At 54.3% G+C, this 67,329-nt stretch overlaps 5 protein-coding genes across 9 annotated transcripts; 3 read left to right on the top strand and 2 right to left on the bottom strand.

Moving 5' to 3' along the window:
* The first annotated feature begins 1,290 nt into the window (after positions 1-1,290).
* MOG (myelin oligodendrocyte glycoprotein) lies at positions 1,291-10,474 on the top strand. Its single transcript, XM_045866073.1, has 7 exons — positions 1,291-1,405; positions 1,950-2,297; positions 7,153-7,266; positions 8,447-8,467; positions 8,786-8,806; positions 10,057-10,173; positions 10,434-10,474. Exons 1-7 carry the CDS (start codon positions 1,324-1,326, stop codon positions 10,472-10,474), a joined length of 744 nt encoding a protein of 247 aa, XP_045722029.1. The 5' UTR covers positions 1,291-1,323.
* On the bottom strand, positions 9,654-31,651 carry ZFP57 (ZFP57 zinc finger protein). Of its 5 annotated transcripts, none has more exons than XM_064597046.1 (7): positions 31,511-31,651; positions 28,793-28,868; positions 27,436-27,560; positions 14,612-14,999; positions 14,116-14,242; positions 13,568-13,654; positions 9,654-12,842 (listed from the first exon to the last, which is right to left on the bottom strand). In XM_064597046.1, exons 4-7 carry the CDS (start codon positions 14,828-14,830, stop codon positions 11,611-11,613), a joined length of 1,665 nt encoding a protein of 554 aa, XP_064453116.1. In that variant the 5' UTR covers positions 14,831-14,999; positions 27,436-27,560; positions 28,793-28,868; positions 31,511-31,651; the 3' UTR covers positions 9,654-11,610. The 5 variants fall into 5 exon arrangements, 4 of the variants coding, with proteins under 4 accessions (XP_064453116.1, XP_064453117.1, XP_064453118.1 ...); XM_064597047.1 differs by having other exon boundaries at positions 27,436-27,588; XM_064597048.1 differs by having other exon boundaries at positions 31,497-31,628.
* On the top strand, positions 31,620-36,672 carry POLR1H (RNA polymerase I subunit H). The gene is made up of 4 exons (XM_045866199.3): positions 31,620-32,047; positions 32,158-32,258; positions 32,422-32,531; positions 35,839-36,672. Exons 1-4 carry the CDS (start codon positions 31,699-31,701, stop codon positions 35,861-35,863), a joined length of 585 nt encoding a protein of 194 aa, XP_045722155.3. The 5' UTR covers positions 31,620-31,698; the 3' UTR covers positions 35,864-36,672.
* Positions 36,673-37,683: 1,011 nt separating this feature from the next.
* Positions 37,684-42,010, top strand: PPP1R11 (protein phosphatase 1 regulatory inhibitor subunit 11). The gene is made up of 3 exons (XM_045866201.1): positions 37,684-37,937; positions 40,302-40,410; positions 40,762-42,010. The coding sequence occupies exons 1-3, from the start codon at positions 37,869-37,871 to the stop codon at positions 40,962-40,964; spliced, it is 381 nt and encodes a 126-aa protein (XP_045722157.1). The 5' UTR covers positions 37,684-37,868; the 3' UTR covers positions 40,965-42,010.
* On the bottom strand, positions 41,943-46,873 carry RNF39 (ring finger protein 39). The gene is made up of 4 exons (XM_045866200.3): positions 46,368-46,873; positions 44,883-44,905; positions 44,598-44,689; positions 41,943-43,163 (listed from the first exon to the last, which is right to left on the bottom strand). Exons 1-4 carry the CDS (start codon positions 46,728-46,730, stop codon positions 42,583-42,585), a joined length of 1,059 nt encoding a protein of 352 aa, XP_045722156.1. The 5' UTR covers positions 46,731-46,873; the 3' UTR covers positions 41,943-42,582.
* Between the last annotated feature and the right edge of the window lie 20,456 nt (positions 46,874-67,329).

Genomic DNA, 67,329 nt, shown 5'->3' on the forward strand with positions numbered 1-67,329 from the left:
CTTTGATGCAAAAAGGTGGTTTTATTAAAGCACAGGGACAGGACCCGTGGGCAGAAAGAGCCGCGCTGGGATCATGAGAAGGGGCCCATTGTATACTTTCAAGTTTGGAGGGGGTTAGGGGGGAGTGTAAGTCTCTAAGGAATTTGGGAGCAAGGTTTCCAGGACCTTGAGGGGGCTAGCTGTTGTTGGGAAAAAGTCATTTATTACCGTCTAATAAAACCTGTCATGAGACCCTTCAGATATATATCAGGGGGTCATGTGCTTGGGGGATGATTGCCAACACGTATCTTGGGGGGGTTAGAGATAAAGGAAGTTTCCGAAGGAATTTTTATATGTTAGAGTAGACCTACAGAATCCTGGGGGTCAGGATGATGTTAAGCTATGGTTGGCCTTTTGCCCTCATCAGGGTATTAACATTGAGGCAGCTGAGCTCCCAGAAGAAGGTCACTCTGCCTGTTTCAAGGACTTGTCAGTGGGCTGTAGGTAGAAAGAAAGTTCAATTTTTTTTCCCTTTGCCTTTGTTCTCCCCATCAATGATGCTACTGGTCTTACTCTTCGGGATCCGCTGAGTCTGAGGGCAGGGAAGAGGTCCTATTTCCATTCCAGGTCTCACTTCTCCCTATGACAGTGAGGAAGTCAGATCCTGACGCCAAGGCTGGGAGAAGCACCCTGACGGCTGTGCTGCCCACCGGCCACCGACCTCCATGAACCCCCCTCCTCCGTGTTGGCCTCTCTGAGCACAAGCAGTGCTTAGCTCCCACCTTTCCCAAACATATTCTCTGGGAACGGGAAGCTGACGACGCCCAAGCGATCCAGCACACGTCTGAACATAAGGAAGGGAGTTTGGCCGTGCATCAGAGAGGGAAGTTAGAGGTCAGGGAGAATGCCTGCCTTCCCTTTTCTGAAACCCACAGTAATTCCTCCCCCTTGGTGGACAGCAGGAAGAGAGGGGTGGAAGGAACCTCACAGACCACCCGACAGCCTTCCCCGAGGCCCAGGCAGTGCTCACCCCCAGAAGCCCCAGGAATGCTGGGCTGCCCAGAGCGGCTGTGGGGGGCAGTACCAGGCAGCCTCCGCTCCGCAGCTTTGAGGGGGTGGGGACGGCAAGCCCTGGTCATCCCCTGGGTCAGTAGCCCTTTTGTGTAAGTGCCTGGCAGGGATGACCCGGCCCTTCCTGGGAGCACAGCTGCAGCAGAGCTCGCAGGAGGCTGCCCTCCCAGATCCTCCCCTCAGGCTTTGTCAGAGGTAGGGGACATGCACCCCGAGGGCCTCCGCTCGGCCTGACCCTGCTGCAGGGCCGCTCTGTCCCCAGTCCCAGTGGAGATGGCTAGTTTATTGAGGTCTTCTTTGCCCAGCTGCCTTCCCTCCCTCCTCCTCCTCCTCCAGCTGTCTTGCAGCTCTGCAGGTAAGATTTATCTTTATTTCTGCCCTGGGGAGACCCTGACGACAGAAAGGCCAGTTTCCCTGGGTTCACCTCCTTCAATTCATCCTCAGCTTGTCTTGCATGTTATCTGTCCAAAACATGGGTGTGCTCAAAGGGCTCCCCTCCTCAGAACAGGGTGTGAACAAGGACAAAAGCAAACCCACCAGGGGAAAGTAGGGAGCAGCTTGGTTAGGTTCAGACAGGGGGTCCCCATCCCAAGAATTAAACTGCAAGATGCCAGACCACATCCCACGATGGGCCCTAAAGGCTGGGCTGCAGAGTCAGAGATGGATACAGAAGGCAGAAGCGTGAGCAGCCCTGCTGAGTGACCACATGCTAGAACATTCCTCCCATCCAGGGCACTCGCGGCACCTCTACAACTGGGGGTCTCTCTTCTCCCGTTCCAGAACGCCATGTAAAAATCAGTGTCTTCTTCCTTCACTGTTAGGAAGCAGCCCTTCCCGGGACATGCTTGTGTGTCAAGGTCCTGTGACTCTCGGTTTCTTTTCTTTGGTGTCTTGGACAGGACAGTTCAGAGTAATAGGACCAGGCCACCCCATCCGGGCGCTGGTGGGGGATGAAGCAGAGCTGCCGTGTCACATTTATCCCGGGAAGAACGCCACAGGCATGGAGGTGGGCTGGTACCGGCCCCCCTTCTCCAGGGTGGTCCATCTCTACCGAAATGGCAAGGACCAGGATGCAGAGCAGGCACCCGAATATCGGGGGCGGACCGAGCTGCTGAAAGAAACCATGGGCGAGGGGAAGGTGACCCTCAGGATCCGGAATGTGAGGTTCGCAGATGAAGGAGGTTTCACCTGCTTCTTCCGGGATCATTCCTACCAGGAGGAGGCGGCAATGGAACTGAGAGTGGAAGGTGAGTATCTGCGGGGGGAAGACCTCCCTCGGAGACTTTCATCACTCTCTCCTCGGAGATGCGACCGTACAGCCCAAACATCCCACTCCTGTGTCTGGCTGTCCGGGTGGGGAAGAGGCTGGATCAAAGCCAATGCCAGGAGCAGGGAAATGATGGAATCTGCACTGCTACCCAGACCCTGATAGGTTGTCTTAGGGCTGTGCCCCACGGCTGGGGGGCACTGTGTGAGGGGCTTTGGATGTAGGGAACAAGCATGGGACTTCGTGTTCCTGGATGCAGATGTACATGCAGAGACACTGCAGTAAAATATGAAAGGATCCCATCAGACAGTGAAGTGACTGTGGTTCACTTTGGGGGAGGAGGGGCAGGAGGGAGGGTGGAGTGTGATCCAGCCAGAGGAGACACCAGAATTATAGGGCCCTGTGTATGAGTTAGTAGAAAAGAGCTGAAAATAAGTACATTTGTGAGTACATACAGAGAAAGCATAAACAAAAAATTGTTTAAATAAAATAAAAACCAAAGTAAAAAAGCTGAGAAATAGCAGCAGCACAACCCAAAATAATCCATTTCTGATTGTTTTTTACCACTGGAAGGGGATGTAATAACCTGAAGGTTAATTCCAGTGTCAGCGTGGACTTTCTTCCTTCCATGTTTGGCTTTGGAATGTCCCCTGGTTTGTCAAAAACAAAGGCACGATTCCTAAGGAATGACCAAAATGATCAAAATGACCAAATCCCACTACAGTGGATACCTCAGTGGATGTATTTGTGGTGTTTTATTAGACAAGGAACATCACTGAACAATGCATTCCTGGCAAACGTGGTCCAAGTAAATACACAAATGGAGCAAATGTGTGAAAGAAAGACGCCACCTTCCGAATTCCCTCTTTTGGTGCCTTTTGTATGATGGGGATTTTGGCATTTGGTTTTTGGTCCTCTCGCAGGCTGGTTAAGATGTGCACAGGGTGGGAGAGGGAGCCTTACTGTTCCCTGCTATCGACTGAGGAACAGTGTCTCAAGGTCCTTTCCCTCCTCCGCACCTGCTCGTCAGACAATCCATCGCTTCTGTGTGTCGCGGCCAGAAGATGGCATTGTGTGCGCAATAACAAAGCCCTGTTCCTGGAGGAGGGTGTCCGGGATGTGAAAATGGCTTTGTGTGCCGCAGACCATGTGCACACAGCTGGTCCTACTGGGGGGTTGTACCTGCAGGGACGTGTGATCCTGAGGACCACCCGTGTGCAGCTTTTCCGCCTTCCTGTGCTGTGTCAGCCTCCCCCCAGCACAGCCCCCACCCAGGGAAGAGAGAGAGAGAGAGAGGGAGGGAGGGAGGGAGGAAGGAAGAGAAAGAAGAAAGAAAGAAAGAAAGAAGAAAAAGAAAGAAAGAAAGAAAAAAGAGAAAGAGAGAAAGAAAGAAAAGAAAAAAAGAAGAAAGAAAGAAGAAAGAAAGAAAGAAAGAAAGAAAGAAAGAAAGAAAGAAAGAAAGAAAAAGAGAAAGGAAGAAAGGAAGGAAGGGAGGGAGGGAGGGAGGGAGGAAGAGAAAGAAGAAAGAAAGAAAGAAAGAAAGAAAGAAAGAAAGAAAGAAAGAAAGAAAGAAGAAGAAAGAAAGAAAGAAAAAAGAGAAAGAAAGAAAGAAGAAAGAAAGAAGAAAGAAAGAAAGAAAGAAAAAGAGAAAGGAAGGGAGGGAGGGAGGGAGGGAGGGAGGAAGAGAAAGAAGAAAGAAAGAAAGAAAGAAGAAAAAGAAAGAAAGAAAGAAAAAAGAGAAAGAGAGAAAGAAAGAAAAGAAAAAAAGAAGAAAGAAAGAAAAAGAAAGAAAGAAAAAGAGAAAGGAAGGAAGGAAGGAAGCGAGGGAGGGAGGGAGGGAGGAAGAGAAAGAAGAAAGAAAGAAAGAAAGAAAGAAAGAAAGAAAGAAAGAGAAGAAGAAAAAGAAAGAAAAAAGAGAAAGAGAGAAAGAAAGAAAGAAGAAAGAAAGAAGAAAGAAAGAAGAAAGAAAGAAAGAAAAAGAAAGAAGAAAGAAAGAAAGAAAGAAAGAAAGAAAAGAAAGAGAAAGGAAGGAAGGAAGGAAGGGAGGGAGGGAGGAAGAAATTGCCTCAGGGGACGGCGTTTTTCTTTGGGTAGATTTTCAACATTCCTACCCCCTTCCTCCCATCTCAGAGTCTGCATGCCTGAGAGTCTAAAAAAAGAGTGTTTTACAAGTAAACAGGGACCACCCGCCTCACGGGGGCGCAGGAATCTGAGCCGAATCGAGGACTGAAATGCAGTGACTGTTATAGCAGATAAATACCTCCCCTTCTTCTCTGAAGAGTCTTTTATCTTTCTTTCCAACTTTAGTTTTTTCTTGCATTTTTGTGATTTTTCTACCCGGTGTCTCTAATCCTTTCTCTAAACACTTCATTATGAAACTTAAAAGCATCACAGAAGCAGAGAGACTATTACAATGAGCCTCCAGGGACCCACCACCTTTCTGCAGCAATCACCCCGGCAGACGGACAAAGGACAGACAGACAGCCTGCTTCACCTGACCCGTCACCTGACCCACTCATCTCCACCCTCCCCCACTGAATTACTGGGGCAAATCCTAGGCCCTATTATCATTCCCTTGCTACATGCGCAAGAATGTGTCACTCAGGGGCACCTGGCTGGCTCAGTCCGTGGAGGACGAGACTGTTGATCTCAAGGTCAGGGACCCTTGATCTCAAGGTCATGACTTCCAGCCCCACATTGGGGGTCGAGTTTACTTGGAAAACAAAAAAGAATGTATTGCTCACATGTAAGAACTCTTTAAAAAAAAAAACAAACAGGGCGCCTGGGCGGCTCAGTTGGTTAAGCGACTGCCTTCGGCTCAGGTCATGATCCTGGAGTCCCGGGATCGAGTCCCGCATCGGGCTCCCTGCTCGGCAGGGAGTCTGCTTCTCCCTCTGACCCTCCTCCCTCTCATGCTCTCTGTCTCTCATTCTCTCTGTCTCAAATAAATAAATAAAATCTTTAAAAAAAAATAAAAATTAAATTAAATTAAAAATTAAAAAAAACAAACATAACCACAATACTGTTATCCTATCTTTTCTAAAATTAACAAAAATGCCTTAAGGTCCTCAATATCCACTCTGTGTTCAAATTCCCCTGATTGTTTCACGAATATATTTTTACAGTTGTTTGGTCTGAGTCTAATCTACACAAGATCCACACCTTGGTGTTTGCCCTGTGGAGTTTCCCATGGCCTAGCGTTTGCTGATTTCATTCCCATTCTGTTCAGCACAGTGCCCCATACTTGTATTTCTTGTAAACGGAGAAAGAAGTATACAATCAGATTCAGGTTTAATTTATTTTTCCAAGCATTCATAGGTGATGCTGTATACTCCTTTCCATCAGAAGGCCCCTAATGGCTCCTTCTTTTCTGTTTTTTATGATCCTAGTACTTTGTGAAGGTATAAAAATGTGCAAAGAATGGAAGTCTATACCTGCTAAATCACATTGCTGCAGGGAACTTTTTTTTTTTTTTAAGATTTTATTTATTTATTTGTCAGAGAGAGAGCGCACAGGCAGAGGGAGAAGCAAGCTCCCTACTGAGCAGGGAGCCCGACGCGGGACTCAATCCTCGGGCCCTGGGATCATGACCTGAGCAGAAGGCAGACGCCTCACCGACTGAGCCCCGCAGGCATCCCAACTGCAGGGAACTTCTGATAAGAACTTGGAAAGTAGAATTGGCTACATTTTATTCTGGGGAACATAATAGACAGGAGCCTTAATCTGCAACTTGAAGGATTTTTGTTTATACCTAATAAACCCTCCCAGACCAGTTGCTTGCTGTCAGTTAGTCCCTGCCCTTGATGGCCGTGTCTTTCTCTAACCCCCAAAAGGAGAGAACAAGGGCTGAGCCCAGCCGGGCTCACTGAGGTTAGTCAGGAAGAGCTCTTGGGCGCTGACGAACAAGATTCTAGAATGGCAAGTTCTAGGTGGGAGCCAGAGCCGAAGGCCACCCCCCATCAGTGGTCCCACTCCACATCCCCTCAGTCATCAAACCCTACGTATGCCACTGTCTCAGAACCTCCACAAGAGGGGTTCTTAACTGGACTGGTGAAGTCGACGGACCCTTCTGCTCTCTCTCTTTTTTTAAGTAAATTCTGTGCCCAGTGTGGGGCTCGAACTCACAACCCCAAGATCAAGAGTCGCATGCTCTACTGATGGAGCCAGCCAGGCCTCCCCCGTCCTTTTTTTTTTACCCTTCCCAGATGGATGTTTTAAATGCATTAAATAAAACACATTTGTACTGAAACACAGCTATCAAAATGTTGCGACAACAAGATATGGAGTGGCCCTGGTACTTAGTGACAAACGTAAGTGATATTTTGAGGTTTTTCTGACAACTCTAACGCGATACGAAAATATCTGTGGTTTTACTGATGACAAAGTCACTGTTCTGTTCATGGTATTGTGGTGCGTTGCCCACAGACATGCTAATGAAAAGAAATGCTAAATTTCAGGTCAAAGATTACTAAAAATAACTGCATGGTTTTCCCCTCTAACTCCACAGATCCTGCCTCCCTAACCCCATCCCGTCCTCGTTCAGGCTCGGGCCGTGTTGTACTCTCCTCGTGACTGTGGGCTCCGCACTGGCCTCCCTCGTCCAGTCTTGTCATCCTCCCCGTGGAGCCCTTCCCCATGCCCCGTGAGCACCAGATCTAAGTCTCTTGGCTGGTTCCCAAGCTCTGTGAGACGGGCCTCGTATGGAACCTGGAAAACCACGAGCCCTTCCCGGAAACAGACCCACTTTTCCTTCAAGCTCTGTGTCCTCTCTTCCAATCGGTGCAGCCCCAGGCTCCGTGCGGGGCCTGGGGCTGTAGCACCACTCTGCCTTTCAGACCCCTTCTACTGGATCAGCCCTGGAGTGCTGGTTCTCATCGCGGTCCTCCCCGTGCTGCTCCTGCAGATCACCGTGGGCCTCGTCTACCTCTGCCTGCAGCACAGACTGAGAGGTACAGACTGCTGGGCCCCTTCCCTGAAATACCCTGGCCTCTTGGAGCTTGTTGCCTAATGTTTAGTTTTGAGTGACTTCTGGGTTCAAAACTGCAGAATGACAATCTGACGTCTCACCGAATGCTTTCATTTCTGTAACGGGTGCTTGCATTTCCCTGTGAGGTAGGGCCGACCTCCAACAGCCCCATTTTACAGAGGAGGCGCCCGAGGCCTGGGGTGGTTCAGTAGTTAGGTGGGCGACACCCCTGTCCTTGGCAGGGCGCGGGCCTGCCCCCCGCGGTCTCTGGACCACACCTGGCAGCTTCATGCCGAGGGAACGTGAGCCTCCGAGTCGGACAGGTCGACGCCTACTGGAGGTTTAAATAACGACCCTGAGCAAAAGTCCCCACCGCATCGTCAGCGTTCGAAACTTGTTTCCTCCTCGTTGTCCGCTCAACACGGAGGACCCGGCCTCAGCTATCAGTGAAGCTCCTCTTCTGTGCCCAGAGCGTCCACCCTGCGCCTTCTCCCTGAGCCAAAGCTCACGGGCCCTGGGATTCTTCTCCCCCCGCCGGGTCGTGAGAGCATAAAGCTGCAGGGAGGGCTGGGGTGTGCGAGGGCGTAAGGGTGGGTCCTCTCTCTCCCCTTGAACTCATCCCGGGTACTCAGTGCCCTTCTCCCCCCATGTGAAAAAGGCTGTCAGTTCCCACGGCTGAGCAGAAGGGACCTGCGATGGTGTCTGGCCGCCCGGGTTTGAATCCAGCGCAGGGCTGATGGACCTTGTCTTGCGGGGGACCTGCCTCCCTCCTGTCTGGGAAGGGATATTGTGATGCAGCGTCTACTTGGGAGCCTGTCTCCTTCCGCATTTGGACGTTAGTGGCTTTAGATTTACCAAGTGACAGCCCAGCAGGGGGCGGGGGGGTCGACGATGCAAACCTGCGAGCCCAAGGCGAAGAGCTGGCACGGGAGGTGAGGACACCTGAGGCTGGTTTGGGCCATTGCTGTCCCCCCACTGGACTCGTGTTTCATGCTGACAGCAGCCAGGGAGAGAGCTCCGAACCCGGGCTCTCCCATCCACCCCCTGCGGGCAGTCCTGGGCTGCAGAGAAGCCGCCTGCACGGAGGCCCCGGCGCTGGGTGTGGGAGGGGCCCCGTCTCATGCCAGGGCTGGAACTAACAGTGTTGCCTTTTTCTGTTTTAGGAAAACTTCGAGCAGAGATAGGTGAGTTTTCGTCACCCTCCCTCTGGTCCTTTGGCATCAGTGCCGTGGTCATTTTCTCTGACCATCTCTGCCTCTGTCCCCATACCCTGTGCTTGCTTCAGACAGGACCTCACTAGTATTTCAGACCCCGGCAACCACGCATGGATTGTAGCGAGACTCCTTCCTCTGCCACCAGCCGGGGTAGAGTTCAGCAGTTCCCTTTCCTCCGCCGGGTCACTCACTAGAAAGTTTTTTAAGTGATTCAATCACAGAGGCTCCGAGGGGAAGGGAAACCCTCCGAGTGCCCCACTGAGTCCCTTCCTGTGTGTTCCCTTTCAGAGAACCTGCACCGGACGTTTGGTAAGTGCCAGGACCTGGTCCTCCCTGGTCAGCGTGGTGTCAGTGGGACCCGGTCACCAGGGAAATAGAACCCTTGCTCGGGGCTGGCCTCCTGCCTCTTCCTTTCCCTTGAAGAAGTCACGGGTGAGATGATGATGGCAAGCACCCTGTGCCACTCCTCCGTGCCGGGCACTGCGCCAGCAGCCCCGAGGGCTAACTCCTGCTGTATCAAGTGCAAGGTTTCTCTGCGCGGACGTTAACGGAGGGGAGGTACACAGAACATCCCATGCACGCCTGGTGTCTAGTTGGGGACGTGAAATGAACTGGCTGGAGAACTAAGTACTTACGCATCAGGAGCACAGAACAAGTGACTCTACAGGATTGATTAGGGAAGGCTTCCTGGAGGACACACCAAGCCCCTTTACAATGTTGGCCCTTCAAGACGACAGTCCCTGTCGTTTTTGCTCACTGCAGATTCCCCAGGGCCTAAGGACCATGCCTGCAACAGAGGGGCACCCACATCCTTGTTAGATGGATGTTGCAGAAAGTATAAGATGCCTTAAGGCAGAGCACAGATGGTCCCTGCTCTGAGTAGCCTTCCCGAACGAGGAGCACTCCATCTGAGTGTTTAGGACATCACATCAGCATGCAGACCACGCACACACAGTCTCTGCAACCCAAGAAGGGAGGAACACGATCTTTGTTTTGTAGGATTCAAGTAGCAAAGGTCTTACCTCTTTCTGTACCATGAGTCTCCCTGGCATTCTGGTGAAGCCTAATGGACCCTTTCCCAGAATAAGGTTTTTAAACAGTCACAGAAAACGTAACAGGTACGATTGCAGAGAAAACCATTGAATTGAAATACAGGTATCAAAATATAAACCCATTTGTAATATAGTAACAACTGTTTCTTTAAATAACAAAAACACACTAACAATGTAGCAGCAGGTGCAATAACTTTGTCAAACTATTGACAAGCATTTCGAGATTTCAGCAATAACTCCAGTGGGAATGAAAGTATCTGTGGTTTCTTTGGTGATAAAGTCACAGGCACTGCTGACGACTGGTTTGTGGCCTCCATTTTTAATGGAAGAAATGCTAAATTCAGTTAAAGGTTGGTGAAAATAAGGATGCAGGGCCTTTCTCATCTGAGTTCACCAGCTCCCTGAACTCTGCACAGAGCCTGGTGTTCTTGGACCGCAGGACACGGAGAAGGGCGGGAGGGGTGGGGGACCCCGGCTAATCTTCTCTGCTCTGTGGCCACGGCTCAGACCCCCACTTCCTGAGGGTGCCCTGCTGGAAGATAACCCTGTTTGTGCTGGTTCCGGTGCTCGGACCCCTGCTCGCCTTGGTCATCTGCTATGAGTGGCTGCATGGAAGGCTCGCAGGTGCAGTGGGGGCGGCAGGCAGGGCCCGTCGGTGGGGGGGGCCGAGATCCAGAGCGCCCAGTCGGCCTTCCTCTTCCGCCCCCAAGGCCAACTCCGGGTCCTCGGAAGAGAATCCAGGGGGTCCTCGGAAGAGAATCCAGGAGGGGAACCTCTGGCTGAGCCCCCTGGGGCTGGGGCCGCCCTGGGGCCGGGAAGGGGGGGGTGCGTGGGGAGGGGACCAGTCATCTTCCACCAGTCATGGCTTGCTTTCTTCTTTCCAGGGCAATTTCTTGAAGAGCTAAGTAAGTTCTCTTCTCCCTAGGAAGGCAGGGAGAGGGGGGCAGGGGAGGGACCAGAAGCCCTGGGGGGCAGGGGCGGGGGGGGGGCGGCTCTCCAGCTGGAGAGAGCCTGGCTCAGGAGGCGCAGGGCACTCCAACGTGCTCTGCTGGTGTCCCTTCCCAATGCTCCGGCAGCTGCCCTGGGCCTCACCTCCAATACCAGCCGCTGAGGCAGGTGCAGCAGAGGCAAGGGGACCCCCGGGGGGCTTTCCTCTCCGTGGACTAATGGCTTGGCACTGACAGATTTTTCAGGTGATTTTCTCCTCCTTCTAGGAAACCCCTTCTGAGTGATGCTGCATCTTGGCAAGGATGGAGGACAGCCTGGTTGGTCCAAGCACTGACCCTCAGGGTGGGGCGTCCCCCTCACTGGCCTCCTCACCACCAGGACGTCCAACCTGCATTTCCAGGAATGCTCTGAATCCCAAATGGGACTGAGTCCTCTTCTGTCATCCACCCTCCCTCTTCCCCGTTTGGCTACCCACATCTGTCCTCTCTCCTCGCTCCATGTGGAAGCCGCCTCTGGCTGTGGCCAGGCAGGTGTCCCCTCTCTGACAGCTCCTGTGCTGGAGAGTGACCGGCAGGACTGAGACCAGCAGACTCCCTGCTGCAAATCCGTTCCGTCCTGGGGGGCAGAGCGGAGAGGCGGGAGCGTTGACGGGAAGGAGCAGGGGGAGTGCGAAGCCTTGGCGCTGAGTGAGCTGCAGCTGAGGCCACGGGCTGGAGCGCCATCTGGCCCTGCGGAGCGGCGAGGGCAGCGGGGCGGGCGTCACACCGGTCTCAACCTCCACCCCCTGCACGGATGGGTCCCCCAGGCCCCTTCCCTCCTCTCGTACTTCCTCTCCCGTGTTATCCCCTATCAGAGCACTGATTTCTTCAACAACTTCTACTTGATGGTCTACCAGACACAAAGAAACAAGGCAGGTGCTAATTAATAACAACACGAGTTTCCGTGTGCCACTTCTCTAGCCTGTCCTTCCGGCATTTCCCTCATCGCCCCTCCCCTCTCTTCCCTGAGCCTGCAGGTCCATCCGGTGTCCCCCGAGCCTGCAGGCCAGACTGTGGGAAAAGCAGCCAACAGAAGACCTCAGTCAGAAAGGCCACTTCTTCATGTACTGGGGCCTCATTGGCTCTCCCCCCTCCGGTGCCTTCTCCCCGCCCTCCCTGCCCTCTCCTGGGAGCCTGACTGCTGGGGCAGATCCGTGTCCTTCCCTGACAGAGGGGGGGCATGGTGAAAGAAGCCGAGCCATCGGCCCAGGACGGCCCAGCATGCCTGAAGGTTGCCCAGACACAGGCCCTTGCTTTTGGATCCCCCCCAGTGGCCCACGAGGCCGTCCTTGTCCCCGAAGCAGACATCACACACGGGGCAACGGTAGATCTTCTGCCTCCAGTGCGTCTGCTGGTGTCTGGCCAGCCCCGACAACGAACTAAAGGACTCGCCACAGCGGAAGCAGGCGCTGAGCTGTTCCAAGAGCTGGGCCTTCTGATGGCTAGAGAGACAGGCTTTCTTGCTGAAAGTCAAGGGGCAACGGGGGCAAGAGAAGACCTTGAGTCTTGAGGGCTTTGCTGGGGGACAGTGGGGCCCGGGGTCCAGGGCGGGGGCTCTCGTGCTGGGTGTCTGCGTCCTGGTCCCAGGCCCCGGCGCTGCACTGGCTGGTGCCCACCGTCTCGCAGTGATCACCGGCTTCCTGTCGATAGGTGGCTGGCCCTCAGCCACAGGACCCTTGGTTCCAGGGGTGGGCTCTTGGGTCTTGGCCTCCAGGGCGTGGGTCACAGCCACAAGCTCCCGGCCAGACTGCTGGCTCCCATCAGTGCACTCCTGAGATCCAGGGCCCGGGATCCTCCCAATGTGCTTCTGGTCTCTGGCCCCCGGCTCCTGGTTTTGGTGTGTCTTCTCGTGGCGTTTGAGCTCGGACCGGTCCCGGAAGCCCTTGCCACAGCAGGGGCAGGAATGGGGCCGGTAACCCAGGTGGACACGGCGGTGACGGCTCAGCCCCGACGCGTCACAGTAGGTCTTGTCACAGAGCGGGCAGCGGAAGGGCCTCTCCCCGAGATGCGTGCGCCTGTGGTAGTTGAGGTCCCTGGGGTTTCGGAAGCACTTCCCACACTGGCCGCAGCTGTTCACCGTGTGGGGACTGTGTACAAACTGGTGACTGTGCAGGTTGGAGCGCTTGCTGAAACTCCGGCCACACAGGTAGCACAGGAAGGGCGGCCCGGCCTGGGACGCGGGCAGCGCGGGGGCCTTGTGCGCGGACCCCATGGCAGCAGAGGCTGGGCCTGCCCCTCCACAGGCAAGGGGCCCCTTGTGGTCTCGCAGCCTCCGAGCCTCTTCCTGAAGTGCCTTCTTCCTGCCGCCTGCAGGGGAGGAGGAGGAGGGACATAGGACTCCCCGCACCAGCTCCCCTTCAGGCCCCGGCCCCCCTGGCTCCCTCACGTGCCCGTCGGACATGCTCTCTCTCACTCTTGCACCTCACAGGCTACAGGCAGAATGGACCTCTGGGTTTCCAAATTAAAAGTGAATCAACACTTAAAGTGGAGTCTTTCAACAAGAGCGGAGGTCAGAACTTTAGCCTATACCCACATTTCTCGAACTCCATTTCCTCTCATTTTCAGTGTCTCACGCTCCCACGACACCTGCCGGTGACCTCCTAAGTGGGGACCCTGAGTGAAAGGCGGCGCCGTTATTCATCCAGCTAGAATGGGAAGTGCACACCAGCAGCCGTGGTCAGCCCGGCCTGAAATCTCTCTCCTTCCTGTTCTATCTCAGACATGAGTCTCTCCTTGGGCTCAGCACAAGCTCCTATCCCTTCCTCTCCTGTTCCCCTGGAAGGGATGTAGGCAACCTATATGTACTCCAATCCCTGAAACTGCAGATATTTGCTTGTCCTAAACAGATGTTCCTCTGGAGCCAAGGGATGCAAGCACATGGTCTCAAGCCCTCTCGCAGCTCCAAGTGGAGCCAGGGGAGAAGGATGCAGGCTGGGATAGGACGCGCCCAGCCCTGGTGCTCGGAGGCAGGCTTCCACCCTCCCAGGGCATGGCCTGGGCCCCTGCCTGCGCCCCTCCTCTGCCATGCTTACCTGAAGGGAGGCCTTCTCCATTTGGGGGACGGAGCTGGGGCTCTGCTCTCCACTGTTTTTCCTCTTGTTCAAGCTCGATGATCAGATCTGGGTTAGACAGAAAGATTCTGACTGGGGGTGGGAAGGAAAGAGAGAGTTGAGGTCCCAGGCTTGGCCCCTTCATACCCAGGGAGGACAACAGGCTACCTTCTTCTGTATCCTTGGCCTAAGAACTTAATCTGGGACACTTAGGTGCAGGGAGGAGACCCTCCTAACGAAGTTCCTGGCACATAATAGGAGCAATTCCGTAAATACTGGTACATTTGAATAGGTACATTTTCAAATTAACATGTTCCAAGTATTATCTTTGCCTTCGTGCAGGCTTTCATTTCTTGTCCTTTCACCCTGAGCTTAGTGACCTAGATCTTTCACACCTGGAAGGTATAGAAGGTGCAGGGTCAGTGAAGTGAGCTGTGAGCTGATCTACCTACTCAGGGAAGCCAGGTGTCCCAGGGTCCTGGGCGGGGTCCTGGGGCAGGGGGCAGGCTGAGGGAACCCTTGCCTCTTACCCACAGACATCAGGTTTCTGAATGTCTCAGACATGACATCCTGGTACAGGACCCTCTGACTGGCGTCCAGACACACCCACTCTTCCTGCGTGAAATTCACGGCCACATCGTCAAAGGTGACTGGCTTCTGGAGAGTAGGAGAGACTCAGGGAGTCATCCAAGCACAAGGTTTAGAAACCCGAGAGAAAAATAAAACCATGGACGGAGGGGAGAAATAGGAACAGACAGGCACAGAGCCAGCAATGTTAATCCCCAGAAAGGAAAGGAAGATGGGGGTGGGGGGGAGCTGGTGTGCACTGAACAACGTAAGAAGGGCTGGCGCTCCATGGAGGGCTGCAGGGCGGGGTGGAGGCGGGGGCTGAGACAGGCCTGGCAGCCCCTGGCCCGGGGGGTTGTTCAGCTTGGAACCGTCTGAAACCCCATCTGACCACGGACGGGGGACAGACGAAACAGCTCCGGTCTGGGAGTGTCCCGCCCTCCCTCTGGCTCTGCTCACCTCCAGCCACGCCCCCCACCAGCACTCTCTCTCCACGGCTTCCCGCCGGGCTGCCTCATCCACCTGCAGGAGCAGTTTCTCTTCCACGGTGTCTGCTTCCAGCTTTGTCCACTCCTGGCCTGGCCCCCAGGACTTACTGGACCCCTTCCTGGGGCTCTGTGTGTCCCGGTCACTGTGCAGACAGAGAGGCTGTGCAGAGGCCTCCCTGAGGTTTGGCATGGCTTCCCGGGACGCATGTACCTGCTCTTCCTGGTTTTGTTCTGCAGTCACACCTCTGGTCCCTCAAAGCCCGGGCTTCAGGGCTTAGGGACTGGTTACCGGGGCTCCGCAGACATCTGCCTTCTGTCTGCCCTGCCTCAGCCCCTGGCCGGTGCCCACCTCTCCAAACCTGAGGTCAGAGAGAAACAAAACGCATCACCAGATGGGGAGTGAGCGGCAATGGCGCCCGTATCTGGTCAGGGAACACCAAGAATTATCAAAGCCCAGCTCTGTGTCAGCGCAGCCCTGGGACGTCATAATTACCAACCCCATTTCAAGGGACCTAAAGTGCAGAGACGCTAAGAAGCTCCGTCCACAGCAGAGTTAGTGTTCAAAGCCTAGACTCTACCACTGAGGACAGGATGCCCGTGTCTCAAGCACCCTCTCGGGCAACCGTGCAGAATTCTGCACAGAGGGTGTGCCCTGGATCTGTCTCAAACCCCCTAGTGCAAGTCTCACCCTTCTGACAGCGTCTCACTAGAAAATGGGAAAGGAGACACTCTCTAAGACCCCATCTAGTACCGAAAACTGGGATTCTGTGGGTTTTTCACATGTACTTCTTGTAAGGGAATCATAAAGATCCTCGTGAAGACTCAACAGGTAACAAGCCGGCAGGAAACACTTGGCTCTGGTGAGCCCCGCACTGGGGACGCCGGCCGCTCAGGGAGCTCCTGCCCAACCCCCACCTCCTCCGCGGGCAGCCTCTCACTTCACTTCTCCTTCTTGAGGTGCAATCCCTTGAACAAAGACATAAAAACCCACTGAGCTTTTTTTTCTTTCACTTTTTCTGGACTGGTGGTGAAACTGAAAATAGACAGAAAAAGGACATTTGACGATGGAGTTAATTGGATTGCTGAAAAGGAGGCAGAAGTGCACGGTGAGGTTCAGTCCCTCTGTCCCTCCTTCCTTCCCATCAGGACTGTTCACAGTCGTCGTTCGAGATGTCAGGTGGGGATGGTTCCCCTACCCGGCAGCCCGAGGACCCAGGAGGCTGTCCTGTTCCCCGCTGGTCCTCCAAACAGCATTGCTGGGGGCGCTGGGAAGAGGCCCTGGTCCAGATCCTCAACCCGACGTCTGGTTTGGGGACTGAGCAAGGCTGTGGGGTCGGAATTGCTAGCAGCTGTGGCAGGCCCCTGCAACGTCCCCGAACGCTTTCTACACCCACACCCCTCAGAGGGGAAGGCGACCCGCCGACCCGCCCTTCCCGAATGTAAATGCCCTCAGGGAACCTGTCGCCATCTTCCCGTCCTCACAGAGCACCCAATCTCTCTGACCCAAGACAAAACCACCGTCAGCGACTTCCCACAGCAATTCTGAAAAGGACCAAAAGCCCCAACACCGCTGCCAGACTTTGTGGGACCCGCCAGCACCCCGGGCTGCAGCTGCTGGAGTCTTGGGCTCTCCAGCCGGGGAAGGCCCTCAGGCTCTTGCCCTCCGCCCCTCAGCTCCGGTCAGTCCCTCCAGGACCCTCTCCAGCCAGGCCCAGCCCTGCGATCAGATCCTTTAGTCGCTTCGGGGTGAAACCTCCCACAGGCAGGAAGGAGACAGAAGACTATTAACTCCCACTGGATGGGGCTGCAGTGCTCCCATCGACCGGCCGAAACTTCCCTTCTGGGATCCCCTCTTTCTCAACTCCAGCCAGGGGCCCCCATTGTGGCCGAAGAAGTGGGTGCCCCAGGCCACACCCCTGACACCCAGGTTTTCCCCAGGGCCCAGCGATTGGGAGCCTCTCCAAGATGACGGGTGCAATGCCCGCCTGCCTGCTTCAGGCTCGAGGAGTGCGGGACGAACACCCTGTACTTGCCTCCATCCCCAAAAGCTCAACACCCAGCTGCCCCACTCACCCGCAGTGCACTGAGGACAGGGACTGAGGGGGCCCAGTGCCCACTTGCCCAGCGCCGGCAGCTCCGGGCAGTCCCGCTCTCCCGGCCGGTTTCCACGAGCCCACCGCGTTCCCTGCCCCCGGGGGCCTAGCTAAGGCTGTGGACCCACCAAGGTCAAGAGTTCACAGTCAGAGAAGCCAGAAAGGAAGAGAGCCCCGCCCCCTCACCAGCCCACCCTCCTACCAGTAGCAACCGCTGGTCCCACCTAGCGCCGGGATCTTGCCTTATTTCCAATCTTAATTTGCTCTTGAAAAAAGAGGATTATCTCCGATTAAAACTCACAACCTCCAACCACCACCATCTAGAGCCAAAACGAGACGCACGGGCCCCCAGAAGAGGGGCGGAGGCACATCTTAGAAAAACGAAGGTAAAGGGGAGATTGCACACCTTGACCAAAATGCTGGAGGTAGGGGAGTGCGGGGAGGACCATGGCAGGTAGAGGTCACTTCCTCGGGCACTTAACCTCACCCAGTTCAACCTGGCTCAGTGATATTATTTTTTAAAGATTTTATTTTTTTATTTGATACAGGGGGCAGGGAGAGACAAGCAGTGGGAACATCAGTCAGAGGGAGAAGCAGGCTCTCCGCTGAGCAAGGAGCCCACTGTGGGGCTTTGTCCCAGGACCCTGGGATCATGACCTGAGCCGAAGGCAGACGCTTAACGACTGAGCCACCCAGGTGCCCAGGCTCAGTGGGACATATATAGGTCTTTAATCAGTCCAATGGGTATCACATTTATTGTTTTCCACTTAATTAGCACTTGATGTGGGAAACAAAGGCAAAAGAAAAAAATTAAATTTCCTTGACAAGTCCTTGAAACAGGCAGTGACCTTCCTCTGGGAGCTCAGCTGCCTGGATGTGGACACTTTGCTAAGGGCAAAAGGCAACCTTAGCCTGACCCCAGGATCCTGTGAGTCTATTTTAAACATATAGAAATTCCTTTGGAAACTTCCTTTATTTCTACCACCCAAAATGTATGTTAGCAACCATTCCCCAAGCAGATAACCCACTGATACACATCTAAAGGGTCGAATGACTAAGTTTTTACTGACAGTAATAAATGACCTTTCCTAACAATAGGTCATTTATTTTGTTTCCAAAATATCTTGGAGGCCTGTGCTGTCCCTACCCCCTCCCAACTTGAAAGTGTACAATGGGCCACTGCTCAGGACCCCGGTGCAGCTCTTTTCTGCCCAGGGGTCCTGTCCCTGTGCTTTAATAAAACCACCTTCTTGCACCAAAGTCTCTCCTGGCCGTCAGCTCCAAAACCCACCATTCCCACATCAACACTTATCGTATTCCACTTTGTGTTATGATCATCTTTTATGTTTCACGTTGGCATGGGGTTTTACAATTTACAAAATACATTTGCAAACATGGCCTCCGTTGAGTCCCCTCAAATATCCCCTGAGGTAAGACTTGTTATTCTGTCTGTGCAAGTAGGAAACAGTCCCTCGGATGCTGAGCCTTTCCAACCCAGGTCTGGAATTTAGCAACAACCAGGGCACCATTTTGGCAATTGTCTTTGAGGATTTAATGGAAGCAATGTTTACAAAAGTTTCTTTCTCTCTTTCTTTCTTCTTCTTCTTCTTCTTCTTTTTTTTTTAAGATTTTATTTATTTATTTGACAGAGAGAGAATGAGAGAGCACATGAGAGGGGGGAGGGTCAGAGGGAGAAGCAGACTCCCCGCCGAGCAGGGAGCCCGATGCGGGACTCGATCCCGGGACTCCAGGATCATGACCCGAGCCGAAGGCAGTCGCTCAACCAACTGAGCCACCCAGGCGCCCCCTTCTTTTTTTTTTTTTTAAAGATTTTATTTATCCATTTGACTGAGAGACCATGAGCAGAGGGAGAGGGAGAAGCAGGTTCCCTGAGTGGGGAGCCCAATGCCGGGCTCAATCCCAGGTCCCTGGGATCATGACCTGAGCCTAAGGCAGATGCCCAACCAACTGAGCCACCCAGGCGCCCCAACGGAAGTATTTTGTAAATTGTAAAACCCTATGCCAATTTCCTGGTCCTTGGTCTAGAACTGCTGCCCCAGTTCTTTCTCATTCAGAGACAACAAAAGGGAAGTCCTCTGCCCCATTGTAACAATCTACCAAGCTGTGGCAAGCTCTCGGTCATTGGAGCTACTGTTGGAGGGGCTCATCGAGAGGACATGACCACCCATTGACCCGAGAGCAGGACCCCGGCGGTCCTCCTCCCTCCCTCCCTGTCCTTGGAATGTATATTCCACCCACCATCTTCACAGTGGGACGTGTTTCAAGGACACAGTCTTGAGACAGAGCTGTTGTGGAGACCCTCTGGATTGAATACATAACTAAACCCAGTCAAGGCCTCTCTATAAACTTGTAAGATTCTGGTGGGCAGGTGTGGACACCTACTTGTCTTGTGACCACCCAAGACAAAGGTAATACGTGAGTTCCCTTGCTTACTGAAACTGCCACGTACCAATCGGGAGTGGCCTGCTTTTTCTTCAGTTTCTCCTTGCCCTGCACGTATGGGGGCCAATTTGAGCTTTCACCTGGGGAAACTCCTGAGGTTTCCGACCAACAGCTACAAGTGTCTGTGATTGATGGTTTTGCTGATGAGAGCTCTGACGAAGGGAGTAGCCTGTGCTCAGTGGTACCCTCAGTCTCGCACCCACCGCCCTCTGGACACAGTTACTGGGTACACTCTTTTAGAAAGGCAGCTTTAGCTTGTTTCTGGGCTCCTGTCAAAACTCAACACCTGACCCAAGGAAGCTTTCTGACATTCTGGCTGAATAGTCACATTGGAGGGTAGGTCAGCTGGGACTCAACTTCTCACAAAGTGGGGAGGATCCAATAGGCCTTGCTTCTGAAATGGAAGTGGTACATTTAAGGGTGCAGCTGGCCTGGCCCCCATAGCTCAGTCCATGTGGAGAAGTGGCAGATGTCCCTCTGGGGACAGTGCTATCCCTCACTCTGCCATCTGGACCAAAGCTGCTGGCTCAATAGGGCTCTCAGGGCCCTGGTCCTGGGTCACGGTGGGGCAGCTGAGCTGAGTGCTGTCTCAGGCTGAAGCCAACATTCAGTCCCAGTGCTAGTTATTCAGAACCAAAAATGGAGGCCGCCATTCTCCCTGCTGGGCAGAACCCAAGGCCGTTGTCATGGCTCTCCCCAGTACTCCCCTTGATCAACCTTCCTGTCATTTTACTGACTCCTGGGCTGTCCCAGTGGTCTGGCACTTGGAAAACTAGACTGGTTAGACACCTCTCTCTGGAGCTGCAAACTGGAAATAAACCCAACTGCTGACCCAGCCATCTGTCACTCAGGTGGATGCCCCTAGGAGGCACCTGTTCTCTGATGAGCCAAACTGGAGCCCATCTGCTGAGGGAGGCTGCTTTGTGCAGATCACCCCCACTGCCTTCTGGATCCATCATCATCCCAGACCTGACAGGACATCCACCATCATAGACTGGGCACACAAGAAAGGATTCAGTCTCTGATTTGACTTGTGACCTGCTTGTCTTACACGCAGAGAGGCCCCATGACAAGGGGCCTTGTCCACACCTGCTCCAGGCATGTGGACTCATCAGACCTCTGGCCCTCTCTTGCACCTATTCGTGCTGACACTTTTCTAGGGTACAGTGTTGCTATTCTAGTCCAGTCAGCCTACCCCAGCAATAGTACTGTGGCCCTTGAAACTAGTCTGTGCCATGCTTTTGGCTTTCCAGACCATTCTAGTTTGGCAATGGTATGCCTTTCATTGCAAAGTCTCACACAATGGGCTGATAGTCAAGGTAGTTAGTGGATCTTTCATGCTTCCTACCACCATTCAGAGGCTGAACAGCCCTCTCAAAATTCACTAAAAAGGATTTTCTTAGTCTTTTTTCCTCACTTCCTCCTGGCCCACACACCTTTGTAAGGCAGCTTGGCCACCATAGGCTGCTATCCCCCCAAAAGTATCATCTCCTCTTGGCCACTTCCTAATGACCAGGACAGGAGGTTATATGGACCTATTTTGGAAATTCCTGGACGTGGTGTTTCTTTCTTTTCCCTAATAGCCTAATAATAGCCCCAGGCTGGCCTGGCTGGTACCCCCTGTTGGGAGCAATCCAGCCGAAATGGGAGGGGGGTGGTGCTAAGAGATTCGAACTTAATTCTGGCCCAGCTACTTGGATTCTCAGATTTACTTGGTCCTAGATTATAAGGAGAACGACCACTTGATTGAGTACACTGCTCACTACGTCCCAAGTCCCATGCAGACCAAAGGGGAGTACATAATGGGTTTCTGTACTTTTATAAAAATGTTCTTGTCCCTCCTGTTGAAACAGGGAAGGATTCTGATCGGTGTCATTTGAGACACATGCCAACCACTGGCTACACTGATGTCAGTCACTGTGCCACGAAGATCAGGTGCTGTGGTTGGCTGGGACTTTGGGGGGAAGCAATTCTCTAAGAGGAGGAGGGTGGGAATTTGCTTACCACAAAGAAACCTTGGGCAAGCAAAAAGAGACAGACCCCCACATTACAGAGCACAACTTTACATCTATAAAAGACGTATATAAACATAAAAGAATATCTGGGTATGTTACATGCACATCCCAGAAAGTTTGAGAAATCTATTGGCTAAATTTCTTATTCCTCTCAACAAAATTTTATGTTAATATGGGAAACTTTGGTTTATTCTCTAGTAAGTCAGGGTATGTTCATTATCCTGGAATCCAGATGTATTGATGATTCAGTGAAAAAATTAATTGTATTTGATGCATGGCAGATACGTTTTATTTTCTCCTTCTATACAACTATCCTACTCTCTGCTATGAGGTTACCAGCAAAAATATGATTTATGACAGATGAGGTACAGTTTATTCACTATTTGAACTGACAGTAGGTAACAGGTGAATTTTACCTAATCCAGTGAAAGGCTATATAATTAGATCTATATAAAACAACACACCAATCTTGTAAACCGTACGTCCCGAGGCTCAGTTTCCAAGCACTTCACCTTTCATGGTTAAAGATGCCATCAGACATGCTTCAATGAGTTCAAAGTCTTATTTCACGTACTTGACTCAGCATGAGCGTTATAGTAATTGTCTGCTCTGTCTCCTGGCCCTGTAACCTTATAGTCTGTTTCTATTTGGGGCTTTCTTAACTCTCACCAGGTGGTTGCCTATCCCCAGTGAAACCCAAGTCCGCAGTTCAGTTTTGTCAACCTTTCTACTCCTGCTCTGGTCTTTCATCCCGAGTATTCTGTTTGCTTATCTTGTACCTTAGGTGCCCTGTTCCAGTTCCTTGAATGGGCTCCATTGGTTCCCTGTCTACCAGTCCTCAGGTCTACTGATGTCCTTGCCCTCCTGTTTTCTAAGGACTGGACGCCTACCCTCCAGCTGTGGTTGTCTCTTCCAGGCTGCCTTTGCTGCCACATGCCTGTCAGGTTCTGCCTGTTGTTGGCACCCTCTCCTTTCTTCATTCTACCCTCAAATGTCCATTGGGCTTAGCTGCATGGAGCTCTTTGATGACTCAGTGACAGGGGATTTGTGGATAGATGGGCACTGGGGCCAGAAGGCAGGCAGCTTCTTCTTCTTTTTTCTTTAATTGTTATGTTAATCACCATACATTACACCATTAGTTTCTGATGTGGTGTAGGCAGGCAGCTTCTACAGACTTCCTAGGAGATCTGGCTTGGAAGGAGTGCAAAGGAATAGCATGGTAGCTTGCTTAAATGGGAGAGATTTGAGAATATTTATAGTTCAGTAGGAATGACCCAGTTGAAAAGGAGCTGTTGAGTATAGAGGAGAGACAACAGCTGCTGGCATATGTTTCTGAGAGAGCAGAGAGGTGCCATTTTCCACTATGAGAACAAAGAGGGAACAGGAATGAGCAGACACAAGGAAAGATGCAGAACCAAGACGGGTAGGGCGTACTTACTGCCTTGTTCCCATCTCTTGTGAGGCCCAGTGACATGAAATATTTTAAGATACTTTCTACTGATTTTCCTTTTTTCTTTATACTCACCCAAGCAAGTTTCTAAGGCTTGCAAACAAGAAAATCTGACCATGACGTTGCTGCATTTCAACTCATCACACTTCCCAGCATTATTCTTTTAAATGTGAGTGCAGTTGACACGCGATGTCCCAGTAGTCTCAGGTGCACAACAGTGATTTGACAACCCTGTAGGTTACAGAGTGCTCACCACAGGTGTAGCTACCCTGTATCCCCATACTACTATTACGATACCCTTGACTAGATTCCCCGTGCTTTCATTCCCGTGACCAACATTATTCCTAAAGGGCAGACTCTTGACTTGAGTCTATAATAAGAAATTCCAGAATCCCTGGTCCATTTGGAACCCACTACTCAAGACTTATTTTTCCGCTATCTCTAAACAGATGACCTGGGCTCCTGCTACCCACAGAAAGTAAGCCATACTCCTTCATATTTTCCCCTTGTACCTTACCTCCTGGGAATTTCTGCTACATTCACAGGGAAAAACTTCGAGGAAACCTATCAGCTGGGGGTGCTCCTCCAATAACAAGTTTCCTGTTTTTCTTATCTTCTTGAGATGCACCTTATCAATCCATGTGATGGTTTGTGAGGCATCTTTCATTTCGGACAGAACTTATCACTGTAAAAACATGATCAAACGGAGCACCAGCCACCCTTGCACACAACCACCAAGTTTGCTGCTTGCGCTAAACTTACCCAAATATTTAGGGATGCCAACATTCACAACTGCTCTCTCTTGGCGATTGCTTATAAACTCAGAAACCAGTAAGTAAGTGCAGCTATCCAAGGCTGCCTCAAGACTTAAATCCACCAGCCCGCCTCACACCCCAAACAAAACGCAGGTGTCCCCACTTTCTGAGTTTGCAGTAGCCCGCTTGGCAGTGGCTTCTCTCGTAGGAGTGAAAACCCTCTTGGGATGTTTTGCTGTTAGAGAAAACAGGTAGTAATGTAAGCTGATGTAGAAACAAAGTGGGGTACCAGGCGCATTTGGAAAGCAGGGCTTACTCTTCGCTTTATGTCATTTCTGCTGAGGTTCGGTTCCACAGGAATGCTCTCCCGTTAGCGAGCAGGGAGGGAGGCCCGCATTCTATCGCATAAGCTCAAGATCAAAGGAACATCCATCTGTAAGGGATCACCCCCAAGGCCAGCAGCGCGGGGCGCGTGCGGAAGGGGCTGCGCGGCTCTCAGCAGCACGCTCCATCGGGTAGAGCTGGTCGCCGTCGGAGACCTTTCCAGATACAGCCCTACGGATTTCTCTGGGCGCCAGCCTGTATTCTGGTGACTTCTTTGACCGGTTTTGGCAGGATGAGAGCTATAGTCTCATGCCTTTGCTACCACGGGCTCTACTCTGGCATTTCCTGACCCATTTCGCCTTCTAAAAACTCCACTTTTTAGCTCGGTTTCCAATCCTGTTTCAATGAAGGGTTTATGGCAATGGTACCCTCCCAGACGCTGAACGGGGGCTTCTCAGTGCTGTTTTCCTAATTCAGTAATTCCCATCCCTTTTGCCCATTCTTGTTTGTCTGCGCCTCCCAGCTGCCGGAGCCAAGAACTCTTCGCGGCTTCCAGCGCTGGCCTGGCCCTTCTCCTTCATCCAGTCCTCGCAGGCCCTGCGCACCTGCCACTTCCGGGCCGACTGTCCCTTCTTTCTCATCTGTTATTAAATCTCTGTCCTTCAGCACAAGTGTCCACCTCTTCTCTGAAGCTTTTCCAAGAGGCTCTCTAGCTCTGTTGCAAAGGGCCGGGTGTCCTTCTCCACTGCTTCTGAAGCACTTAGGCTGCTTCCGTTGGCTTTATTACTTCTTCTTTTTAATTTAAATTCAGTTAGCTAACATATAGTACACCATCAGTTGCATATAACACCCAGTGCTCATCACATCACGTGCCCTCCTTCATGCCCATCACCCGGCTCCCCATCCGCCCACCCAGCAGCCCTCAGTTTGTTTCCCAGAGTTCAGAGTCTTGCATGGTTTGTCTAGCTTTATTACTTCTGTCATGGGATTATCTATCTCAATCTATAGCGCCAGATTGTAAGCTCATACAATGCAGAGGACCCTGCCTTGTCCATCCTTCTATCCCTGTCCAGCAGAGGCTGCGACTAACAAGATTCAGTAGGTATGGAATGAATCAATAATGGGCCTTGAATGTCTAGGCCTCCTGAGTAATGACTTGCCATGGTCTGTACCATGTTAGCCCACCCCAGATTCCACCTACCATGATATCCTGTGCCCACGTATTTCAAACAAGCTTATAAACACTTGGAAAAACTTGCTTTATTATCCATCTAAATTTTCTACTCTCTGCTGTTTTTCCTTGTCTACAAATTGACCTCTTTTCATTCATATCTTTCTTCTCAATTTTAAACCTGAACTGTGGGGTGTCCATACTTCTGTTTGGGTAGGAACTTACACTGTGAAAGTAGGGGAAGAAAACCAGGAGAAGGACATTTCATGATATTATGGCCTTTTATGCTACAAAGCACCTCATTTATCCCACTGGAATAACCGGGTGAGGAAAGTTTTATTATCTCATTCCAGACCCTAACTTACCTTCCTCACATCAGCCAGCTGATATGTGGCAGAGTTCAAGCCCAGAACAAACCCCACAATTCTAAACTCTACTGGGGCTAAGCCACAGAGTGCTCAGGGCTGACAAACTGGACTCTCGTTCCGCAGAGAAGTGTCACAGACGCCTTGCCTAGTGTCTCTGTGGACTTTCACTCCCTGTCCTCTTCCTCTGGGAACTCTTTTATTCAGACTTGAATGAAACTTTAATTTATGATGCTGCCAGGGACCTTGAGAAGGCATGGGGGTGACCCTGTCTGGAAGGGACCAGAGAAAGTTCTAGAAAGGGGATACATAAAATCATGAATTTTATTGAAGGGTATTAAAAACAAATTAAGCGAACAAAGATATGTCAGGACCTCGACCGAAGTACAAGAACAAAGAAAGGCTGACTGTGTGCGTGACAGGATGTAAGAAGGTACGGTGGCACCCGATCAGCTGTTTTTGTACTTTGGGGCCAGGCCAGCAGTTAACCAATGTCCTTCCTTCTTTCAACAGACCCCTGAACAGACCCTAAGAACAGGCTTGTGGGTGCACAACCACAGTGCTATGAAAAGCGTACAGCCTGCAGGCTCACAAGCTGCCTTTGGCTCAGGTCGTGGTCCGGGGCCCACGGTCCTGGGAGTGGGGAGTCTGCCTCTCCCTCTGCCTGCTGGGTGGGTGAAGATGTTGCTTACATCTCTCCCCCTGCTTGTGCGATCTCTCTTTCAAATGCATAAATAAAATCTTAAAAAAAAAAAGAATACAAGACAAAAGAAAAGCGTCAAGTGTGACTCAGGATTTAAGGGTGCTTAGGGTAATTATGGTGCTGCTCACACAGAGTCCAGGACATGAAGGTGAACTGTTGGTGAGGCAGAGGTGACGGAATCGGGTTTGGCCAAACTGAGCCCTCTTACCAGACTTTTGTTCTTGGCCATATGAGGTGGGAAACTGCCTTGCAATCACCAGGTTTTTCTGCTAGCTTTGGAGGAGAAAGGGGGCAGCTGATCTCACCAATGTGTCCAGCACGGAAAATTCTCATGGTAAACAATCACTTAGAAGGGCAACCCTCTTGGGACCCTCTTGAGAGCTTTTTCTGTATCTCACTTAATAAACTTCTATCGCTTTACTCACACAAAAACCAAAAAAAAAAAAAAAAAAGCAATCCCTTACAGTTAAGTCATCTCTACACCCAGTGTGGGGCTCGAACTCAGGACCCTGAGATGAAGGGTCGCAGGCTCCAGTGACGGAGTCAGCAGGGGCCCCTACAGTTATGTATGTCCCATTCAACTCAAAGGGCTTATCCTCGCCCTGCTGATTTGGATTTCTACATCTCCTGCCCCTTGCACTCGGGTGATACGACCATGCAGGGCAGAGGCTCTGCCACTGGGACATGGAGATGGGAGGCCAGAGACCACAGTCTGCGGGAGGCAAATCGGGGAGCTGGGGAGGCAGAGCGGGCAGGTGGCAGACACAGAAGAGCCCCATCACTAGGAACGTTCCGCTGCACACTGCTGACGTGGTATTGGGGTCACGAGGGAACTGCCGGTCCAGGGGGTGGGCGTCAGGACCACGCGACTTGCAGAGGGTGCTCCTTAGGGTGTCCAGCCTCTACTTCTCTGATTCTCTGCTCACCCCCTACCTTCCCAATGTTTCGCTATCTGGAAATAAAGAACTGAACTGAAAATGAAATGTAATCCGTAAATTTCATGCTGCTTGATTAAAATTCTCGCTCAATGCCTCAATTTGTCTTCTGAGTTATCCGTGAGGGTTGAGAGAGGGTGAGTCGGGAAGATGTTGCTCACGTGGGCTGTGGATCCCGCGGCTGCCCTCCTTGCTCAGCTGGGCTGGGCTCGGTGTCCCTCCTGGGCACCGCACTGGTGAGGGCCTCCACCCCAGCCCCAACCACGCTCTGCGTGCGGAGGGGTCTGCACCATTACTCGTGGCCTAGTCAAGGGCGGGACCTGTCACTCACTCCCGATACCTGGCACACAGGAGGCTCTTAAAGTTCCTCGCACAAATGAAAGTGCAGGGTGCGAGCCAGACGTGTAGGGCCTGGCCGGTAGTGAACTGAAAGACCACATACTGAGCCTCAGCAACCTCAAGACAGCTGGAAGGCTGGGAGCAGGGACAAAAGGAGCGCTGGATCACAATTCCTTACTCACCATCGTTGTCCAGCCACCGCCCAGCTGGCGACACCGACATCAGAGGATTCGCCATGTGCGCAAACACCAGGTGCCTAAGACCGCTGCGCCAGGTGCAAGCCCAGAACCAGCTGATCCTTCTGCACCTGATAAGGACACAATATTCACGGAACTCTGGGCACAGACGAGGAAGAGTACGAAAAACAAGAGTTCGCTTACGACAAGGGATTTTATTACAAAAGCACTGAAACTTTACTAGTCTTTTATTTTTCCTATTTGTCTTCTCAGAAAGGGTGGCATGGTTAAGAACATTCTTTGATGTGGTTTTATAATAGTATTCACTTCTTCTCTATTCTTTTCCATAAGGATATTCACTTTAATCCAGCTTCTACTGCGTGGCTGGTAAAGGGGATACACAGTAACGCTTTCAAGCTCTTTTATCTCGCTCTTTGCTCTCCCACGCCTGTCCCGTGTTGACGGCTGGCTCTGGCTTTTTCTCAAGACTCTCTCCTTGAGCCTTTGCTCCAGTTCTCTCCCCCGAAGCATGCGATCCTGGTGACCTTTAATTTGCATCTGCTCCCTCTTGCTTACCTGCCTTCTTGTCTGTGCGCTCAGGACGCCGTGCTCTCCTGGCACAATTTTTGGGAATGTTGTTTCACTAGGGGGCCGTGGTAATTGTCTACACATTTTGGTCTTCAACTCTCTGAGCTGACCTGCTCTCTGAATGTGCCTTTCTATGTGTTTCACCTCTCTCCAGAACGAAGTAATTCTGCTTTTGTCTCTCTAGCCTGTGGGTCGTTTTCCCCTCCAATCTCTTCTTCATTTCATGGCCTGTCTCTTGTTCTTTCATCATGTCCATTATTTTATTATAATAAGACTCTGCTTTGGCAAGCCAATAGTCAAGAGAAAGAGCTTGCTCCCTACACAGTGTTTCACACTCCTCCTAATATTTTTGAGTTATCAGCGGTCTTGCAGCTGCTGTATGCACGCCACCTAGATTCCGGCAAAGTGATGTAGATCATTTTATAACGTGACTGTCTTTTTAAACACATTTAAACAGGAGCTTCCCCTCATCACTGACACTGAGAAGATATTCGGTCTCTTGTTTACTTTGGTGTTTAACAATCATGATTTTTACTCCCATCACTCCTAGGTGAAACTCTCAGAATTGAATTACCCACCACCAAAATCAATAACTAGTTTTAAAAAATATAGTATTGGGCATTTTGAACATAATACTCTGTTTTGCAAGTATGGATATAGCCAAACACATTTGCCAGTGTAGACACACTCCGGGGAGGGGTCACCTGTGCAGGATTTTAAACCTAAGGCTCCTTCTCCTAGTAGTTCCAAACTGTGCCACGTGAAGATTATTTACCAAGATTTTCTTCTCCAGTGGGGACTGCTGACCTACAGCAATCCTAGGGTCTGTAGACGTTTTAGCCCAGGCCAAACTGGAAGATAAAAAAAGCAGAGGTAGATTAGGATGTGGGAGGTGTCAGAACCTATCTGCTCACATACTGAACCAGAGAAACCAACTGTTTTGGTCAAGGCCAAGGGCATGCCCCTCAGAAAGATAGATCCTGCTGCGGCGAGGCAGGACTACTTCCACCAGGGAACTTAACACCAGCATCTAACCCTTTCATAGCAACAGTGCGCACATCTCCCGTGGACTCAATGGGAACCATTCTGAATCTGGAATCTGGGCCTGGGAGAGGGAAGATGTAGGCTCCTTGGTGCAGCGCTGGGCAAGCACGGCTCTGTCGGACTGCTCACTCTCCCAGCCTCCTCTGTCTTCGAGGGGCTTCCAGACTCCAGTGGTCCCAGTTCCTCTCTCTGCAGCTTCTTGGTCCGGGCCCTCTCCGCCTCTATCAGCACATACAGCATCTCTGCCTTCCAACCTTCTGTTCTGAAATTCTGTTCTATGTGATCGCCCACCCCTCTGCTTTCCTGCCTTATACTGCTACTCATCCTTCACCCTAAATCCATTATAAGACCGCTCCCTATTCAACCCTTGGGGTGGGAATTTGTGGTTACCCTTTTTTAATGGGTCAGGCTGATGGCAACACAAGTGAAGACTGCCAACTTTTTATGTGTCATCCCTGGTCTAAGCTGAGTTTACTGTGAGGTCGTGTTGAACCCACTGGGGATGCCTGGCATTTCATCTCTGGCCTTTTGTACTGTTTGTGGCAAAGAGCATGGGCTTTGAAGCCTGACAGGGCTATGTCTGAATCCTAATTGCACGGCTTCTGAGGTGTGTGACTCTGGACAAGTAACAATCTCGGTCAGCTTCGTCATCTATAAAGTGGACATAGAAGACACAGCCTGCTTCTCAGGGTTATAAAGAACAAACGTGCATTAGATTAAAGAGCCTGGCACAGTGCTTGACATGCAGTAAGTTCTCAGGAAATGGCACCTGTCTGTCCTCCACAGGTCAAGCCCCAGACTCTGTGTAACTGACTTTTGCCTTCTTCTGAACACTTCACTTTTTAACTCATTGGAAAATCAATGAGGGTTTACACTGTGATACCTATATTCCTCTATCATTTTTAACATTTTCATGCTGAAATTTAGACTCTAAAAGGGTGGTAACTTATCATTTACATCTACAAATATATTATTAGAATGAATCTGATACCGAATATTGGATCTCACGGACTTCTTGGGCACATTCCTATTTGCCTATGTATACCTATTTTGATATTTAAAAAACACAACCATCTTACTTTTATTTCTCAGTACGTAGAACCTAGCAGAGTGCTTAACATTAGAGTATGTGATCCCAAGTTCTCAAAGTTAACGATTTGTTGATTACCTTATCACATATTTGAGCATCTTTCTCTGGTACACTCCCTGGAACTCTACCTTTTTGCTGAGACATATGCCAGTCTTCCTTGAGGTACAGACATGTTTGTCTTATACGGCTGTCCTGGGCTCTCACACTGGGTCCTACCTGTGTACTTTCATTGATTCTCATCATTTGGACTCCTTAGGGTCACAGAACAGTTTTCAACTTTGCATAAACACTAGTTGAACAAACTGTGAGGTTGTGTTGAGAAAGGGCCATGCCTCATAGCAAGGCACATGAGGACAGTATTCAGTGCATGGGGGATCCTCAGGGAATGCCTGTCCAACTGAAACGGGAAAGTTAGGGGGGAAAGCTAATTCCAATTTCCGTTTTCAAAGGAGACACACAGAGTAAAAACTGCCTACGTTGCGGGCTCAACGACAGACCTCCCTTTCTAAGACAGATGCAAAGACATCCGGTAAAGTGAAATTACGGGGTTTGTCATTCTCAGCAGCTTGCTCGGAGTTTGAACGCCGTCACTGTCGTCTTTCCATCACTGCAGAAAAGGCAGAGCGGAGGCTCTCTCCAGGAGAGCACAGCTGCTCTTTCAGAGGAGGGGGCAGCGACCGTTCCAGAACCTTCCCAGGTGGGGAGCTTCCTTGGCACAGCTCCCTGACTGGCCGGGGGGGGGGGGGGGCGCGCAGGACGGAAGGAGGAACTCATGCAGCAGCTGTCCCTTCAGGACAACCGGTTTCTCTCCAGGCTGTGGGTTACAGATGAACGAAAAGCGCATGATTCTCTAGAGATACTCGCCCTCACGTTTTATAAATGTTGTGTTAGGGAAACGTCAAGTGTCCACGTAATGAACGACGGTGCGAATTCACTGTGGGCTGCGCGGGGCCGGGGGGCCAGGCGGAGGTGGGTCAGCGAGCGCAAGCCAAGTCCGCTGGGTCACGGGGCACCCACCCACCCCCGGCTGCCCGCCCCCTCGACCGAGGCTAGCCTCCCCCGCCTGCGGGGCGTCGGAGCCCCGGCCTCCCCTTCCGTCCCCTGCAACCTCCCGCGCCTCCTCGCACGTGTAGCCCTCCAGGCCCGGTTCCCCCACCTTCGCCCGCACCTACTCCCCCGCCCGAGGCGGCGGCGCCCTGCCCCGACCCGCCCGGCGCGGCCCCCGGAGCGCCGGGACTGGGACTCGGCGGGCGCCCGAGGCGGCGGCGCCCTGCCCCGACCCGCCCGGCGCGCCGCCGCAGACGGAACCCGCCCCGGGACAGCGAGAGCTGGAGCTCGCGAATACCAGGAACTCCGTACTCGGGAAGGTCCGCACGATTTCCGGGGCCACGCCCCCCGTGACTGGGTGCGGGGACAGGAACGCCCTAGGGCGGGACTCCTCCCGCAGGGGGCGCGGCGTTCATTACCGTCCTCCCAGCCCGGCTCGCGGAAGCGGCCGCTCGCCGAGCCGCCGCCGCCCCAGAGGCGCTGCCCTCCCTCCCTTTCCGATGCTCCGCAGCGCGGGGCGACGGGTTGTGACGTCACGGCCAATGACGAGCCGGCGCTGCGGACGCTCTAGCCCGCCCCGCGCAGGGCCGGCGCTCTCGCCGGCTCTGGAGGACCGCACGCGGTTTGCGGGCCCCGACGCGGAGCAGCGCGGGTGCCGGGAGGCGGGCTCGGCCTGCGGCCGCTCGGTCACGTCGCTCCGCACCCCGTGCGTCATGGACCGCGCGCGCCCCGGCTCCAGATTCCAGTCGGACTTGGACTTCTGTCCGGATTGCGGCTCCATCCTGCCGCTGCCCGGGGCGCAGGACGCGGTCACCTGTGTTCGCTGCGGCTTCCGCGTCCCCGTGCGAGGTGAGCGGCCTGGGGCTCGGCGGGGGGCTCTGATCCGGAGGCCCCGGGGCAGAACCCGCGGGGAGAGCGGTGCGGGCGGGAGCTCACTGCCGTGCTTCCCGCCCGCGCAGACTTCGAGGGGAAGGTCGTGAACACCTGCATCGTGTTCAACAAACTGGGGACAGCCGTGCCTGTGTCGCTGGAGGAAGGGCCCGAGTTCCAGGGACCCGTGGTGAGTTAATGAGCTCCAGGACTGGCCCCATCGGGAGGGCAGTGAGGACATGCAGGGGGGATTGCTGAGGTCCGGACGGAAGCAGAGGAGTGTGACATGTGCTTCCCATGAGCAGCCAGGGGTAGGGTGGGGCCTCCCTGATCCCCCCCCCTTTGCTGGCCAGGTTGACAGGCGCTGCTCTCGATGCGGTCACGAGGGAATGGCCTACCACACCAGACAGATGCGCTCAGCCGACGAGGGGCAGACGGTCTTCTACACCTGTACCAACTGCAGGTGCGCCCCCTTCCCTGTCCCCCTGCCCTTTCTCAGCCGGCTGGTTCACGGAACATCTCCACTGATTTCCTCCTTGTACTGAAGAAACAGCTGTTTCCTTGGGTCCCATCCCTCTCTACAGTTCAGTTAACAGGGAGGTTTGTGGTCTTTTTATTTTTGAAAATTAACAGCTTTCTTAATCTTTTTATAGCTAGTGAGCTAAGCCTTTTAAGACATTTAAAAGGCAGTGAAAACATACAGAAGGCAAGTACTGCTTAGTGGTCAGCATGTTGTGTTGGAATCTCCCACTGGTTCCAGGTAGTCTTCCTTTTGTGAGAATCAATCACGCATCACTTCAAGAACCGGGGAGCTCCGAGTGGCTTGGGGGCACCTGGGTGGCTCAGTTGGTTAAGCGTCTGCCTTCGGCTCAGGTCATGATTAGGGGTCCTGGGATCGAGCCCCATATCAGGCTCCCTGCTCAGTGGGGCGTCTGCTTCTCCCTCTGCCTCTGTCCCTCTCCCCGCTCGTTCTCTGTCAAATAAATAAAATCTTAAAAAAAATAAATTCTCGTCCTTTTATTATTATTTTTTTTTAAGTAAGCTTCACATGGAGCCCAATGTGGGGCTCAAACTCAGGACCCTGAGAACAAGACCTGAGCTGAGATAAAGAGTCGGATGCTTAACGGACTGAGCCACCCAGGCGCCCTCCTCCTTTTATTCTTAAAATATGTATTACATTTAAGTATGTTAAATATGAGTATTTATATTCTGTGCTGGTAATTCTGACACCCATAGTTGTGGGTCTGATGCTGCTGTTTGTTGTTTCTGCTGACTGACTCATGGTGCTTTTTTTCTGTTTACTTATTTACTTATTTAGTAGTTATTTGTTTAGTTAATGTATGTATGTATGTAATCTCTACATTGAATGTGGGGCTTGAACTCATGATCCCGAGATCAAGAGTTGCATGCTCTTCCCACTGAGCCAGGCAGGTGCTTCTCGTGGTGCTTTTTCGATTTGTTTTTTGGTTTTTGACTATAAACGCACATTTTTTTAGAATTTGAACTATGGGAATTCTTTTGAGTCCTGGGGTGAATTCTATATTCTATATTCTATATTCTCAGTGTTTCTGTTTCCCATTCAGGTGCCTTGAGACACTCACCAACCTGGAATCACTTTATGTTTTGTTTTATTTTATTTTATGATTTTATTTATTTGAGAGAGCGAGAGAGAACAAGCAGGGGAGAGGGAGAAGCGGGGATGGGACTCGATCCCAGGACCCTGAGATCATGACCTGAGCCAAAGGCAGATGCTTCGCCAAGCCACCCAGGTACCCCTGGAATCACTTCAAATAAATTCTTGGCTTCAGGTTTTTTGGACCACATAGGTATTATGAATTTGGGCTGCAAATCCATGTAAGAGTCAGCTTAGCCCTAGAAATTCTCAGGGGAGATCATTTTTCTCCCTCTACCTAGTGAGACCATCAAATTCCACTTCTGCAGGGTTGAATTATTTTTTTCTTGTTCACTTTTACGCAGATGGGTAGCCCTTTGGGAATCTCAGATTTATGCAGAATATCTCCTGTCAGACATTCTGGGTATGTCTCTGGTTCCTGTATGCGGCTGTCCAAACAACAAGGGACCCGTGGTAGCAAGGGCTTCAGTTCTGGCTTAGCTGTCTAGATTACTGGCTGTACATCGTTTTACCCAATGTAAAGACTGCCTTTACTTTCTTGCCATCCTATTGGCAGATTAAAAATATTTGTAGTTACCTTTGAGAGTCTAACGTTTTTCCCCCCAGTCTGATGTATTAATTTTAACTTTTTTTTTTTAAGATTTTATTTACTGAGAGAGAGCAAGCACAAGTGGGGGGGGTGGAGGGGCAGAGGGAGAAGCAGGCTCCACGCTGAGCAGGGAGCCCAATGCGGGGCTTGATCCCAGGACCTCAGGATCCTGACCTGAGCCAAAGGCAGACGCTCAACAGAGTGAGCCACCCAGGCGCCCCTAACTTTTTTTTTTTAATGAACAGAAGTTTTTAATTTTTATAAGGTCCAGTTTATCCCTTTTCTTTTTTCCTTTTTTTTCTTTAATGGCAAGTGGCTCTTTGTGTCCCTAGATAGCTTTTGCATATACTTTATAATTCATTAGATGTATTTTTAGAACACTTCTGTATATTTTTACTTTTTACTTAAATTAATTAACATATAGTATATTATTAGTTTCAGAGGTAGAGGTCAGTGACTCATCAGTTGCATATAACACACAGTGCTCATCACATCATGTGCCCTTCTTAATGCCCATCACCCAGTTACCCCATCCCCCCACACCCTGCCCTCCAGCAACCCTCAGTTTGTCTCCTATAATTGAGAGTCTCTTATGGTGGAGTGCCGGGGTGGCTCAGTCGGTTAAGTGTCTGCGTTCGGCTCAAGTCATGATCTCAGGGTCCTGGGATTGAGTCCTGCATTGGGCTTCCTGCTCAGCAGGGAGTCTTCTTCTCCCTCTGTCCCTCCCCCACCGCTTGTGCTCGCTCTCCCCCTCTCTCTTGAATAAATAAAAATCTTAAAAAAAGAGTCTCTTATGGTTTGTCTCCCTCTCTGTTTTCATCTTATTTTATTTTTCCTTCTCTTCCTCTATGTTCATCTGTTTTGTTTCTTATATTCCACATGAGTGAAATCATATATTTGTCTTTCTCTGATTGATTTATTTCACTTAGCATAATACCCTCTAACTCCATCCACCTCGTTGCAAATGGCAAGATTTCATCCTTTCTGATGGCTGAGTAATACTCCATTGTATATATGGACCACATTTTCTTTATCCATTTGTCTGTTGAAGGGCATCTTGGCTCCTTCCACAGTTTGGCTGTTGTGGACATTGCTGCTATGAACATTGGGGTGCAGGTGCCCCTTCTTTTCACTACATTTTTATCTTTGGGGTAAATACCCAGTAGTGGAATTGGTAGGTCATAGGGTAGCTGTATTTCCCAGTTTTTGAGGAACCTCCATACTGTTTTCCAGAGTGACTGTACCAGCTTGCATTCCCACCAACAGTGTAGGAGGGTTCTTCTTTCTCTGCATCCTCGCCAACATCTGTCGTTTCCTGACTTGTTAATTCTAGCCATTCTGACCAGTGTGAGGTGGTATCTCATTGTGGTTCATTAGATATATTTTTAGTCCAGCAGTTTTAGTTCTCTTGAATTTGAAGGATTGTTTAGGGGAGCTAGTCTTCCACAATGTCATAAAACTTCCTCCTTGATTTTTCAAATGAATGTCTTATCTAATACTGCTAGAACCTCTGTGCTTAAATATAATGAGTCCTTTCTTTCTCCTTAGGTTCCAGGAGAAGGAAGACTCTTGATTTTTTTTCTGGGCAACTCAACAATTCTCCCCCTTGTCTTCTTTGGACGGTGAGGGATATTGGGTTCTTAGATCCTTTGTCCATCCTAGTTGAAATGTTTTGCTCCCATAGAAGGAAATTAATCATGTGGGGATTAACATTGTCCCTAGAGTACACCTACTCTAGTTGAGTTTCCTTATCAAAGTTATATTTTTCTATATGAGCCAGACATATGTATGTTATTTATAATCTGTGTTGTTCCAAAAGGAACTTAAATGAATTTGGAGATATATTTGTTCTTTCAATAAGTATATCAGCTACAAAAATATATATAAATTATATATGAGAAGGAAAAGGGGGGGAAAAAAGGACAAAAAAATGGAGCCAGGAATGAGACTAATAGAAAAAGTAATTAAAAGTATTCCATCACTAAATCGATTTGGTTTCTGAGTTTAGGGAAACAAAATGTAGGAATCTGGATAGTGGGAGATGAACAAGTAATTTAACCAGATCTCTTTAACATGTGAGCTTGCACAACAAAAAATCTGATACTAAGGGACACCAGTATGTGCTTACTAAGTTGGACTTTTTGAAAATTGGTTTTTTTATTGGTGTTGAAATAAATGTAATATATACTCATTGTAATAGATTCATACGTAGAAAGGTGGAAAGACGTAAAAATTACAAGGAATCCCACTTCAGAGAGAGACTTTCTTTTTTTTTAATGGGTTTTACTATATACATGCTGAGTTGTATCTTGCTTTTTATCAGTTTGACCAAAAACTTTGGGAAACACTTTGTAGTCCGGGCACAATAAACATTCAGATTTACTCTGGGAGTTTGTGTTTTTGCGTTCCTAGCCCTTTACAGGTTCAGAGCTCTCAAACTCACCGTCTGGTCCCCCCCACCCCACCTCGGCCACGTGGAGGGGTGGGCGCGCGGGGGGGCTCTCCCGCCCCCGGTCTGAAACCCGAAACAAAGCTGTCGGTCTGTCCAGCCCACTTGCAGCCGCCCCTGGCCCCCAGCACCGCCTGGGCGCAGCTCGGGCTTCTGCGAGCGGCGCGCGGGCCTCCGCCCGGGGGAACCGGGGCTCCCGGGGGGCCTCCGCCGAGCCTCCCCGCCGACCGCCCCGCCCGCCCCTCCCGTGCTTCTGAGACACTGGCAGTGTTCTTATCAGAGCGCACGGTGCCCCTGAGGTCACTGACCACCGTCCCCGCCGCCACCCCAGACAGTGGGCAGTCTAGGGCTTCGGTTTCACGGACGAGACGCACACCTGCGCTAGTTAGTATCTCAGAGTCTTGCCTGCCAGACCCCCCCTCCGCAAGCAGGCTGGGTGGGGGCTCCGAGGCGGGGCCTGGGGACAGTCCGAGCAGACGGCGCATGAAGCACCCCGCCCCAACGCCCGCAGACCCCGGCAGGGCCAGAGCCGGGCCTGATCAGGTGCGTGCACCTGCTGCTGGGGCCGGAGCTCCGTTTCCACAGGAAGCCGGGAAACCCAGATGGGCACCGCGGGCGGCTTGGGGCTGCGTACGGCTGCAGCCGCGGGGTGGTCTTCCCAGTCCCGTGGCCCCGCCCACGGCCCCGCCCCAGCCCCGCGCGGCCGCTCCGGTCCGCCCCTCCTACCTCGTCTCCGCCGCGCGTGCGCGTGCGCCTGCTGCCCGCGCTCCACACCCGCAGTGACGCCTGTTCCGCCAAGTCTGCGGCTGCCTCTTGCGGCGCCTGCGCACTGTCACGTGACGGCGGAACTAATCCGGCTACGCGTGCGCTTAGACGCCCTTAGTGCCCGGGAAAGGAAAAGGGGAACTACGGAGTGCGTCACACCCGGAAGCAGAGAGCCGGAAGTGGGGTTGGACAGGTTGTTCCCCGGGGTGGGGAAGCGGAGGCCCAGGAGGAGGGGAAAAAAGAAGGTGGAGGATCCTGGCTGCTGCTCTGAACCCGATACCGATTGTCTTAGACCCCAGAGACACAGAAAGGGAAGGGCGTCTCCTCCCCCTTCTTCCCCTCCTCCCTCTCCTCAGCCTTAGCCATGGCCGAGGCAGGGGCCGGGCTGAGTGAGACCGTCACTGAGACAACGGTTACCGTGACAACCGAGCCTGTGAGAAAGGCGGGGGGGGGGTGCTCCTCGGGGTCTTCGGGAGAGGCCGGGAGGGAGGGGCCGGGGCTCTGGGAGGAGCGGGCTGGACTGCCTGGGGTCGGGAGAAGCGCCAAGGGTGCGGGATTTCCGCAGTGGCAGAGATGGTGCAGGAGGCCGGCCAGGCGGCATGGAATGCGGAGTCAGAGTTGGGGTGCAGGTGCTGCTGCCCGGGGCGGGGACGTGGGATAGGGAGTCAGAGTTGGGGTGCACGTGCCGCTGCCCGGGGCGGGGACGTGAGATAGGGAGTCAGAGTTGGGGTGCAGGTGCCGCTGCCCGGGGCGGGGACATGGGATAGGGAGTCAGAGTTGGGGTGCACGTGCCGCTGCCCGGGGCGGGGACGTGAGATAGGGAGTCAGAGTTGGGGTGCAGGTGCCGCTGCCCGGGGCGGGGACATGGGATAGGGAGTCAGAGTTGGGGTGCACGTGCCGCTGCCCGGGGCGGGGACATGGGATAGGGAGTCAGAGTTGGGGTGCACGTGCCGCTGCCCGGGGCGGGGACGTGAGATAGGGAGTCAGAGTTGGGGTGCACGTGCCGCTGCCCGGGGCGGGGACGTGGGATAGGGAGTCAGAGTTGGGGTGCAGGTGCCGCTGCCCGGGGCGGGGACGTGGGATAGGGAGTCAGAGTTGGGGTGCAGGTGCCGCTGCCCGGGGCGGGGACGTGGGATAGGGAGTCAGAGTTGGGGTGCAGGTGCCGCTGCCCGGGGCGGGGACGTGGGATAGGGAGTCAGAGTTGGGGTGCAGGTGCCGCTGCCCGGGGCGGGGACGTGGGATAGGGAGTCAGAGTTGGGGTGCAGGTGCCGCTGCCCGGGGCGGGGACGTGGGATAGGGAGTCAGAGTTGGGGTGCAGGTGCCGCTGCCCGGGGCGGGGACGTGGGATAGGGAGTCAGAGTTGGGGTGCAGGTGCCGCTGCCCGGGGCGGGGACGTGGGATAGGGAGTCAGAGTTGGGGTGCAGGTGCCGCTGCCCGGGGCGGGGACGTGGGATAGGGAGTCAGAGTTGGGGTGCAGGTGCCGCTGCCCGGGGCGGGGACGTGGGATAGGGAGTCAGAGTTGGGGTGCAGGTGCCGCTGCCCGGGGCGGGGACGTGGGATAGGGAGTCAGAGTTGGGGTGCAGGTGCCGCTGCCCGGGGCGGGGACGTGGGATAGGGAGTCAGAGTTGGGGTGCAGGTGCCGCTGCCCGGGGCGGGGACGTGGGATAGGGAGTCAGAGTTGGGGTGCAGGTGCCGCTGCCCGGGGCGGGGACGTGGGATAGGGAGTCAGAGTTGGGGTGCAGGTGCCGCTGCCGGGGGCGGGGACGTGGGATAGGGAGTCAGAGTTGGGGTGCAGGTGCCGCTGCCCGGGGCGGGGACATGAGATAGGGAGTCAGAGTTGGGGTGCAGGTGCCGCTGCCCGGGGCGGGGACATGAGATAGGGAGTCAGAGTTGGGGTGCAGGTGCCGCTGCCCGGGGCGGGGACATGAGATAGGGAGTCAGAGTTGGGGTGCAGGTGCTGCTCCCCGGTGTGGCGGTGACCCAAGGATGGTACCTGGGGGATTGAGGAGCAAGGCAGGTGCTGGGGGAAGATGAAGGGTTCTGTGAATAAGCATGGCTGGAGGCCTGCTGTAGGGCAGTTTGCCCAGAGGCATACTTGTCAATAAGTATTTGTTGAACAGGTGACTCTAAAAGGAAATGGAGGAAATGAGTGAACAAGACAAAGGAGGCGGAGATAGTATTTTGAGAAATCAGAAGAGATGAAAATAGAGAAATGAGTAGCATTTTTGCAAAAACAGGTTAAGTTGCTTTCAAAGGGAGCAGGTGTATTGGGCTTAATAGCTCCTGGGTTAAGGGCCTTTCAAATAAGGTTAGCAGAGATGACCTATTCCCTAGCATCCTGGCATCCCTGCTATTATTTGAAGATGCCAGGGCATAGGTGGACCGGAATTGGGGAGCGAAGGGCTTGAGGATGAGAGAGGGGTCTGGAAGAAGAAAGGGAGGTCAAGGATTAGGTATTGGGGACTGAGAAAATAATGCTCAAGTATTAAGACCTCCAAGGGTAATCGATTTGGGGAGGAAGACGGAGAAACAGCGAGGATTATCATTTCCTTTGAAGATTTGCTGGGACCTTCCCTAGGTTAGGAATTGTGTCTTCTCTGTATACTAGCAGTTACGGAGAACATCCGACTCCCCAGGGACTCCTCGAGGTCAAAGCCCTGTTGTGTTCTGTCCTCTCCCAGCACTCAGCTCCTCTGCTGCCATGTCTGTGACTGATTGAACTGGGGCCCTGGGAGGGAGTGGGAAAGGTCAGCTGCAGGGGACTAGATAGGTATGCCCGTGCGTCTCCACCTTCCAGGAGAACCGGAGCCTGACCATCAAGCTTCGGAAACGGAAGCCAGAGAAAAAGGTAGAATGGACGAGTGACACTGTGGACAACGAACACATGGGCCGCCGCTCATCAAAATGTGAGTGATTGTTGGCCACCAGCAGCGCCAGCGCTCTGGCTCCCCGCTGCCTGCAGTCCTGCCCCTGGCCTCAGGGAGACCAGGTTCAAGTAGAGGGAGCAAGGTGGGGATATGCCGAGGCCTGAAGGCGACAGGTGTCAGAATGGGGAGAAGTGGAGCTTTGAATTCCTGGCGGAAAGGACAGGGGTTTGGGTGCCTGAGCCCCAGGGGGTGGGCCTGGGGAATCTGGGTCCTGGAAGGGAGAAGGAGCCCATGGTGGAGGTAGTTGTTACTGAGATCCAGTGGGAGTAGAACTGTCTGTACACCCTAACTTTTGCTCCTTTTTTACCGGGCTCCTCCCTCCAAATCTAGGCTGCTGTATTTACGAGAAACCTCGGGCCTTTGGCGAGAGCTCCACGGAGAGTGATGAGGAGGAAGAGGAGGGCTGTGGTCATACACACTGTGTACGGGGCCACCGCAAAGGACGGCGTCGTGCAACCCCAGGACCGAGCCCCACCACCCCTCCCCAGCCTCCTGACCCCTCCCAGCCCCCTCCAGGGCCAATGCAGCACTAAATTCCTCTCCCCCACCATTCCTGTGTCTGTCTGGCCCTGAATGTATTCATGTGGCTACCTGGGGACTAAACCCATGGTTTGATCCCTCCTCCAGTCCCCTCCTCCCCTCTCCTCTGCCTGATGGAGGGAAGAGGGAGATGAGGATAGACAGAGATCCTGGAATTCTGACTTGCTGCTATTCCAGAACCCAGACTTCTGGGTTCCCCCAGCCCTCATTTCTCCTTCCAGTACTCATCCTCTATTCTCCAGGGATCCAGACATCTTGGTCCCAGTCTTCCCCCGTGTTCTCACTGCCAAACTGCCTGTCCTGGGATCCAGTTATCTTGGCCCCTTGCATTCTCTCCTTGAGTCCCAAACACTTAAGTTGGGTTTTCAACAGCCCCAACTTTCACTGCCAGGGTCCCAGTCGGATTTGGGGCAGTCTTGCCCCAGCTATGCTTGTTAATCCTGGCTTCGAGCTCTTCCAGTAATGTATTTATATAATCCGAACTCCTAGTCCTTGCCTGTGGGATGTGAGGCCTGTGGGAGACCTCAGGGCTCCCAGGGGGCTCCCAGCCCTTCCCCTCTCCTGCCCTCCCCTCCCCCACTCATGTCCTCCAGAGGAGTTGGGAGAGAGGTCTTTGCTTTCTCACCGTTAATGGGAAATAGAAAAGGAAATAGTCATGGCCTCTCCTCACCATATGATACAGGATTTCCAACAAAGCCAGCTTGAAGACTGGTCACTTAGAGCCAACTATCTCCTCCGTCTTCTGGCCTCAGAGACAGATCCAGCATAGTGCCAGGGCCCTGGGTGAGGAAGGAAAAGAGAGGGAGCAAAGAGATGGGGGTGTGTCCCCTATAGTACTCATACCCCTTCCTTCCTAGGCTTTGATGTGTCTGCCAGCCCAGATGTCCAGCCCCACTCCTTACTGGGATCTTGACATCATTTTCTAGGCCTCTTGCCATGCACAGTTGCAGAGATAAGTCAAATCCATACCACCACTGAGATCTCATTTATTGCCACAGATGCACAAAATAAATAACCCAGCATCACAAAATGTGTTAAATATGGGCCCATTTATACATACGGAGAAAGATGTGAAGCTATATACAAGGATAAGCTTGGGGTGTCTGGGCCATTCCCAGGTCGGGGAGAGAGCACCAGTGGTTCCTTACAGGGGGGAATCTTCAGGAGGTTCCAAAGGCGGAAAGGCTATGAGCACAGAAAGCAGGCAGCACGGAGTAGAGCTGCCTGCCCCCTTCCCCAAAAGGACAGTAAGCCTCCTAGAGGGCCCTGGGACCCAGGCAGTCTTGAAGAGAAAGCTCAGATTGGCCAGGGCAGGGAAGCCCGAGCCTTAGAACTGTGGAGAAGGGCTGGGCCCTTCCTGGAGACCAGGAGAAGAGGCAAGAGCGGGAAGGGAGGCCGTGGATAAGGATCCTGGTGGAGCGCTGCGGTCTGGACTAGTGGAAGGTGGGAGGGGAGAGATGAGGCGGGGGGGCACCGAACGTGGAGCCGCGTCCGGGAGGGAGGGGCGGGCATGGACTCGGCTTCGGGTGTGGACGCGGACACCGAGGCCAGGTGGAGGGGTGCACACGCTTCTCCTGCGTGAGCGCTTCGCTCCTGGCGGTGGGGTGGGACTCAGCCTTCGGTGGGCACGATACGGAGCGGGGCGCGGGCGTCGCGCGTGCAGAGCAGCGGGAAGATACGCTCCCCCAGGGGCCCGGGCGCCTGGAAGGCGAAGAGCAGGTCCAGCGAGCGGCCGTCGTAGAAGGCCACGCGGCCCCGTTCCCAGTCCAAGTCCACGCGGATGCGGCGCGGCGGGGGCCCGGCGCCGCCCAGCGGGGTGGGCTCGGGAGCCGTGAGGGCCCACAGGCGGCCGCCGCGGCCCTCCACGGCCCACACGGCCCCCGCGGGGCACAGCCCCACGCGGCCCTTGCGGCGCACCGACTCCCCGGCCGCACCCACGGCGTAGCGGCTCTCGCCGTGGTCCTCGTCCTCCCCAGAGCAGTCTGGGCCGGAGGCGGCCTCGGCGGTCTCCACCTCCCAGCAGTGCCGGCCGGCCCCAAAGCCCTGTGCGCCCAGCACCGCCGGGAGATGATCGAAGCGCGCGGGGCCGTCGGGGGGCGCGGGTGTCCCTGGGGGGGCCAGTCGGACACTGCGGCGGTCCGCCGAGATGAGCAGGCGGCGGTGCGCGGTGCCGGGGTCCAGGGTCAGGTCGGCTGCACGGGGAAAGGCAGGAGAGAAGCGCTTGAGGGGCTTTCCGAGTCAGAGGCGGGAGGAGACTGACAGCGTGCAGCGGAGGGCCCTCAAGAGGCCTCAGCGCAGCTGCAAAGGCGGCCGTAGGCCCGAGTGGGGGAAGGCGTAGAAAGGGGCGGCTTGGGCAACACTCACTGCACTGATGCGCCGCTTGTGTGGAGCTGGATTTGGACGAGGACCGTGCTGACCCTGGGCAGGGGACGCAGTGCAGAGGGCAAGAGAGAGCTTGGTGTGTGGGTCGGGAGAAGAGTTTAGCCAGTCCAACTTGCAGGGAGGAGTGAGGACTGGTACTTCCCTCTGCTGTATCACGTGGGGCATGGAGCTGGGTCAGCCCGATAGGGAAGGTGGCTCAGAAGAGACGCACTGATAGGAAAGACACTGGGACCCCAAGGGGAGGTGGGAGTGGACTGGCTGGTTGCTTTGGGAGGCTGGGGCAGAGGAGGAGAAGGACCGTGGTGAGAGCCAAAGGGACCAGAAGTGTTCGTGTGTGGTTTGCTTTTGAGGAGAGATTTCTGGATTGGGGCTGCTAGAAGCAATCTGGGCCTGGTGGGATGGTGGGTGACCAAGACCGTGGAGCACCTTTGGCAGTTTTGTTTTTGTTTTTTTAAGATTTTATGTTTAAGTCATCTCTACACCCAGCGTGGGGCTTGAACTCACAACCCTGAGATCAAGAGTCGCAGGCTCCGCAGACAGAGCCAGCCAGGCGCCCCTCTGGCGGTTTAAAGAATGTAGGGGGCAGCTCTGGTAGTGGGTGGGGCGGGAACTCCGCAGGAGCTGCAGAGAGATGCGGGTCTTCTGGAGAGGGGTAATGCCACGAGGGAGAAGCAGTTGACCCCCAAGGGTCTGTTTGTGAGAGTATGATGCTGGAATATGGGGAACTGAGGACAGACATTGTTATGGGTCGAACTGTGTTCCCCCCAGAAAGGGAATGTTGCTGTTTCCCAGAACCTCAGAATGTGAACTTTGTTGGAAATGGAGTCTTTACAGAGGTAATTAAGTTAAAATGAGGTCATTACGGCAGGCCCTAGTCCAATATGACTAGAGTCTTTATAAAAAGAGGAAATTTGGACCCAGAGACAAATAAGTACCAGGGGAAACCATGTGAAGACACAGGGAGAAGGCCATCTTTGGGCCACGGAACCCCTGAGGTTCCCAGACGCTAGAAGAGAGGCAGGGAGCAGATTCACCCAAACAGCCTTAGAAGGAAGCAATCCCACCAACTTCTTGCAGAACTGTGAGACAGTTTGTGTTAAGCCACTCAGTATGTGGTGCTGTGTTCCAGGAGCCCCAGGACACTGAATGCAGACATCAGAAAAGACTTGAGCATGTTTAAGAGAGAAAAGGGAGCAGGCCTGAGACAGACTGTTACTCGGTGGGGTCCCTTCTGCCCTCCTTACCCGTCAGTCTGTGGAGCATGTTTTTGACCACTGGATAGTCTTCGGGGAGAGCATCGTCTGAGTTAGATGACTTGGGTGGTGGGGCATCAGGTCTAGACAGATGAGGGAGAAGGGTCAGGAAATCAGGAGACACTCTCTGCCCTCTGATGCCCCCACCCCTACCCCACTCACATCTCTGGAGCAGGAAACCTGTCCGTGAGTGGGGACAAAGCTGTGAGCCCATGGAGAAGGTGATGGATGCGGTGGCCGGTAGTGGAAAGGAAGGGACGGTAAAATGGAACTCACCTTCTCCAAGTCTTCCTTATATCCTGGGATGGGCAGAAGAAAACATGGATGTGAGCCCTGGGCTTTGTACTCAGGAGCTCTCCCCCTCTTCTCCTTCCCCAGGTAGCTGGGTCTCTGTTGGTGAGCTCCCCATCACCTCTCAGAGTGATCTCGATCACCTCTTTGTCCCCTTTCATGGCCCGAACATCTTGTCCATTATCATCCACTGCCCTCCTTCCCTTCCCCTTCCCCAGCCTCGTCCAGGTCTTGTTTCTGCCCCCCTTAGCTTCCAGTCCTTACCTTTCCCTGCTGCCTCTCCCAGCCTCATTCTGTCTCTTTCAGTGGTCCCCTGTCCTTGTCTACCTTCCTGAGGGTGTCCTTCTCCATCCTTCACACAGACCAAACACCCAGAGCCCCGGGGCGAAGAGTTGGTATATAAAAGCCTTCTAACAAAGCTGCTTCCCCTGTTGCCATAAAAGCCCCGTGGCGTTTATTGGGCCCTTTGCTTTGTATCTGTCACGCTGGCCAAGGAGGCAGCCGGACTTGGATGTGTCCGGGGAGGTCCTGGTGGATCTGCAGGGTACCATGGGAACCAGGAGAAGCCCTGGATGCCCCCCTCCAAATACCAGGGTCCCCTGCCCCCATCACTATCCCTTGGGGATGACTGAAGCAGGCCAGCGTGGTGGTGAAGGGAAGAGAGGAAAGGCAATTTGCCTAATTATGCCAATTACACCTGGACTAATTAGGTCTGTGTAGACTTCAAAGTGTGGAAGCAAGACCCGAGACCGGCTAGGCTGCTGGGGGAGAAGCCAGTCAGGAATCTGGGACGCCTGGAGGCCGGGCAAGGGAATGGAGCTGGTTGATGGCCAAGGAGTCGGGGCCAAAAGTGGCGCAGGGGGGCGGCGTGCGGGAGCCAGAGGTCCCAGCGGCGGGTGGACCTGGCCTGCACCCGTCGCCGCCCCCGCTGGGGGCCCTGGGAGGAGCCGAGGACAGCAATAACAAATAGTGCCCAGCGCGGCTCGGGCGGGAGCCCGGGGCTCACCCCTCGACGCTCCCGGGGCGTTTGGATTTGCTTTTCCTCCCTTGCGCCCTCCTCTGACAGCCCCTCCTTCCCCGCCCCTGCACTCCAGCTGGTTCTCGCCCTGCCCTAGGCTGGTTCTGACCCCCGCCGTCCTCGCAGGCCTCGGCCGGCCCGCGCCCACCCGTACTCCCTCCCGGTCCCCAACTCCCCAGCACGCAGCTCCCGCGCTCTGCCAAGGGGCTCCGGACGCCCTGCGTTCCGTCCAGCCCCCGACCCCTGGGTAAAGTGTGAACTCCTTCCCCTTGTCCTTCCTGGCACCTCTCGCGTCACTCCAGGGACTTGGGGTCAGCCCCCCGCCCCCTCGTCCTTTGCTTTGCTCAGAGCCATTCTTTGCCTAAACTTCCAGAAGGGCCCCGCCCCCCGGGAGCCCCTAGTCTCGCCCTTCCACCAGCGGCAGCGGATCCGCGAAGCACGACCCGCCTTACCTCTCCGTGCGGGTCCAGGCAGCCCATGGTGGGGATGCGGCCCCCTCTGCGCTTCCCCGCGCGGGCTCCGGGCTCAGCCAGCTTCTCCCGCAGCTCCCGGCTGATGCGCACCTCCACCGCCAGCCGCACGTTGGACCTCAGGCTGCGGCGGGGGCACGGCTGGCCGCAGCAGGGGCAGGCGGTGGGGGGCGCCTGGGCGCCGGCGGCCGGCGGGGCGCCCCAGCAGCGGGCCAGGCACGCGCGGCAGAAGCTGTGCTCGCACGCCAGCAGCACCGGGTCCTCGAAGGGGCCCCCGCATAGCGGGCACGTCGCCAGCCGTTCCAGACGCTCCACCAGCCCCGGGCCCAGCTCGGGCGCCTCCATGCGGAGCGCGCGTCCGGGCGCCGACCCTTCCGCGACCCCCGCGGCCCCCTGCCAGCGCGCGCTCCGCGAACCACGCCTGCTGCTAGCCGAGTGGAGGGTCCTCTCTCCGCCCGGCGCGTGAACTTTCGGCGCCGTCCGGACGCCCTCCCTCCCTTCCACCAGTCTCGGTGTCCGCGGCGCTCCCCGCCGCGCTCGGGCTTTATAGGGCGGAGGAGGCCCCCGCGGCTTGTAAACATCAGGCCTTGCGTAACACCCCGTCTGGTTCTCCGGCTTCCCGGGGAAGGTTTGGGGGAGGAGGGCGAGAGGAAAGAACTTCTGGGTCCTCGAGGCGAGGGCGTGGTCAGGAGGGGGCGCTCCTGGGACAAGGCAGCACCCCGTGGGGGAGGAAAGCGCGCCCCCCCGCCGTCATCCCTCTAGGGCCCGAATCTCCCCTCCCCCTGGGCCCGTGCTGTGCCGGTGGGCACGGTGCCCAGGCTCGCTTTTGGCATGGGTGCCCGCATCGCCAGGGTGTGAGCCATTCCAGGTGGCCGGCACACCTACATCTGGGGCTTGGGGGCGGAAGCAGGGATCCTGGTTCCTGTGGCTTTGCAGGCCTCTGAGTGTTGGTGTGTGCTGTCATTCCAGGACTCTCTCCTTTCCGTCTTCCTGCCTTACCTATTAAGGGCTTAAGAGCAGTCTGAAGCGGGCGCCTGGGTGGCTCAGGTCATGATCCTGGAGTCCCGGGATCGAGTCCCACATCGGGCTCCTTGCTCAGCAGGGGGTCTGCTTCTCCCTCTGACCCTCCCCCCTCTCATGTGCTCTCTCTCTTTCTCTCTCTCTCAAATTAAAAAAAAAAAAATCTTTAAAAAAAAAGAACACTCTGAAGCTTTGGGGTAAGGGGCGGGGAGCAGGCACCCACACCCCTGCCTCTGGCTGGCTCCCAGCTCCTAGTCCTCTCTTCCTATGTCTCTCTAGTTCTTTCTCTCCATTTTTCCCAGTGTGTGTTTTCATTTCCACGTTTCTCTCTCTCTCCTTCTTTGGGAGGTACCCAGAGGTTATCTATTTCAAATTTCTTGGCCAACAGCGGCGCAGAGTCCGTACTACCAAGCTCCCACAGCAAGCAAATAACCAGAATAACCCAGATCTGATATGTGCCCTTGCTGGGACTCTGCCCTCTGCCTCTTTTATTTCAGGTGCTTTCTCAATGTTTTCCTCTCCCCTCACCTTCATCTCTCCCCTCCCCCTAGTTCCTCTGCCCTCTCACGCTAGGCCTTTCTGTCTGGATACCCCGGAGGGTTTGTGAATAAGTAAACATCCAGAGGTCCACAACTGTGGTCGCATACGCTGTGGAACACACACGCATGTTCGTCCGCCCGTGTGCACATTCCCCACAGCGCACAAACTTACGGACAGAGGCACTCACACTATGCTGACGTCACAGATATGCCCAAGTACTCTCGTGCACACTGAGCATCACCGGGACGGACAGCCAGTATTGCTCAGGGACAGATGGACAGACCCAAAGAAAACACGCAAAGAGACAGTCTGTCCTTAGTTTTATCGTCAGTAAGAACAACAGCTGTGAGTCTTTATGGAGCATGGAGATAAACAAAATAAAGATCAGACACCCTTCAGCGTCCTTGGCCTTCCCTCCACCCCATACTTGCTGGGGAGACACTCAGACTTGACACCCTGATAAACCTACACAGATAAACCCAGGTATACTTATGCTCATAAAACCCACAACTACCCAAGCAAAAGATGACAAACGTGACCAAAACCGTGTTTTGCAAACGGCTTTCATGTTGTGGTAGGTCGAGTACTGGTCCCCCAAAGATGTCCACGTCTTAATTCCTGGAACCTTTTCATGGCAGAGTCATGAAGTGTGCAGATGGGATTCAGGTTGCTAATCAGTTGAGTTTAAAATAGGGAGATTATTCCAGATTATGCATGTGGGTCCAGTGTAATCACAAGCACCCTTAAAGGGGAGGACGGCAGTAGGGAGAAGCATGGAAAGTACTTAGCCTAAATGTTGGCTTGGAGGACGGAGGGAGGGACTGCGAGCACAGGGACTGGGTGGTCTCCAGAAGCTGGAGGAGGAAGGCAGTGCATTCCAGGAGGGACCCAGGCCTGCTGACGTCTCGACTTCAGCGCCAGTGGGACCCATCTTGGACCTCTACATTCAAACATAAGTCTGTGATCATGCTGTAGCAGCAAACAGCAAAGGAATGCGCGTGCTTTCCCTTTTCCCTCCACCTCTGATCCTTCGGGATTGTTTTTGCTCCATCCGCTTGTTGTGTTTTCTGGATTTCCCTGGTCCATTCTCTTTAGTTTCTCTTCCTTTGGATTGCTTCATTTTCTTGGTTCTGTCCCCACCTCAAAGCCTGAAAGACGTTGGGTCCTTTCTGGATCTGGGCCTGGAGAATTGGGGAAGGCCTCCGAGTGTCTGCAGATACGCTCATTGTCAGCCATCCACGGGCCTTGTCCGTGGTTCCTGTTCTGGGTTGTGCAGTAGAATCACCTGGGGAAGTTTTCAAGGACACACCTCAGATCAATTAAACAGAATGTCTGGGGATGGGTGAGGCAACAGGAGTTTTAAAAGCTTTCCAGGTGATTCCAGTGTTCACCCCGGGGCAGGTAGACCTGCCCTCCCCATTTCACTGGGCTCACTGCAGGGCCTTCTGTTTTTTGTTCCTTGAGCAAACAAAGGCCGATCTCGCTGCCAGGTCTTTGCACTTGCTGCTGATTCTGCTGGGGCCCCTCTTGCTCCAGAGCTGGACGTGACTGTGTCCATCTCGTCATTCAGGGCTCAACCCAGACGGAACGTATTCAACAGAGAAAGTCTTTCAGCACTGTATCTCCAGGAGTTTTCCCCAAAGGCACTCACTATCTCTCTACCCAGATGTATTGTCTTTGTGGATTTTCTCACCATCTGAAATGATCTATTTCTATGTTTTGAGCTGTTTCTATCCACCAGAAGGTAGTTTTATGGGACCAGGAACCTGGTTTTCATGTTGCTTTCCCTGAATCTGGAACAGTGCCTGGCACACGGCAGGTCTCAATAAACATATACCCGGTCGTTGGATTGCCCATCACCACTTGGGCAAAGAGAGGCTCTTCTGACAGACTCTGCTTAGACCTGAATGCGCACAGGATTCTTACCCTTCTCAGTCAGCAGTCCTTCCCCACTGGCAGAGGTCAGCATGGCGCTGGGGATGCTCGTGTGTGATGAGACACGGCCTTCAGCCTGGCTCGGGCTCCTGGTCTGGTTGTCCCCTTCCTGCTACAGACGTGTCAAGGCTTCCGCTCAGCCTTATGCTGTGCTTACTGTGAGCTCACACCTGGTGGTTCTGGAACATCGAGTACAGGGCAAGCACTGGGGGACGGACACTGCTGGAAATGTCTCGCTTCCCAGGGCCTTCTCCCTCCCTCGCCAGAATCCCTAACACCTCTGCCCCGATCCTCTCATCCCCATTTGGGGCTCATTCTGTCCCCAGACAGCTGGGTGGGTGGAGGTGCCCGTTGGTGTGCGTTGGCTCGGCTTGCCGCTGACCGCGACTGGATCCCGCCTCTCCGTTCACTCCACATGGATAGAGGTGCCTCCCACCACCTGTCCCCACCCCTTCCCGCTGCCCCCAGGGTGTCTCCTTGGGGTGCTGTGCAAAGTACCTACCCATGCACAGACTGGGGCGTGCTGGAGGTGGGGCCTCGGCCCATCGCTGGTCTCTTTCCTTCTCTTCCTGCTTCTTCCTACTTTTGTTTACTCTTCAGTCTGTCTCTCCTCCATTTCAGTGACATTCCCGTCCTTTCAAAGAGTCCACAAGTCTTCAGGAGCCTTTGAGGGGGAGAGGTAGGTACAAAGAGGTGTTTGGGAGACTGGGGGACAAGGCAGTCATGGTCTTTGCCCTTCGGGAGTGTGACAAGGCACATACAGAATGCACCATGGCTGAATTAGGGAGTGTGATAATGCGCACAGGTGTACCCATCATCCCCTGAGGTCTGTCATTACTGCATTGTAAAGGTGCACCGTGCAGAAGAGTGGGTTGTGGATTATGGTGACAGACTGGAGAATGAGTGCGAATGATTTCAGGAAGGCTTCCTGGAGGAGGTGACTTGTAAGTGAAGTGGGAAAGAAATGGAAAAGCCGGAACAAAAAATATGAAGCACCTTTGGGGAGAAAACTGGACGTGGGAAAAGAACGCTTGGGGGTAAGAAGCGTTAAGTGAAGGAGACCTGATTCTTTCCTGGTTCCCACTCCCCATGCCCATTCCCAAAGATTGTCTTCTGTGGGTACACCTGTTTGGGACATTGGCGGGCAGCCTTCCTAGGAACTGCTCCAGGTGCTCCAGGGAGGGCAGCTTCCCCAGAGGACAGAGATTCGACCAGATTCACCAACCTGTCCTATGCTCAGGCACACGGCCCAGGTTATAGGGACCAACCTTCTCGGCTGGCCCTCCAACAGCCGTTTCACCAGAGGGCTCTGGAAGTCGCGGGGTGAGGGCTGTGCTTGGCTCACACCAGTGGTCCGAGGCGGAGCTGGGGCTGAAGGTCAGATCTACTGCCTCCAGACTCTGTGCTCTTTCCCCAAAACATTGCTTCCTCTCTTCTGAGACTTTACTTTCTCTGTTCTGTCCTCCTGGGAATGGCCTTCCTCCCTCTCCCTTCAAGTGTTGCTCCTCCTTCAGCTAATCCCGGATGCTCATTTGCTCTCTATCCTTCCTACCACCGCCCCCAGCAGTTCCTCTAGGAGCCGTGTTTGTGCAGCCCTTCAGCTCCTGCTCGGCACCCACTTGCTGAGGGCCTCCTATGTGTCTAGCACTGTGGTAGGAGTTAGGGTGACTAAGCCAGCCATAGTCCCTCATCCTCTAGCAAATAATCCTTGCCCCGTGTGACTAGACTAGGTAAGAGCCTGCCCAGAAGGAAGGAATGCACACCCTCCTCAGAAACAGTGGGATTTCCAAGATTTGACTCAACTCTTGTTAGTTTTGTGGCTACAGAGTGGGAACACGTATACTATGTCAAAGACTTGTTTTAATGATCAAAGGAGATCGTTTATATGCATTTATTCAGCAGATATTTATGAGGCCCCTACTATGTGCTGGATACTATGTTGGGAGCCGAGGACTCCGGAGAGGAGGAAGCAGACAGGAATTTGCCCTCGTGGGAATCACCCTGTACTGGGGAGATGGAGACATAAGATGGGAAATGTATGGCAGGTACCGTGGGCATCCTGAAGCTGGAGCACTGGGTAGGTTGGTCAGGATGACAATGGCAACACGTAACACCTGAGCAAGGATTGAAGAAGGCGAAGTGGTCCAGACTGAAGGAAAGGCAGGGTGAGATTTGGCATGAAGGCCTGGCATCTGGAGCCGAGTGAGGGGGCACCGGGAGCCATGGGAAGTGGAGTGGGCAGGGTCGGCAGGGTCTGCAAGGTCCCGAGGACTCTGGTTCCAGGGCAGTGGGCCTGCCGTGGGATGCAGGCGGCAAGAAGAGGCGGGCTGCCGGCTGCAGGATCATCAGCTGAAGGTGTGCGGCCTGCCGGGCTGGCTGTGGGACGTTAGCAGAGCAGGGGCTCCAGGGGCAGAGGGCGAGGCGGGGGGCGGGTCTGGGGGGGGAAGGAGGGGCCTGGCCAACATCCTGTAGCTCAGGGAACTGTGCAGCCCCAGCTGAGCCTGGGACATTGTGAGTAAGGGGGCACCAGCAAGAACTGTTCGTGCTTATGTGGCGACTGCTCATCTTCAGAGCCTCGTAGTTTATCTTCTACGTTTCACTAACCACTCCCAAACAGTGTGTAACCAGTGACAGGGAAGAAACTGGGCCCTGGCTTGCTTGCCCAGGTCAGAGGCTGCAGGGGCAGAGTCGGGGCGGGACGCCAGCCCCTTGTCCCCCCTCCCCCCCGCACCACAGTGGAGCCCCAACTCCCCTCAGGGCCGCCAAGACACAAAGAGAGTCGGGGGCAGGGACTGTTAGTCAGAGAAACTGAGGCAGGAACATGAAAGGAAGCTGGGGCAGAGCAGGGAGCCCATGAGGGACGCACAGCAGAGAGTGACCTAGAAAAGCCTACTGAGCTGGAAGTGAGCTGAGAGGGGCCCACGTGCTTCTCAGACGTCCTTCCTCCCTCCCTTCCTCCTCCCCGGTGACCTGTCGCCCAGACATCACTGGCATGCTGTTGGTCTGCCAATTAGATGGGGAGCTTCTCCCTCTGACTCCCTCCCGAGGCTGGTGGCCCTCCCACAGCCCTCCGCCCGGTCCTGCCCGCCCACCCGCGTGTCTGGGAGGGCAGCTGGCCCCTCCCTGTGCGGAGCATGGCCTCGCGCTCCTTCTGACCGCCATCTCTGAGCACCTGCGTGAGCATCCTTGAAACCAGGGCTGGGGGAGGTGCCGGACCACGCCCACGCCCCCCCCCCCCCCCCCCCCCCGGCTGCTGAGCCGTGTGAGAGACGGGGGCGGGGGGGGGGGTGGTGATGCAGAGAAGTGGACACTGACGAGGACGCAGGGGAGGACAGGGCCCACCGCGTTAGATGGAGGGACGCTGGCACACCTGCCCCTGGGACCGCTGGGCATCCCGGGAGGGAGGATTGGGAAAAGATGGTGTCAGAGTGAGTTTGCAGGGGGGTGAGAATGCTTGCCACATTTTAAAAGCGATTTTATTTATTTATTTGAGAGAGAGAGCGCAGGAGCAGGGGCAAGAAGGAGAAGGAGAAACCCATTCCCCGCTGAGCAGGGAGCCCGATGTGGGGCTCGATCCCAGGACCCTGAGATCATGACCTGAGCCGAAGGCAGAGGCTTAACAACTGAGCCACCCAGACGCCTCAATACTTGTTACATTTTTTGAGCACCTGCATACATTTTAATTTCTTTCATCCCTGTGAAGTAGATATCTTCACCCCCTTTTTACAGAGTAAGAAACTGAGGCCCAGAGAGGTGAAGGGACGAGCCCCAGATCATGAATGTTCTGCTTTCTCTCTTAGGCCACAGCTGCAGCTGCTTCTGTAGGTAACACATGAAGTGGAAGAGAGATTCAATTTTTAGGAAGTTAAGGTTTTATCCAACAGACGTGCATGGGGCGGGTTTTATGTGCCAGGCAGTGTGCTGAGCTCCTGACGGGGGTGACGGGAGCGCAGGGACGGCACAGGGACGGGCCCAGAGGGCGGAGTGCTCTGTTCTGGGGGAGGGCAGCTTTCATGGGAAGTGACAAGTCTGGTCTTGGAGGAAAGAGATATCTCCCCCGTGCATGGCAGGGCTTTGAGGTGAGAGCCAGAAAGCTGGTGCGTGGGAGAGCTCCGCGGGACGGGGACGGGGACACCGAGCGCGTCCTCTGCCGCGGGACGGGGGACGGGGACACCGAGCACGTCATCTACGGGGATGGGGGACGGGGACACCAAGCGCGTCATCTGCTGGACAGGGGACGGGGACACTGAGCGCATCCTCTACTGGGATGGGGACGGGGACACCGAACGTGTCGTGTACTGAGAACCTGCACAGCTGTAGTAAGGCTGAGCAGGGGTCTGTCCACCACAGTGTCCTGGGTGTTTCTCCATTATGTTGGAGTGATAGGAACTGAAGTGAAGCAAACACACGTCCCCCCAGGTATTTCCATGTGCCAGGTGGCAAGCAAAGTGCTTTAACAGACATTATCGAATTTAGTTCACGTAGCAGTTAAAAAGAACGAAGAAGACCAACTTGGATTGACATGAGAACATCTCTAAGTGTTTAAAAGAAAAAGCAAGTGCAGAATTATTTTGTGCTGTGACTTGTGATCCGTATTAAAGAAACACATGCAGGGAGGGTTTCGTCAGAGGGAACAGGGATCTCGGAGCCCGGAAGGCCCAGGAGCAAGGTGCGTCTGCAGAGAGGCAGGCCGCTGGGCAGGCTGGGGAGCTCAGCAGGCTGGGGATCCCGGGTGTGGTGGGGCGGCAGGGTCCAGCCTGGAGCTGGAGCTGAGGGGAGCCTGGTGCCGTGGTGCAGATGCAGGAACTTCATGCCAAGTCTGCTCTGGGAGGCAGTGAGCCTCAGACAGTGTGTGAGTGGGAAGAAACACAGTCTGACTGAACCTGTTGCAGAGGTGGTCCTGGCTGCCGGGGCAGAGGGGACTGGAGGCAGAGGGAGCCTGTGGCGGCCGTGGGCAAGGAGAGGAGGAGGGAGGAAGTGTGGGAAACTGGTCTGCGGAGGAGTGGGCAGCAGATCTCCCCACGCTGATGGGAAAGAAAGGAACTCAGAATACAGGTTGTTTTTCAGGATTTGAATCAGTTATACACGCTCGTAGAACGTCAATTAGACGGGTTACTGAGAAAAACTAGCATCTCCATCCCCGTCTCCACGTCTTTGGGCGCTTGGCTGATTTGCTTGGTGGTATTTGCCTCCGTCTCTGGAAACAGCAGGGTTTTATTATTACTGCACGCTCTTTCAGTTGTAGGCATACCTGTTGATTGGCTTTTATAAGAAATACAGTTTTTCGGGGCGCCTGGGTGGCTCAGTCGTTAAGCATCTGCCTTCGGCTCAGGTCATGGTCCCAGGGTCCTGGGATCGAGCCCCGCATCGGGCTCCCCGCTCCCCGCTCGGCGGGAAGCCTGCCTCTCCCCCCTCCACTCCCCCTGCCTGTGCGCCTCTCTCACTGTGTCTCTCTCTGTCAAATAAATAAATAAAATCTTAAAAAAAAAAAAATACAGCTTTTCTTTTGGTAACCACCAACCTCTCTTGGTCCACAAGCAGACCTCTTCACCACCCCCACCATCCTCATTTCATAGCTATTTCGTGAATACATATACACACACATTCACACACGTGTATTTGCACATGTACATAAATAGCTGTGTAAATGTCCTGAGGGATCACATCAAAGTAGGATTCCAGGGGACAGTGGCTGAAAGAGACCTTCGTTCTACCCTGTCTGGTTTAAATTCTTTACCAATGAATGTATATATTAATTACTTGTGCAGTAAAAAAACAGAAACAGAGAACTAATCCACAGGACAACAGTAAAAGGTAATTACCACTACCCACAGTTTACAGATGCAGAAACTGAAGCCCAGAGACTTAAGTAATTTGTTCGAGGTCTGCAAGGAAGCCCAACTGGCAAAACCCAGATTTAAACCGGCAGGAAGAGGAGGGATGAGTTCTGGGGCCAGAAGGCTGGCGTTGGGGGTGGGGTCAGGAACAAGGAACCAGATGGGAGGGAATCCTCTCTGGCAGAGAAGGATGATGCCGGTCGAGGGCAGGAGGATGGATTTGAAGGCAGAGGTAGGTGCTCTGTGGGTGGAGAAGGGCAATCGCGGACAGACAGAAGCCCTGGGCTGAGGAGGAAAGGTCACGGCCCCATGTCCTTAGAGAGCATCCCCAGGGAACTCAGGTGCCAGGCATCTGCAATGAGTCACTGGATCCCAGAAGCTGATGGCAGGGGTGAGGTCATCACCCCAAAAGGCAGGGAGCAGAGACAATAAGGCCCTTGGGGTCCAGGGAGCTGAACCTGTCTGGTCAGAGGCCATTGTCCCAAAACCAACAAAGAATTCGTATCTAATAGGTTTTCCTCAGGGCTCAAATGAGTAGCTCTGGGAGTCACTGGGAGGCTGTGATACCAGGAAGGGTGACAAAAACAGCCTGACAAGACAACAGGCTGCGAATTTCTGGGAGGACAGGGGCTGTCTGGGGAGCAGAAGCCGGGAAACAGGAGGTTGCAGCCAAGGCAGCGGGCTCCCCTAACCTGACTCAGCTTCACCAGTGCCCAGGGCCACCGCCCCTCCATGACTGTGGGGCTGGTGACCATGAGGGCCGAAAGCATGAGGCCCGGGCTTGAATGGCTGGGGTGGGGGTTGGATGCGGGAGATTAACTTGAAACTTGCTCTACTGGAAAAGGCTTTTACACTGAACTGGATTCTACACGCACACGCACACACGTACACGCCCCAGCCCCCTATTCGTCCTTTGCCCAGTTCTCCACTGAGAAGAACAGAAGGGCAGCCTCTGACGCTCAGAAGCTGGCCTGACAAATCCCTGCCGAGCCCAAATCCTGTAATCGTGCTGGGGACCTTCCTGTGCCCTTCCAGGTCCCACCAGCTGGACTAAGAGTCCAATTGACGTGAAACAGATTAACAGGAGAAAACCGAATTTAACAGCATAGGGATGGGGACTCCATGCAGACGTGGAACTCCCACAGACAATGAGGCAACAGGAGGCTTATGGGAGCCCAGGAGAGGGTAGGGTCTGAGGCTACAAAGGGGAGGAGGGCCACTGGCAGGAAGGGGAGAGGAGCTGTTTTGAAAACAAAGTTGCCTTTTAAGCAGCTAAGTTTCTTAGGTCAGGGGGAGTCTCTGTTAACAGCTATCTTCCTGGCGCAGGCTCTCCTTTCCAATGTAAATTTAGGCAGGTGAGGACAAGGAAGACAGTTTTTATTGCAACTGCTGCAATTTGATTCCTTTTTTTGGAGAAGATTTTATTTATTTATTTGAGAGTGAGAGAGAACAGGAGCAGGGGGAGCGGGAGACGGAGAAGCAGGCTCCCCGCGGAGCAGCGAGCCCGACCCCTGGGGTCCTGACCTGAGCTGAAGACAGACGCCCAACCGGCTGAGCCACCCAGCCACCCCCACTTTGATTACTTTTAACTCGAAATAATGTTCCTGGCAAAGTGGCCCATCTTGGGGCGGCCTCGGCCCTGCCCTGTTTTTTCCAGCTCCCTCCTAGGCCGTTCCCTGTGCTGTCCACTCTCTCTTGCTGCAGTCACACACCCAGCTCGCTTCTGGGTGTCTGTGGACGAGGACACTGGTAACGCCCAGTGCTCTTTTCCTCCTTCTGACCCTCTGGGACCCACGGGGAGGTCTGGACCCAGGCTGTGTGGCCGGAGATGGTGGCAAGGCCAGGGGAGCCGTCAGAAGGGACAGAACCAGTTATGCATTCACTCAACAAATATTTATTGGCCACCCACACTCGCTGGACTGTTGTCAGTGCCAAGGACAACAGGCAAATGAAGTGGGATCCCTGGTTTTGGGGGAAGCTCTCTGTTGGGGGCGGGAGTGGGAAAGACACATAAGCAGTTGGTTTTGATTCATGGAGGTATGCGCGGGCTTGAGGCCTGGCCTGGGGGCTCACGAAGGAGCTGCCTCCGCACCAGGGTGCTCAGTCACACTAGTGGGGTGTCAGGAACGGCTTCTGGGGGCAGTGCCACGAGACGGGGCGACCAGAGTTGGCCAGGGAGAGCACACGGCATGGGGAGAGGCGCTGCTCACAGACCACGGATCTTTCTTGACTGGAGACTGGGAGCCGGCCGGGGAGGGGTCCGGCTGGGGCACCTGCACGTCCAGACGGAGTCTGGCTTCACACTTCAGCAAAAGGGAGCCGCAGAACGTCCGTTCAAAGACATGAGCAGATTATCCTTCTTTGTTGTTCTTGTTGACAAGATTTGCTGTTTATGGGAAAAACCTCAAACATTTTATTTTTAAAATTTTTTTATTGGGCGCCTGGGTGGCTCAGTTGGTTAAGCGACTGCCTTCGGCTCAGGTCATGATCCCGGAGTCCTGGGATCGAGTCCCGCATCGGGCTCCCTGCTCGGCAGGGAGTCTGCTTCTCCCTCTGACCCTCCCCCCTCTCATGTGCTCTCTCTCATTCTCTCTCTCAAATAAATAAATAAAATCTTTAAAAAAAAATTTTTTTTTTATTATGTTCAATTAGCCAACATGTAGTACATCATTAGTTTTTGATGTAGTTCAGATTAAAAGATCATTTGAGGGGCGCCTGGGTGGCTTTGTCGGTTAAGCATCTGACTCTTGATTTCAGCTCAGGGTCATGACATCGAGCCGGCCTCAGACTCTGTGCTCAGCATGGAGCTTGCTTAAGATTCTCTCCCTCTCCCTTTGCCCTCTCCACCTGCTCTCTCTCTCTCTCAAAAAAAAAAAAAATTAATTTAAAAAAGTTTAGGGGCGCCTGGATGGCTCAGTCAGTTGGAAAACTGCCTTGGGCTCAAGTCATGATCCCAGGGTCCTGGGATCGAGCCCCGCATCGGGCTCCCAGCTCAGCGGGGAGCCTGCTTCTCCCTCTTCCTCTGCCGCTCCCCCTGCTTGTGTTTTCTCTTTCTGTCAAATAAATACAATCTTTAAAAAAAATAAAAAGGTTTAAAAAATCATTTGTCTGCTGCTTACTCTAGAATGCATAAAAGCACAAGACGGACTGATGGATGGAGCCATGGAAGCACAGGTGGGAACATCTGGTAAAGCGGTTCTAGCCCAATGGTGATTGAGTCTGGGTGATGGGTCTTTGTGTGGCCATGGTAAAATCCTTTCAACTCTCTGTCTGGGATTGTCAGAAGAAGATGTAGGGGACAGTGACCTTGGCTTCAGTCACAGAGGCTGGATTAGGCTTGGGGATGAGGCTGTGGTCCTGATGCAGATGAGGGTGGAGGGCCTGCTGTGGGCAGTGGTGGGATGGTGGCCCGGGCCAGGCGTCTGGGGTTGCGGGGTGTGGAGCCCTGAGGCAGGAGCCCACCACCCAGCGTGGGGCCCCAGGACAACACCCAGACAGGGCAGTGGCCAAGGCACGGATCTGGGGGGTGCAGGGCACAAGAAGACCAGATGAACTTGAACCGTCGTTAGGAACATGCTTTGTCGCTCACCCACCCCTGGCTCCTCACCCCTGTATGGTGGGGAAGGGAGCTCGGCACTTGGGTCCCTCCCTCCCATTTACCCCAGCTGGACTCTTCTGCCCCCTCGGGCTGTGTGGACTCCCTGCTTCCTCTTCCACTGTTTGAAGACCATGCCTGGCCTCCCTCCAGTCCCCCGATCCAGGTGTCTTCGCAGAGTCTTCGCAGAGAAGGCATCCTCTGTCCCCCACTGCCTTGTCCCCTTGTCATCCCTCATCTCAGCCTCCTGCAGATCTTGGCCTTGGCTCTCTTCCCAAGGCCATTATCTCCCTCTTGCCCATACCAACACTTCCCAGTGGGTGGAAGATGTGTTGAGGTCCTAACCACTGCACCTCTGACTGTCCTTGTTTGGAAGTAGGGTCTTCTGGGTGGACTGGACACCTAGTGCAGTGCGCCTGGTGTCTGGATAAGAAGAGACAACTCTGGACACACAGACACAGGAGAAGGCCCTGTGAAGATGCAGGCGTAGACTGCACCGATGCACCCCATGGCAAGGAGCATGCAGAACTACCAGCAAGCACCAGGAACCCGGGGACACAGGGGAGGGTCCGTTGCCAGGCCCTTAGGAGGAGCTTGGAGCTCCAGAGCTTGAGAGCATGTGTTTCTCCCAGCTTCCACCCATGCCGGCGTCCAGGGGGTCAAGACGGGTCGCAGGGCCCTGGGAAAAGTGACTTTCTTATAACTGTTCTGGCGTGCATTTCAGGGGGTTCTCCTGTCTTCAAGACAGCATCACTGTCATATCTGGAATGTCGGGACTGAAATTGTTTAGGAGAGGGTTGAGGTCTGTAAAAGGGTTGTTAGCAGAAACTACCCTGGACCCGGGAATGGATTTGCAGGCCTTGGTCTCACTAACCAGCTGACTTCCCAGCCATACTCTGCAGAGCAGACGGGACCCTCTTCAGCTCCATCAGCTTCCACAAAGCCACCTAGTGCGCCCTGCACTCAGGGATGGAGGAGGGAGTGGTCACAGCTCACAGCTGGAGGTTGTGGACAAGGAGAAAGACCTGCCCCTCAGACTGAAACCCTCCCACTCCGCCAAGAGCTCTGGAGGAGGGTGGGAAGTGAAACGACATGAGTAAAATCCTGCTTCTGCTTCTGGCTGCTCACAGCCTACCGCAGACCCTGCTGACACCCCTCAGTGTCTTCGGGAGTGTGCACCCTCCTGACAGGAATAGCCAGGAAGCCTGCCTGGGGGAGGCGTCCTGGAGGAGGTGGGCCGAAGGGGTCCACGAAATTTGAGTGAGATTTCCAAGACATCAGAGACATTGGGGGATGCCTTCAATTTAGTAAATATTTATTAGCCAACCACCCCGTTCTAGAGTCTGTGCCAAGAGTCAGGGGTTAGGAGAGGGGGAGACCGTCCTGGAAGTTCTCCCTTTCTACTAAGGAAGCGAAGTCTGGGTCAGTTAAACAGCGAGGTCAACAACCGCGGCATTTAGACTGGGGGGCGATTCTGATTGAGCGTGCACAGGAGTGTTTCCTGCGTGTCCCCAGTCCTCAGCCACGTCCCCTACCGGCAGGTGAGGGCGCTTACATCATGGGCGGTGTGGGGCGCGCTGCGAGGGGACCACGCCCGGCTGACCGCGCTCTGGGGTCCGCGCGCGCTCGGGGCAGGCTCTGCACGCGGGACCCACCGCTGCCGGGCCCCCCACCCCGCGGGCCCCCCACCTCCGCGGGCCCCCCCACCTCCGCAGGACCCCCCACCGCCGCCGGGCCCCCCACCTCCGCGGGACCCCCTCACACCCGCGGGACCCTCCACCTCCGCGGGACCCACCCCACCTCCACGGGACCCCCCACCGCCGCCGGGCCCCCCACCCCGCGGGCCCCCCACCTCCGCGGGCCCCCCCACCTCCGCAGGACCCCCCACCGCCGCCGGGCCCCCCACCTCCGCGGGACCCCCTCACACCCGCGGGACCCTCCACCTCCGCGGGACCCACCCCACCTCCACGGGACCCCCCACCGCCGCCGGGACCCCCACCCCGCGGGCCCCCCACCTCCGCGGGCCCCCCCACCTCCGCAGGACCCCCCACCGCCGCCGGGACCCCCACCTCCGCGGGACCCCCTCACACCCGCGGGACCCCTCACACCCGCGGTACCCTCCACCTCCGCGGGACCCACCCCACCTCCGCGGGCCCCCCCACCTCCGCAGGGCCCCCCACCTCCGCGGGCCCCCCTCACACCCGCGGGACCCTCCACCTCCGCGGGACCCACCCCACCTCCACGGGACCCCCCACCGCTGCCGGGCCCCCTACCCCGCGGGCCCCCCACCTCCGCGGGCCCCCCCACCTCCACGGGACCCCCCACCGCCGCCGGGACCCCCACTTCCGCGGGACCCCCTCACACCCGCGGGACCCCCCACCGCCGCGGGGCCCCCCACCGCCGCAGGTCTCCTCGCCCCCCCAGACCCCCCCCTACGCCCCCCCCCCGCCGGCCCTCCCCTGCTGCGCGCACCTGCTGCTCATCTCCCGGAGGGCGCCACCTACGCCCGCAGCAGGCCGGCGCCTCTCCCGGGCCGCACAGGGCGGCACAATAAATGATCGAGATTTTTGTTGTGGGTGGTGGTGAGGGTTAGAGGGGAAGATGCGTCTGGACCTGAGATTCATTTCGGTTTCTGAGTATGAGGAAGTAGAAAGAGCAGATGGATTTGTTTTTGAAATGCGAACGACATGCACCCCCACTCCAGGTTAAACCAGTCTTAGGTGAGACTCCAAATCTTTTCAGCACCTGCGGAAGAATGTCCGGGTTCTGAGTCAGGTTCACTCCCAAATATTGACCACACTGGGGAGACCACACTTGGAGAATGTTTTCATTTTTAAGTGTCAAGTTTTTTTGTTACACAAAATGACAGAGAGAGTATAATATGGTGAACTCTCGTACACCCACTACCCCCTTCAGCAGTGATCAACTCATGACCAATTTTGTTTTTTTAATAACCTCCTACTCATTGGCCCCCTTTCCCCCACTGTGTTAGTTTTAAGCAAATCCCAGACATAATTCTTCATTGACAAAAACTTCAGTATGCACACAAAAACCTCCTTTTAAAAAAGTACAGTCATCACATCTTAAAAATGCACAGTTCTTTAGTATAGATGTATACTCAATGTTCAAATTTTGGACTTATGCTTTTAAAAATGAGATTACAGTGAGTTTGTTCAAACCAGGATGTGAACCAGTCACCAGTCCACCTCTGTGTTTGGCTAATATGTCCTTTAAATCTCTTTTAATCTATTAGGGTCCCTTTCTCCCTTTTTTTCTGATGGTTTATTTGATGAACAAAATCCATCCTTCGTCCCACGAATTCTCCCAAACTGGGCTTTGCTGTGTGTTTCTGGCAATGTCAAAATGATTCTGGTAGATCCAGAACCCCGTTAGGTTTCAGGTTCATTATTCTGGGCAAGGATATACCTTGTCACTACTGTGGTATTAAACTGGAAGGCACGTCAGGTCGGACTGTCTCTCCGATGTCACTACTGATGCTGAGTTCAGGTGTCCTCAGCCTGACCTATCCCCATAAGACTCCCCCGTGGCTTTCCACTGTTTCCAGCAGCTCTTGATGGTTATTGTCTGCGTGTGCATTATTCCACTCGCTGTTACAAAAGAGTGATACTCTTTCCTCCTTTCTGCATGTGTAATAAAGAACTGTTCCTCCACCAATTGGTTATCCTAGCTATACTTGCACCAGAATGGTAGCATGAAGACTGAGTCTCCTCATTTACCAGTTTTTCTGATGGTTGAGTGGGTTCCTTACCTCCTCCAAAAATGACCAGTGGTTTATGTTTTAGTTATTATAAAGAACTGACAGGTTTTTTTTTTTTACATATTTGATGTGTTTCCATCAATTGGAGTTATTATCCATATCGATTCTAAAAGTATCCCATCTTTGACTCTTCAGGTTGGCTCCTGAGTCATTTTTGACCTGACCGCAGTGGCTTTCTCATAACCTGGGGTGACAGGATGTTCCCGAGTTGTCTTGTGTATCTCTTCTCCCGGACCTAAAATTATCCAATTCTCCAAAGACCTGTTTTCCTTTCAGTGGGAAATAATATTTAGAGGCCCCTATCTGAGTGTGAGCGTGCATGCTCAGCATATCCAGTTAGGGCATTATTTTTAGGCCTTCTTATAAACAGAACTAAAAAATACATTTTATTATTTTTTAAGAGAAAATACATTATGAGTTTATATTGATTTTTTATTCAAATTTTGGATTACTATGTTTTATTTCTTCCTTTTATGTCATAATCATAAGAGAAAACCTAATCTTTTCTTTTAGGTTGAAAATTCTGGTTCTAGTAACATTAACGTAATCACTTATTTTCTTTATCCTACTATATATGTGTATATACATATATGCACATAAACAATAGATTCCGAATAACAACAATAATACTATTATTACCAAGATGATAAATGAAAAAAATAAGTTTTATTTGCAATTCTTTTTGAATATATCCCACTAAGGATATACAGTCAAATGACTGCATTTTATTTATTTATTTATTTTTAGAGATTTTATTTATTTGAGAGAGGAAGAGAGAGAGCATGAGCAGGGGGAGGGGCTTAGAGGTAGGGGAAGGGCAGAGGAGAGGGATGAGCAGACTCTCTGCTGAGCAGGGCTGGATCCCAGCACCCCCCTCCCCCATATCAAGACTTGAGCTGAAGTCAGACCCTTAACCCACATAGCCACCCAGGCGCCCCTCCTGCATTTTAAAGTCACTTAAGATAATGCCTCTCTGTGCCTTTAAGTTACCAATTACATACACAGGTTCAATTTGTCTTGTTTTATTTTATTTTGTAATGATGTAAAACATTTACACGTTTCCAATCTCAAATGTACAAGATAGGGTACATACAGAAAATACCAGTTTCCATCTCTTCCACCTGGTTTTCCTCTCCCCATAGGTAACTGTTTTTGTTAGCCTTTTGTTTATACTTCCACTTATAAAACTGTAAGTAAGCCAACAAATATGTATATTTACATTTCTCTGAGGTGTCTGTTCCCCACCTTGTTGTTTTCCTTTTTCCCCCCCACTTAATGGATCCTGGAGGTCATCCTATAATAATACACAGATATTCTTCATTTGCAAAATGGATAGAAGGCGAGGGCCTGGCTGAGCCCCCTGGAGAGCCAATGTCCAGGGTCAGGTTTTTCAGATCCTCAGGAAGGATCTGAAAGGCTGCATCCAGTGTTGGGGCGGGGCGGGGGACGGGGCGGGGGGGGGGGGGTGGGGAGTGACGGAGGAATGACGGTGGAGACGGAGGGGGGACGGAGGAGAAAGGAGTGGTCTGGGGCAGGTGTCTATCCTCTGTGACTGCGGGTCAACCAGGACGCAGCTGGATGCTTCCCCACCGCAGTGCTTCATCATAACCTGTTGGCTCTGTGTCCAGTCTGAGTGGTCCAGTTCCAAGTTGTGCTGCAGTGAGCAGCCTTGTGTGGAGTCTGTTCACGTATTTCAGGCTTTCTGGTCGACACAGGCATAGTGGGGAAAAGGAGACTGAAAGAGAAGGGAAATTTAGGGCCGGGTCAGAGACATCAAGCCTGGCCTAGGAAGCGCGAGGAGGTGACCTTTCTCAAGGGGTCCTGGAAGCCCCGCTTCAACCCTGCCAGCGGCGGCACATCCCAAAGTGAGGGGACGAAGGGGAGGAGGCAGAGAGGAAGGCAAAGGAACAGCTCTAGGGCTCAGGACCATCTGGGGACCGCAAAACAGGCGCCCGCGAAAGGGAAGGAGGCCTGGAAGGTGTAGCTGTCGTTGCTGGTAGTGGTCGCGGAGGACCGCATCCCCGCCCTCGCGATGCTCGCGGGCGCTCGGGGAGATCCCCCCTAGTGCGGGCCTCGGCCAGGGCCAGCCGCCGCGCAGTGTCCTGAGGCCTCCAAGAAGCCCCGCCCCGAACCAACTCGACGCCACGCCCACCAGCCATGTCCCCGCCCCCGGGCCCGCGGAGCTCCGCCTCCCAGGCTTGGGGCCTGATGAGAGGCAGGGCCAGCCCCGCGCACCATACCGCCCCAGACGCTCACGGGGTCAGGGGTGCGTCGGAGCCGCCGGGAGGAGGGGGGTCCAGAGCCAATGTCTTCAGACTCCGGGAAATGACGAGGTCCGGGCGGGCCGAGGCCCCTTCCAAAGCCCTGGGAGCTGCGGGAAGATGAGGAGGAGGAAGGGGAACGCCCCGGGTCAGGTCGTCCAGCCCCTACCTCCGAGCTCCCCTGGATGCAGCCGGACGGAGGCTTTCTCTTTCCAGTCATGCCCTCCTTGTCCCCAGGGATGTCATAGTCTCCTTGCAATTAATCCCTAAATTTCACCACGTGCTGCTCTGTGGGTGCGGAGCGGGAGCGCCTCACCGGTGGGGAGGGGGGGTTCATTTTAACACCCAAAGCTGAGCTGTCTCCTCGCTCCTCTTCCTTCCCGCTTTCCTGGGGTCCCTGATTCTCACATCTAAAGCAAGACTTGGGGCTGATATAAGAGGTGTCGAGGCTCAGACTTTCTGAAGTCGGGTAATTTTCCAGCGGAGCCCCGCAAAGACAGGGATGCGTGGACCGTTAATTGCGTTTGAACGCGGAGTCCTAGTTTATCCAGGCTACAAGGGCCCTCCCCCACCTTCCCCGACGGCTGGAGCATTGGTGGTTCCAGTCTCTGCTAGTCTTAGGACTGGGGGCCTTCCTGTCTCCTGCTTATCTCACACCCTCTTACTGCGATATTAATTACTTTCCCTCCGCTGGTTGTGAGGGGCTGGGGGAGATGGAGGAGGTGAGGGTGCGAGGAAGCCGAGTGGTCGGGTTCATGGGATGGGTTAAGCAAGGCTTTCCTCCTCTCTGGCCCCCACGCCGGGCTGAACTGCTGCCTCGGTGGACGGTTGTGGAAAAGGAACGAGTGGAACACGGAGGCATCAGCTATAAGGGCGTAGTTTATGCACCGGAACGCACCACCGCCCAAGCAGTCAGGAGCCAAGCGTGGGGCGGAGCGCCGGGCGCCCCCGCTCCTCTTTCCCCGCTGTGCTCGGGCACACCCGCGTCCCTTCTGCGAGTCCTCACGGCCCCCACCCGGCCCCCGCCCCGCGACGCCGCGCTCAGAAGCCCCCGCCCGTCTCCCCGCGCTGCACTCCTCGGCCCGTTCCCCCCCACCCCTGCACTCCCCGGCGCGTCCCCGCCCCCCGCAATCCTCGGATCGTCCCCCCCACCTCGCGCTGAGCTCCTCGGCCGGTCCCCCCGCGCTGCACTCCTCGGCCCGGTGACTCCCCCCCGCCCCCACTGCACTCCTCGGCCCGTTCCCCCCCACCCCTGCACTCCCCGGCGCGTCCCCGCCCCCCGCAATCCTCGGATCGTCCCCCCCACCTCGCGCTGAGCTCCTCGGCCGGTCCCCCCGCGCTGCACTCCTCGGCCCGGTGACTCCCCCCCGCCCCCGCTGCACTCCTCGGCCCGTTCCCCCCCCACCCCTGCACTCCCCGGCGCGTCCCCGCCCCCCGCAATCCTCGGATCGTCCCCCCCACCTCGCGCTGAGCTCCTCGGCCGGTCCCCCCGCGCTGCACTCCTCGGCCAGGTGACTCCCCCCCGCCCCTGCTGCACTCCTCGGCCCGTTCCCCCCCCCACCCCTGCACTCCCCGGCGCGTCCCCGCCCCCCGCAATCCTCGGCCCGTCCCCCCCCCCCCCCGCGCCGAGCTCCTCGGCTGGTCCCCCCGCGCTGCACTCCTCAGCGCGTCCCCCACCTCACCCCTGCACTCCTCGGCCCGTTTCCCGCCCCATCCCCCGCACTCCTCAGCGCGTCCCCCCACCCCCCGCACTCCTCGGCCTGTCCTCCCCACCCTACTCTCCTCCGCTAGTCCCCTCCCACCCGGCGCTGCGCTTCTCGGCTGGTCCCCCCGCGCTGCACTCCCCCGCCCGGTGACTCCCCCCCGCCCCCGCTGCACTCCTCGGCCCGTTCCCCCCCCCACCCCTGCACTCCCCGGCGCGTCCCCGTCCCCCGCAATCCTCGGATCGTCCCCCCCACCCCGCGCTGAGCTCCTCGGC

Source organism: Mirounga angustirostris, unplaced genomic scaffold (genome assembly GCF_029215605.1).
Source record: "Mirounga angustirostris isolate CCGP_5_RB_7025 unplaced genomic scaffold, mMirAng1.0.hap1 SCAF_8, whole genome shotgun sequence".
In the NCBI taxonomy this organism is placed as follows: Eukaryota; Metazoa; Chordata; class Mammalia; order Carnivora; family Phocidae; genus Mirounga; species Mirounga angustirostris.

What these genes read in the sequence shown, in the direction of transcription:
- MOG (XM_045866073.1), top strand. Translation starts at nt 1,324, where the DNA reads ATGGCTAGTTTATTGAGGTCTTCTTTGCCCAGCTGCCTTCCCTCCCTC. An exon ending in GCTGTCTTGCAGCTCTGCAG is followed by an intron (nt 1,406 to 1,949) that starts GTAAGATTTATC and finishes TGTCTTGGACAG; the next exon opens with GACAGTTCAGAGTAATAGGA. An exon ending in AATGGAACTGAGAGTGGAAG is followed by an intron (nt 2,298 to 7,152) that starts GTGAGTATCTGC and finishes TCTGCCTTTCAG; the next exon opens with ACCCCTTCTACTGGATCAGC.
- POLR1H (XM_045866199.3), top strand. Translation starts at nt 31,699, where the DNA reads ATGCTCCGCAGCGCGGGGCGACGGGTTGTGACGTCACGGCCAATGACG. An exon ending in CTTCCGCGTCCCCGTGCGAG is followed by an intron (nt 32,048 to 32,157) that starts GTGAGCGGCCTG and finishes CCGCCCGCGCAG; the next exon opens with ACTTCGAGGGGAAGGTCGTG. An exon ending in TACACCTGTACCAACTGCAG is followed by an intron (nt 32,532 to 35,838) that starts GTGCGCCCCCTT and finishes CTTTCTCCTTAG; the next exon opens with GTTCCAGGAGAAGGAAGACT.
- RNF39 (XM_045866200.3), bottom strand. Translation starts at nt 46,730, where the DNA reads ATGGAGGCGCCCGAGCTGGGCCCGGGGCTGGTGGAGCGTCTGGAACGG. An exon ending in GCCTGGACCCGCACGGAGAG is followed by an intron (nt 44,906 to 46,367) that starts GTAAGGCGGGTC and finishes TGCCCATCCCAG; the next exon opens with GATATAAGGAAGACTTGGAG. An exon ending in CATGCTCCACAGACTGACGG is followed by an intron (nt 43,164 to 44,597) that starts GTAAGGAGGGCA and finishes TTCCCCGTGCAG; the next exon opens with CCGACCTGACCCTGGACCCC.
- PPP1R11 (XM_045866201.1), top strand. Translation starts at nt 37,869, where the DNA reads ATGGCCGAGGCAGGGGCCGGGCTGAGTGAGACCGTCACTGAGACAACG. An exon ending in TTACCGTGACAACCGAGCCT is followed by an intron (nt 37,938 to 40,301) that starts GTGAGAAAGGCG and finishes TCCACCTTCCAG; the next exon opens with GAGAACCGGAGCCTGACCAT. An exon ending in GGGCCGCCGCTCATCAAAAT is followed by an intron (nt 40,411 to 40,761) that starts GTGAGTGATTGT and finishes CTCCAAATCTAG; the next exon opens with GCTGCTGTATTTACGAGAAA.
- ZFP57 (XM_064597046.1), bottom strand. Translation starts at nt 14,830, where the DNA reads ATGCCAAACCTCAGGGAGGCCTCTGCACAGCCTCTCTGTCTGCACAGT. An exon ending in GGTGGGGGGCGTGGCTGGAG is followed by an intron (nt 14,243 to 14,611) that starts GTGAGCAGAGCC and finishes CCTACTCTCCAG; the next exon opens with AAGCCAGTCACCTTTGACGA. An exon ending in TGGAGAAGGCCTCCCTTCAG is followed by an intron (nt 12,843 to 13,567) that starts GTAAGCATGGCA and finishes CCTCCCCTGCAG; the next exon opens with GCGGCAGGAAGAAGGCACTT.